Source organism: Pleurodeles waltl, chromosome 12, assembly GCF_031143425.1.
Source record: "Pleurodeles waltl isolate 20211129_DDA chromosome 12, aPleWal1.hap1.20221129, whole genome shotgun sequence".
NCBI classification, from domain to species: Eukaryota; Metazoa; Chordata; class Amphibia; order Caudata; family Salamandridae; genus Pleurodeles; species Pleurodeles waltl.
The window spans coordinates 708,071,462-708,137,779 of record NC_090451.1 but is presented as its reverse complement, the minus strand read 5'-3'; the positions used below and the strand labels follow the sequence as shown (position 1 = coordinate 708,137,779).

The 66,318-nt window shown below is 47.2% G+C and overlaps 1 protein-coding gene and 1 pseudogene across 1 annotated transcript; both read left to right on the top strand.

The window, feature by feature from the left end:
• The first annotated feature begins 7,322 nt into the window (after positions 1-7,322).
• On the top strand, positions 7,323-15,204 carry LOC138267281 (interleukin enhancer-binding factor 3 pseudogene; annotated as a pseudogene).
• Positions 15,205-16,706: 1,502 nt separating this feature from the next.
• LOC138266935 (dnaJ homolog subfamily C member 18-like) lies at positions 16,707-23,951 on the top strand. The gene has a single exon (XM_069215715.1). It carries the CDS (start codon positions 20,236-20,238, stop codon positions 21,685-21,687), a length of 1,452 nt encoding a protein of 483 aa, XP_069071816.1. The 5' UTR covers positions 16,707-20,235; the 3' UTR covers positions 21,688-23,951.
• The last annotated feature ends 42,367 nt before the right edge of the window (positions 23,952-66,318 follow it).

Here is a 66,318-nt window from a genome sequence, read left to right as displayed (position 1 = left end):
TGCTACTATGAGCATACATGCCAACATTTTAGAACAGGAAAGTGTGATTGCACAATGTTCTTGGAAGATTCAGTGGTACCCAAGCATACACTAAATTGTTAACTCTATAAGCAGCTGTCACAAGTTGTAATGGCTGCAGAGATTGAACTGGGCCAAACATGTGGAGAACTACATGCCCATACTTTTTTAATTTAACAACAAGTTCCACTACTTTTTGTTAAAAGACAACCGTCTCAGGACAGTTAATGCCGACAGTTGAGGTGTCTCATGGAAGTGGAAGGGAGGAAGCCTCCTGTGCCGTGAAGACAGGAAGGGACAGAGAGAAAATAAGAAACAAGCCTTCATGTCAGTGCACCTGCTGCCTGAAAGAAACATAAATGTGTGCAGTTGGTTAATCTGCAAATGTAAAGGGTGCTCATGAGCCAGTACTGGCTTTAATTGATGGAGTCTCTTGAAACTCCTCATGACAAAGATATCTTCTTTTTGAGAGGTATTGTATAGGAGTCAACGCTGTGGGTTTCTGGTTACACATACTGACATCTGCAGTAATCACGTTAACCAATATAGCTTTCATTATGAAAAATAGAGAATATCCAACTGATTACCTAAACTTGCATCTATTTTCCATGTAAGGTGTGCAGTATTTTATATGTAGGTACCTGAAGGTGAAAGACAAAAAAACAGCTACATAATGGTTTTTGTTTTTAGACTCACCTCTGACCCTGCCCCACACTCACGGACCCCACCCCACTGCACTCAGCATCACAGTTCCAATCCCTTTTTCCATGCAGTTTGACCACTGCATGTGTGCATCTCATTGTTAAAACTGGCAGCAGTGTCGTCCTGACATCAGCGAGGGGGGAAATGCTGCCACTCATCTGCACCATATTTCATCATCTTATTTTATAACTAATAAAAAGATTTCCATGTCCGACCTTTCCCCCTGTCTCCAATCACTGGCCACGAAGGGGGGTGGTGGAGTTCGAGGGAACGAGAGTGGTGGGAAATTGCACAAGGAAAAATTATGGGACGGCTGAGAGAATCTTAATGTAAATATGGAGCATCCACTATAGTGACAGATGCTCATTGTATTGCTTTGTTTTTGCAGTCATAGGGTCCCTTATCTGCTGGTGGCAGCAAGCCATGTATGTGGCTCTTTCATGGTGGCTCAGGCTGTTCCTGCAATGCCACATATTTTTGATGCTCAGAAACCACCAGCTCAAACACCTGCTTTAATGCCTGCAGTTGAGAGCTTGCACTGGCTATCTTGCTGCCACTTGCATGGCACCTCCACTTCTCTGGTAACCCTAAGGCATACACGCCAACATTTTAGAAGCGAAAAGTGGTAGACTTTAAAAAATAATCATGAGAAATTATTTCCTCCATTGGCTTCACTTAAAGAAGGGGCAATTGCAGGTAGGAGACGGCCAAAATAAAGACACTTTTGGCTTAAAAAATCAGGAGTTTCCTGCCTGAATCGCGTCCATTATATATACCAAGGCTGAAAATATCCTGTGCCATGCCTCAATGAGACAGCCACACTCCCAAAGCGACAGAATAGTAGCACTTGTGAATGTTGCATGCACAAGCTAAAACAATTGTACACAGCAATCGATCCTGCCCCAAGGCCAGAAAGAGGTTACAAGGTAGTTACTAAAATAGTGGTCTGAGCTCGAAGACTATTGTTTATGTTTTGTGTGGCACTTGAAACGTGGTGCCAGTCAGGGCTGGGCCTGGAGACCACAGTTTAACTGTTGAAGTTTGAGATAATAAGAAAACAACTTGCCGGGCTTAGGCCGTTGATCAGCATGACAACTAATCCACCTCTCCTACACCTGGGCCTAGCTAAAATTATCTAACTTGCCTCTTCGTTTATGTTCCATCAGCGGCAGCTCCTCCGTTATGGTGGAGCCTCGCCCCCCTGCCAGCAGATGCAGACATGAAAAATAAAATGATAATAAAACTATTTTATTATTTTATTTTTTTCACCAGCCGAGTCTTAGGGGCGGGTCCTCATGATAAGAGCACCAGCATGCATGGGGGAAGAGGGGTGGGTACTGCTGCAAGAGCGCATTTCGGTTTGGCTGGCTGTCTTAGACCAGCCAAACCGACATGCGCACATAGATCTCTCCAACCCGACCTGCGTTGCTGGGTAGAGAGCAGCAGGCACAGGCTCCCAGTCCCCATGGGAGTGCAAAACCAGCCTGCTCAGACCAAACCAGGCGCTTCTGTAGGGGGGAGAAATATTGTTTAGACCAAACTTAATCTGCATTCTCGATTTTAAGGGGAAGTTTAGTGCAGTACAGTGTATTTTTTATTTTTAACATATTTATATTTTTTTAATTTTGTAAGCTCCGTTGTACTTACTAAGGACTTTCACAGCACTCCATAATTTTTTAAAAAATATATGAAGTTGTGAAATTAGTATTCCCTACCTTTGCAGACTTAACTAAACCGCCTCATTTCTTCCTATGCACTTCTAAAATAGTAATACAGTATGTTTCCCCATAAAACCCAAAATGAAATCTAAGGGCCTGAGTTAGATTTCAGCGGAGGAGTTACTCCATCACAGCGGTGACTGATATCCCGTCCGCCAAAATCTAAATCCCATTGTTTCCTATGGGATTTGAATTTCGGCAGACTGGATATCTGTTACCGTTGTGACAGAGTAATCCCTTCATCGAAATCTAAATATGGCCCTTCGTGTGGTCTAAACAATATAGCTGATGTTTTATTCTGTAAGGGCTTCATTATCAAATCATATACTGTTTTGTTATTGTGATATACTGCTGAATACCACAAAATTATATCGATATACCACAGCCTAAAATATCTCCAAGTGTTTGTGCCTTACAACTTTAAAACTACTGAAACACTTTAGTGTTACCACCAAAAAGGATCCTTTCCAACCCATACGATATATTACTGCCAAATTTCATTGAAATCGTTTCAGTCGTTTTCCCGCTATGTCTGTTTAAACAACAATTTACAACACAACACTCCACTCCACTGTACGACACACTACTTCACTCTATGACACGTCACTACACTCTACAACATGTCACTCCACTCTATGATACTCTACGTCACTCTACACAACTCGACTCTATGACACACCACTCAACCCTACCATACGCCACTCCACTCTACCATACGCCACTCCACTCTGCCACACACCACTCCACTTTACGACATGCCACTCCACTCTATGCCACTCTGTTCTACGACATCCCACTTCATTTTACTGCACTCTACTCTACGCCCATCTATGCTAGGACACTGTACCACATGACACACTACTCCACTTCACTGTATGACATGCCATTCCACTCTACAACATGCCACTCCACTGGACGTCACTCCACTATATGCTACTCTATGACACTCTACTCCACTGTATAACTCTCTACGCTCACCATTGTGTGATAATCCACTCTACTGAATGCAACTCTGCAACATTATACTCCAGTTTACGTCATTCTATGACGCTCTGCTCCACTCTCAACTCCACTCTATGACACGTCAAACCATGACATGGCAGTCCACTAGCAAATGTCATGCTTCTACAACATGCCACTCCACTGTACACCACTCCACTTTATGAGATCCCACTTCACTCTATGCCACTTCAGTTTACACCCTTCCACTCTGAGACACTGTACCACAATCTACAATCTACACAAACTGCAATGCATCACACCACTCCATGACATGCCATTCCATTCTATGCCACTCTACTTTACAACATCTCCCTTCACTCTACTCCACTCCAATCTATGCCACTGTACTAACACTACGACATGCCACTCTATGACACTCGACTCAAATGTAGTGTACAAGATGCCAGTATACTCTACCCCACTACACAACACTCTACTCCACTCTGCCACACTCTGTTATCCAGTATTCCACCATACAACACACCACTCCACTATATGAGACACCACTCTACTAAATTGCCATGCCACTGCACTCTGTGACATGCCACTCTACTCTATGTTATGCCACTTCTCTCTACAACATGACACTTCACTCTACGATACTCCACACCACTCTATGCTACTCTACTCCACTCTATGCCACTCTACAATACTTTATGCAACTCCCGCTATGCCAAGCTATACCAGTGTCATCCACTCTACTTTATGACATACTACTGCTCTATACTCGACTGCACTACAGTAGTCCACTCTATTTCACGCCGCTCTACACCACTGTGTTCTACTGCACACTACAACACTCTATGCCACTCCACTCTAACGTAATGTACAACAGACCACTACACTCTATGGCACTCCACTTTACAACATGGAACTCCACTCTATATACCTCTGCTGTAAACCACTCTACTCCTCTCTACAACACTCTCCTCTCCACTTCACTCTATGACATGCAACTCCACCCTGTGACATGCCACTCTACTCTATGACACACCACACACTACTACATGCAATTACATTTTATGACATGGTACTGCACTCTATGCCAGTTCACTCTACAACATGCCACTCTATGACATGTCCACGCCACTCTACTCTACCGTTCGATACACCACTCCAGTCTAGGCCACTTCACTTTATACCACTCCACCGTATGCCATTCCACTCTATACCCCTACACTGTCTGACACATCAATATATGGCTCGACACTCCACTCTACTCTGACACACCACTCTACAACTCACCACTCCATTCTATGCCACTCTTCTCCACTCTACAACATTCTACACCTGTCCACTCTACTTCTATGTATGCCACTCTATGAAACTCTACTCCACTCTGTGCCATTGTAGGACACTATACTTCACTGTATGCAACTCCCTCTACACCACTCCACACCACTTTACTTTATTCTACTCTATGACACACTACTGTATTCTACTCCAATGTATTCAACTACTCTACGCTACAGCTCTCCATTCTACGTCACTGTATGCCACTCCACAACACTCTATGCAACTCTGCTCTACCTCTCTGTACAACACTCTACTCCACTGTACAGCACTCCACCGTACAACACTTCATTCCACGATGTGCCACTCCACTTTACTCCACTCTATCACACTTTACCCACACTCCACTCTACAACACTCCACTGTAATACAGTCCACTGACCAACACTTCCCTCCACTCTACTCAATGCCACTCCAATTTATGCCATGCCATTCCACTCCAAGCGATGCCATTCTTTGGCGTTCCGCTCTTCGCCCCTACTCTTTATGACATGCCACTCTATGACACAACACTCCACTCTACTCTATGGCACGTCACTCCACTCTATGCTATTCCATTAAACAGCACTCTACGGTATGCTTTATCACTCTACCCCCACTCCACTCTACACCCCTCCACTCAACATCACTACACTCTACAGTATAATACTCTAATCCAAAGCATTCCCCTCCACTCTACTCCACTGCACTCCACTCTGACTCTGTATGACACTCCACTCTACGACACTTCACTCTACTCTACGCCACTCAACTGTATTCTGCAACACACCACTCCATTCTGCAGCACTCTGCTCTACTGCATGCCCCTTCCGCCGTACTCCACTGTACTCCACTGTACGACACTGTATGATACTCCACTCAACGACATTACATATAACAACACCCCACTTGATGACAATCCTGTAACAGTGTGCCAACCACAACAACAACCAGTTAAAGGGGTAAGACCCTTTTGTTTAGAGATAGAAATAAATTAGGAGAAAAATGCCCTATGGTTAGCAATTTTCATCTATCCGACGATCCTCCTCTGCCTACTCGGTCTAAGGGTTCACATGCATTTCTTTTCCATGAGGAAGGTGACCCTCAGAAAACGACAAGAAGACGTCTTGAGTAATAACTGAGCTCTTCTGTATACAGGTACCCTTCACCATCACATGTGATAGTATTGCACCCGTTATAATATAAGCACTCTCCATGAAACACTGTGCTGTTTACTGATCGTTACCGCCACATTTGTGTCACTAGACTATATTCCCCTTAAGCCGGGTCCCAAAACCCAGGAAGCCTTTCCATCTGCACTCCAATTTGGTATAAAAAAATTGTGCACTTGCCTGAGGCCCTTGGACAGGGCAGTGGCGGATCCGTCAACAGCATCTTCCTTACTTGGTTCGCTGGGCACACATGGCTGTCCCTCCTCTTGCTGCAGCTTCCCCGGCATGTCTCTCTCCGTCAGGGTTGATGTTCGCCCGTTATCCCCTTGCCTCTTCTCCTCAAGTATTTTTGAGGTTTCCATCTTCAACGGTGTCCTTATCTCTGATCCCGCGGTCACATTGCTGGTTTCTGAGCTATTTAGTACTTACTTTCATATGTCTAATGCCATATTTCTTTACCGAGTAATGTGTACAAAAGTAGCTTGGACGATCTCGTCAGTGATATCATCAAAGATGCCATTCGAGATGTCATGATTGATGTTATAAATGATGTCATAGAGCATGTCATGAGTGATGCAATACGTGAGGTCATAAGCAGTGCTTGGCAGGAGTGCAACATATGATAACCAAAATTGATGAATGTCAATGTTTTTTAGTTTAAAATGTTAAAATTTTACATTGTCACTGAAATTTTCACTTAACTAAAGCACTACTTTAAGCTTTGTATATATATATATATATGTGTGTATTATACTTTTTGCTTAACTTAGCATGTGATATAATGTCTCCTGATGTACAAACTGTGATGTAATGAATGGGTTAAAGGAATCGATGGGTGGCAGTGGGAAGAAGAAAATGGCAGAGAGGTTGATTAGGAGATCCAATATGCAGTTGATTCCTCTTCTTTTTGTAACATCTTGCCTTGTTCTTCACCTGGCCCTGAGGCCAGTCTTTTACACTGGATGACTTAGAGGTGTCCGGAAAAGGGTTGGGACTCTCTTTCATCAAAGAAGAAGAACTGACTGAAGATTTGGACACTAGCGATGCCCTGGGCTAAACTATCCCCATAAAGCTGTGAACCCCCACCCTAATTTGACTCTGGGAGCAAATGGGCTCTGTTTCTCAGTTTTCTGTGCCATAGCATAGAGATGGTGTCCTCTCCTGTTAACAGTGACTCATCCCATGAGAAATTATGACATCATAGAGCAAGGCCATTGCGATGAGGTTCTAACTTCATGTCTCAGACTTGACCTCTGTTGCTGGGTAACACTGAAACTCTGCACATGGTGAGATGGGGAGGGGCTGTGGTTCACATCCCTTTGAGGGCCATGCACCTATCTTCGGTCAACCATGGCAGGAGGGGGAGTCCTGAAGACTCTGGTAGTGCCAGTGTATCCCTAAGAAAGCAAGCAAGAGTCTGTTGGCATTGGTGGCAGTCATGTGTCCACAGTTTCTATTCATGAAAGACAGCCGCCATGTTATGGCCAGGCATTCTGCCTTCTACCCAACCCAGGAGGAGATGGAAGCAGTCAGGAATATCCTTTCCCACACAGAGCAGGCTCTGAAGTCACTGTCTGATAGCGTAGAAGAGCAGGAGAAAGACCAGAGAGCTTTGTTGGAGCAGAGAACAGGTCAAGACAACAACACAGAAGAAGCCATGGAGGGGGTTAGCAGCGCAGAGAGCGAGGTGGAGGAAGAGAGTTATGATGCTGATGGAGAAGAAGATGAGGTACAAGACCCATCAGGTGGCACAGAAGAGAGACAGAAAAACAAGGAGGAAGTAGCAGCTGAGGAGCCAGAGAATGAGTTCCGGGCTCTCCAAGGAGTAATCCGTGTGGGCCTGATAGGTAAGGGCCTTCTACTGAAAGGAGATGTGGACCTGGAGATGGTTCTTATGTGCCGGGATGCACCTACAGTCGCTCTTCTAAAGAGGGTAGCAGAACATCTGTCTGTAGAGTTTTCTGCGATCGAGGAGAAGTATAACATAACTGAGAGTATACCGGAAGGTGCTGTTGTGGTACAGCGAAGCGTGCAACCTCTCCTCAAACTGACCATCAGACTAGCATCCACATCAGCACCAGAGCAAAATGGTCAGATGATTAATAGCAAAACAATGGCCAGCAACAGCCTGGATGTCCTCGACAGACAGACATGCCTGGCTTCCTTGAGGTCTGTCGGACGCACTCAGTGGTTTCACGATCGAGCTCTTGGACTGAGATCATGTGTTATAGTCATTCGTGTTCTCAGGAGCCTGTGCTCTCCGTTTCTTGCTTGGGCCCCCCTAAGTGGCTGGCCTCTGGAGATTCTGTGCCAGAGGGTAATCGCAACAGTCAGAAGACCAATGGGGGCTGGTGAGGCTTTCAGAAGGGTGCTGGAGTGTCTGGCTTCAGGGTTTCTTTTGCCAGGTGGGGCAGGTCTGTACGATCCCTGTGAGGATGAGGCGATGGATGCAGTCAGTCATCTTGAGACGGCACAAAGGGAAGTCATCACTCGCAGTGCCCAGCATGCTCTCAGGCTTGTGGCCTTTGGACAGATTCACAAGGTTCTTGGAACTGCTGGGTTCTCCTTCAAGCGACGCAGGAAATCCAAAAGAAAATATGCAGACATTTCGTACAGAATGCAGATCACGCCTAGTACTGCCAACAACTTTGGCTCAATGAATTGTTCTGTTAAGAAGGCTAAACATGACACGTTAACCGGTAAATGTAACCGTTCACCTTACAAATCTGACCCGTTCCAGAGAATGACTGCCCTTATGAGGCTCAACCTATTGAGGCCTGACCTCCGATTCATTGAGGTTTCCCAGACCGGCCCTTTGCATGCACCGATGTTTACAATGGCTACTTATGTTGATGGAAGTATGTTTCAGGCTACAGGGCATTCTAAATATGCAGCCAAAAAACATCTAGCCATAAAAATTTTGCAAGCTGAGGGGCTGGTTTCAGGCCAAGATGGATTCTGGATATGCTCACCTGCCAATCATGCTGTCTCACCTCCTCTCAATAATAACACTGCAAGTCTGAAACAGGATGAACCAGTCCTAACAAAAAACAGCAAGAACCCTGTGATGGAACTCGATAAAATGATGCATAATCTTGAATACAGAACCTTCTCGGTAGGTGCCTGTAGCCACAGACAGGTCTATGCAGCTGAGGTTGAAGTTCATGGACAGACGTACCAGGGGATGGCCTTCACCAGAAAGAAGGCCAAGGCGCGTGCTGCTTTGGCTGCATTGGAAGGATGTGAGCTCTTGAATCACCAAGAGTCTCTCAGGGTACAACCTGGTTCAGCAGTACAGAACCTGACGCATCTGGTATCCAAGGTGGGATTTGGTGGCGGCTCACATCAGGGCCATCCGTGCACATGGGTAGGCCGGCTCTGGTGGTGCTTTAGTTAGGAGTGTGTGGTACAATAAAACTAGCAATCGCTCTTATCTTAAGGTATTAAGGGTGTTTTTTGATGTGCTGGGCGAGGCATCACTCCAGGGTCTGTACACCACTTGGAAAAATCTCAGCGTATCTGTAATGAAGCTGACAATTCCAATCACTCTGGTTCCTCTAGGAGTAAAATATCAACATACAGGAAATATTGGCACAGAAACCTCAGCTAATATCTAAGAAAGGTTCATGGCGTTTCTCAGGTGTACTGGGAAACACTTTTAACCCCCCCCTCCTTGCATCTAACTCTATGGCCTCGCCCTCTACCCTTGCACCCATGTCCATGGTCACGCACCTTCCCCATTAATCCAACTCCACGGTCACTCCCTCTCCCCATAGATCCAACTCCATTGTAATTTCCCATGCCTCCAACTCCGTGGTCACAACCACTCCCCAGGCATCCAACTTCATGGTCCACAGCCTCCCCCATGCACTCTACTACATGGTCATGCCCTCCTCATGCATCCTACTTCATAGTTACACCCTCTACCATGGATCTAATTCATAGCCATGCCCTCTCCCCATGCATCCTACTTTATCATCACCCCCTTCCCTGTGCATCTTAATACACAGTCACCCTCCCTCCTCTTGCATCCAGGTCCATAGTCTCTGCCTCCCCCAGGCATTCACCTCCATGGTCATGCCCTCTCCCCTTGCATGCATCTCCATAGTCACACCCTCTGCGCTTATCTCCAGCTCCATGAGCACTCGCTCCCCCATGCATCTAACTCCACGGATCTGCCCTCTTCTCCATGCATCCAACTCCATCGTCATGTCCTCTTATTCCAAGCATCCCTCTCCATGGTCACTCCCTCCACCCAAGGATCCGGCTCTATGGTCACACCCTCTCCTCATGCATCAGACTCCCGGTCATGCCCTCTCCTCCTGCATCAACTCCATGGCCGTTCCCTCTCGCCTTGCATCAAACTTCATGGTCATGCCCTTTGCCCTTGCTCCAACTCCATGGTCATGCCCTTTCCCCTTGCATCCAATTCCATGGTCACGCCCTCTCCGCATGCATCCAAGTCCATGGTCACGCCCTCTTCCCATGCTTCCAACTCCATGGTCACACCCTCTCCCCATTAATCCAACTCCATGGTCATGCCCTCTCCCCATGCATCTGACTACAGGGTCATGTCCAATCCCCCATGCATCCAACCACACGCTCACACCCTCTCCCCAGGCATCCACCTCCAAGGCATGCCCTCACCCCATGCATCTGACTACAGGGTCACGTCCAATCCCCCATGCATCCAACCACATGCTCACGCCCTCTCCCCATGCATCCAATTCCATGTCCATGCCCTCTCCTCATGCATTTGACTCACTTTGTGATGTCCTCTCACCATGCATCCAACTCCATAGCCATGCCATCTCGCCTTGCATTCATCTCCCTGGTCACGCCCACTCCCCGTAAATCCAACTCCATGTTAACACCATCTCCACATGCATCCAAGTACATAGTCATAACCTCCCCCATACATTCAACTCCATGATCGTGCCCTCCCCCTTTGCATCCAACTCCATGTTCACTCCCTCCCACATGTATTCAACTGAATGGCCATGAATTCTTCCCAATGCATCCCCCTCCTTAGTCACGCCATCTCTCCTAACATATATCCGCATAGTCACGCCCTATCCCCTTGCATCCAGCTCCATGTTCTTGCCCTCTCCCCATGTATCCCTCCCCCCAGGGATCCAGCTCTATGGTCACGTCTTCTTCCCATGCGTCTGACTCACTTTGTAATGTCCTCTCCCATGCATCCAACTCCATGGCCACACCCTCTTGCCTTGCATTCAACTCCATGGTTATGCCCACTCCCCATGCATCTGACTTCCGACCACACCCTCTCCCCATGCATCCAACTCCATGACCATGCCCTCTCCCCATGCATCCAACTCCATGTTCACGCCCACTCCCCATGCATTGAATTCCATGATCATACTCACCAGAATAAGAAAGAGAGTGTGAGTCACTATATTGCACGCAATATGCCACATTGCATCTATCACTACTACCTACCACTACATTGTAAGGCAAGTGTGTCATTACTGTTCCTATCTCCATCAATAAGTACAGGTGGAGTTAAGAATAGTATTTTTATACTTCCCTTTACTGAGGATCTTAATAAAGAGCCATAGAACCACTGAGAGCTGGAAGAGTCAGAGCCCCACCTGGAGACCCCACAGATGACCCACACGGCCTCCTCTGGACACAGCTTGCTGTCCCAGAGAATCCTATGGCAGTGACGTTACCACAACATTATATTCTCAATGATAGAATAAATAAATATTTGTGACATGCTGTTGCCTTATACCATCTGCATTAATGTCTTTAGCGCTAGTACATACAGAGCCAAAAGAGGAAGGAAATAGTTGCAGTTTATGAAAAAGGAAAAGAGGTGAATAGTGCCAGTGGGGTAAGTTTAATATTCCCCAGCCCTCACAGTCCAGCTTGAGCCCTTGCTGCAAGGATTTTATCTCAGAGGAGATGGTTACATGGTGCCTCGCTTAGGAAGAGAGCTTGTCATCGCATTATTGTTCCACAAAGGAATTACAAAATTTCCCAATGCAGACAGGGCACGGGTTGGAGTCTATGAATGACGGGACCTGAGAAAAGCAGGACTGCTAACCATAGTGAGGGTAGGAACTTCCGCGAGTTGTCGTAAGGACCTCTTGGACCAGAGTTGTTTTCCTCTGTTTTCAGCTTTGTTTTACATTTTCATATCTACCAGCTTTGTCAGAAGAATGCCATCTGCACTGCAGGCCGACACCTGACACTGTCTTCAGGTATGGGATTGGAGCTAATCCCTTAGATCAGGCCAGGCATGCTATGCTCTCAACATAGTTTAGACGTAAGTATGAACCTCTAGAACCTCTACAACCACTAGAACCTCTAGAACATCTAGAACCACATTCACCATGGTTGGATTGTTTATCTTCATAACCATGTTTGTAATGATGATTACTTTGCTTTGTTTCATCTGCCAAATTATCTCACCTCACTCTTCATGCCAGATTGTGATTGTTTCAAAAATGTATTGAAAACTTATCTTGCATCTCTTTGTGTCCCTACTTGACACGCATGAGTAATACCACGAAAGGGTAGATCTGTTTCATGACTTCCCTGGGGTGTCAACTTGTCATGTTAAGGTTGCCATAATCATCTTCCACCCCGGTAGTTTTGGGGGTTTAGGTGATGCTCTGTGAGCCAGCCAGGAATTGTCAGTCTCTGATGGTGTGGGTGGAGTTAGTCCCCCACATTCGGAAGTTCTGTTGTCCTAATAGACAGTCCGATTATCATAGTAGGAACCACATAACTGAGCGAAACTTTTCTTCTGGGATATCATGAGTTGAGCATATTTAACTCCACTACAAACATTGTTCAGTGGCTGGCAGCATCTCATAGGTATATTGGCTTTCCTCTTGTGTGTAGTTCCTCCACTTGGCCTCGCGTCCCAGTCTTTTTGTTGTGTTGTTCCTTCCCTTTTCGCTGACTGTGCAGTCTTTACCCATTTGCTTGGGCCTTCGCCTCCACTGTTTGCTAATTATTGTCTGTCTGTCTACTTGTTGCTGCTGCTCTTCAGGTCACTCTGCTCTCTGTGGTCCTGAGGATCAACTCAGGGATCCTGGGCAATGTCTGGTCTCAAAGTCATTCCCTCTATCTTTGAGAAGGGTAGAATAGTTACTGTATTCTTAGAAGGCATTATAGTATCTCATACCTGGCTAGATCCTAGCTCTCTGATACCCTCCTTATTCAGAAGGCACTCCACCATTGAGCATCAAAGGGGACAGCATACCAGTCCATAAACCAGCACCAATCCAGTACAGATTTTATAATCGCTACCTTTCAACAGCAGGAGCTGCTGTGTTTCTCATCCCCATCTCCTTTCCCCTTCTTTCTCTGTTGAAGTTGGTGAGTGGTGAACACCGCAAGAGAGACTCAGGGAAGGCCGGGATTCAAATAGTATCCACATCTCTGTTCGAAGCTTGGCACATGCACAATAATATGACACAAAAACCATTGGCATCACCTCCATGGTATGACCGTTCTAGTGCAAAATGACTAGAGGCCAGGGAATTCCAGAGAGTTGGACCTTGTAAATGAAGGAATCCTCCCTCTATGTAGATAGATCATGAATCTGGCGGCTCTTATTTCTCGATCGAGGTTAGATCGACCAGTACATTGGCATTAGTCATGCATAGCCTACAGAGTACAGGACATGTGATCTGTGGTAGTGCTTGAGGATGAGACGTTACAATTCACTGTCTTTTGTAGTTTACCAGAGGTTTGCCAAAGAACTCAAGGCAGATGCCATTTCAGTAGTCCAGTCTAAAAGTTCAGAGAGAAAATGTGGCCATGGGACTTGGGATCTCAGTGAGAGTGGTGGGATTCAGATACTCATATGTGTACTTTTGTTAAAGTTATGTTTTGGAACATCAATAGTGCCAATCTGAGTCAGTTTGAAGTATTAACTTTATGTATATATCTGATTGTAGGTATGCAACCCGTTTCTGGCTCCCTTAACTTTTGAATCAAGCTTACTAAGCATATCTGTGCTCTGAGGAAGGTGGACTATTTTCCAACCGTCTACCCTGAAATGGGAGTCGGCACCATAACAGGTTCTGACAATCTGGAAACACCGAATGCTAGAGACACAAAAAGTATTGATTGTGGTTATAATTGCGAAACAATGTTTTCTGAATGATGTGCACTGATGTAAGACTTAAAAAAGCATTTGTTAAAGAAATTGAAAACTATGTGACACGGAAAAATATTGCTTGTGTCTACTTTATTGTTTAGACCCTGAGTTGATTTTTATCTGAATGAATTTAAGTGGCGGAGTATAAGTATTCTTTTTGGTTTGATGACTGTGGTCCTAAGAGTTGTATTTCAAGGGCGGGTAGGGGTTGGCAGGTGATCGGTGTGAAATAACAGGGCAACGTGTCTCAGTTGTAACCTGATATATTGATGAATTAGTTTAATGTTTTGATAAGAAGAACGATCGATACTGAATGTGAAAAAATCCTTGATATATTTTGCTAAAAAAAATATCTTTGTGCGGTAATAAAAATGTATTTACGAAAAAATGTTACGTTTTTAGGTTTGATTCGTGTAGGCATGGATTATTAGGTGGGATTTTCTAGTATATGAGAATAATAAGGGGTTGGCGGGTTTTGTTCTGATCGTCTTGTAAGCCGAACAAAGACCTCTGATAACATTGTTTTCTGAAAATAAATGTATTGCATTAAAGTCGAACTCTGGCTTATGTAAGTGACCTGTATCACTTGGATAAACTCAACTTTTTGTGTCTCAATAGAATAATGATTGAATGTACCTTTCACAGACAATTGACCTTCATGAGAATATAAAATGCTGTTTCAGTACAACTGTCCATGATCAGGTTGTCACCTAGCTGTTTTAGCAGAATCACACATACTGTAAAAATATTTGTTTAACTGCAGGTGGTATCTGCAAGAAGCTCCATGTTGTAGAATTATGAGAGATTCACTCTGCTTAAGTCTGATTGGTCTATTTTGTTGAAATCATGTACAACTGCAGTGAATGCATGAAATCCTTTGTTCAGAACCCTATAAAGGTATGAGAGGCTTCTCCTTACTGACCACTGGAGGCGAATCCATGCCAGATTGCTCTCCAATTTTATACTTTGTATTTTCTGACTTGAAATCTACTGAGTTCTTTGATTGATTCTGTACTCTCAGCTTTGCACTCTGATTTGTTGATTAATTGAGTTTGAATATATGAATTGGTTTCTGTAGGACATAAATCTGAAAATAACCCTTTAAGGTTTAAGAAATCTCTGTCTCTTTATTTTGTAGATCCAAATGGGTCCTATGTGCTCAATTGAAAGTGACATTTAGAATGCTTTAATGAGACACAGGCCCAGAGGGGAGCATCAAAATTTGTAAAGGGATTAACACCACTCTTGGGCCATCTGCCACCCAACAGAAAAAGGTGTATTGCAATGTCGTCATCTGCATGCCAGCTGGAAAGGAAAGTCCACAGGAGGAGCCTAGGAGTACATGCACATTTATGCCACGCGGCAAGAGTGGGCAGGGTTTGCATTTTTAAGTATTATCCTGGTTTGTTCCTGTCTCAAGTGGCAGCCACCTCAATGGTAATGACTGGGGCGAGGACAAGGTTAGTAAATTAGTAACTGCCACTATGATTTAGGGATGAAAGTCCTTTTTCAGGAGAAACATTGCAGAAAATACTATGGAAAGCCATCAAGTGAGGAGCAAAGAAATTGGGCAACTAATAAAGCCAGAGGTTGAAGTGGACAGTATCTACTGGGGGCGATGTTCCCAGGTTTTTTACTTTTATGAAAACAGTTTCCATGCTCTTGCTATAGAAATGCCTTTCCTGCATTGTTAATGACAGACTTCTGTTGCTTCAGGTTTAAAGGAAACAAGGAGGTGTCCTACACTATGAAAATCATTTCAATTTGTACTTGTTTTTCATTTAAGGTATGTGCACTAGGCTGAAGTCCAGCAGTATAGTTTTATTTATGTGTCTTATACAACTGCCAAATACACTGTTACGATCCCTGTGTGTGCTCAGAATCACAGTTACCATACCTTTTTTTTTTGCACTTTCACCACTAAAGAAAACCACTGAGTCATGAGCATATGTCCCAAGCTTCCCAGGTCTGTGGATCATATGCTGGTCCAGACCAGTTTTTTTATTTGAATTCAGGGATTTGTAGTCCTGTTTTATAATGGAATGAACTACTAGACTACAAGTCTTGAACTGATAGAAAAAAACCTGGCCTGGAACAGTGCCTCACACTTAGATCTGGTAAACATGAGAGGGCTGCATGAACATGCGGCATAGCTGCCAAGTTTCCCAGAAGCATGCATGATGTGCTGCTCTGCTTCAGCTTTTATTCTTTGAACTCTGGTACTTGTAGTCCTGTAGTACAATAGAAAAAACAGAACTACAAGTCCCAGAATTCAAAAGAATAAAAACCTGGCCTGGAGCGACACTTCACCCATGGACCTGGGAAACTTGGCAGTGCTGAAGTGGTAGATCTAAAACCTACTGTAAGTATGTACTGGATATGCTCGAAACATTTAAGGGTGCCAGTAAATTAAATGTAAAAAATAAAAATAAAAATCCCCTCTGTTGGTCTCCCCCCACAAGGCCAGTAGCAGTAACAGGTTTTCCCTCTCCAAGATGGCGGCCACGCTGCGTCGTGTCTTTCTAAGGGGAGCGTCTCCTGTGGGTGATGGCAGAAGTGCGTCAGAACGGCTCAAGTCTCTCTTTTGTTTCTAGTCCTCTTTCTGCCAGTGTAGGTTAGTGGGGCAGGCGGAGTCCTTCTTCCGTTTCCAGTCCTCTCTCTTTCCGTGTAGGGTAGCGGGGCGGCTAGAAGGAAGTCCTTCTTTTGTTTCCCGGGCAGTGTCCCGATCTAAGATGGCCGCTGGGCGCCGGCCGCGGCTCATATTCCCGGTGTGAGCCGTAAATAGCACGGAGCCCTCGGGGCGGCATCGGCCCAGCGACCCCGGCAGGAGCAGGGCGGCTTCCGGAGAGCACCGTGCCGTGCGAGGGACTGGCTCCCGCCCGGGGCAGAGGGGAGAGCCGGGCCTTGACTGTCACCGGCCGAAGCTGATCCCGCAGAGGCAGGCTGTACCCGAGGGGAGACCAGCGGGCCCAAGAGACGGTTACCGGCTGAGGGGCTGTGGAGGGCCCCGAGGAGCGCTGCAGGACCCTTAGGGAACGCTGCAGGACCCTGAGGAACGGTGCAGAGAAACACTGCAGGACCCTGAGGAACGCTGCAGGACCCTGAGGAACGCTGCAGGACCCTGAGGAACGGTGCAGAGGAACGCTGCAGGACCCTGAGGAACGCTGCAGGACCCTGAGGAACGCTGCAGGACCCTGAGGAACGCTGCAGGACCCTGAGGAACGGTGCAGGACCCCGAGGAACGCTGCAGGACCCTGAAGAACGCTGCAGGACCCCGAGGAACGCTGCAGGACCCTGAAGAACGGTGCAGAGAAACACTGCAGGACCCCGAGGAACGCTGCAGGACCCCGAGGAACGCTGCAGGACCCCGAGGAACGCTGCAGGACCCCGAGGAACGCTGCCCTGAAGAACGTTGCAGGACCCTGAAGAACGCTGCAGGACCCCGAAGAACGCTGCAGGACCCTGAAGAACGGTGCAGGACCCCGAGGAACGCTGCAGGACCCTGAAGAACGCTGCAGGACCCCGAGGAACGTTGCAGGACCCCGAGGAACGTTGCAGGACCCCGAGGAACGTTGCAGGACCCTGAAGAACGGTGCAGGACCCCGATGAACGTTGCAGGACCCTGAAGAACGGTGCAGGACCCCGAGGAACGTTGCAGGACCCTGAAGAACGGTGCAGAGAAACACTGCAGGACCCTGAGGAACGGTGCAGGACCCTGAGGAACGGTGCAGGACCCTTAGGGAACGCTGCAGGACCCTTAGGGAACGCTGCAGGACCCTGAGGAACGCTGCAGGACCCTGAGGAACGGTGCAGGACCCCGAGGAACGCTGCAGGACCCTGAAGAACGGTGCAGAGAAACACTGCAGGACCCTGAGGAACGGTGCAGGACCCTGAGGAACGGTGCAGGACCCTGAGGAACGCTGCAGGACCCTGAGGAACGCTGCAGGACCCTGAAGAACGCTGCAGGACCCTGAAGAACGCTGCAGGACCCCGAGGAACGCTGCAGGACCCCGAGGAACGCTGCAGGACCCCGAGGAACGCTGCAGGACCCCGAGGAACGCTGCAGGACCCCGAGGAACGCTGCAGGACCCCGAGGAACGCTGCAGGACCCCGAGGAACGCTGCAGGACCCCGAGGAACGCTGCCCTGAAGAACGGTGCAGGACCCTGAAGAACGGTGCAGGACCCCGAGGAACGCTGCAGGACCCCGAGGAACGCTGCAGGACCCTGAAGAACGGTGCAGGACCCCGAGGAACGCTACAGGACCCCGAGGAACGCTGCAGGACCCTGAAGAACGGTGCAGGACCCCGAGGAACGTTGCAGGACCCTGAAGAACGGTGCAGGACCCCGATGAACGTTGCAGGACCCTGAAGAACGGTGCAGGACCCCGATGAACGTTGCAGGACCCTGAAGAACGGTGCAGGACCCCGAGGAACGTTGCAGGACCCTGAAGAACGGTGCAGAGAAACACTGCAGGACCCTGAGGAACGGTGCAGGACCCTGAGGAACGGTGCAGGACCTAGCCTGAGGAACGCTGCAGGACCCTTAGGGAACGCTGCAGGACCCTTAGGGAACGCTGCAGGACCCTTAGGGAACGCTGCAGGACCCTTAGGGAACGCTGCAGGACCCTGAGGAACGCTGCAGGACCTGTAGGACCCCGAGGAACGCTGCAGGACCCCGAGGAACGCTGCAGGACCCCGAGGAACGCTGCAGGACCCTGAGGAACGCTGCAGGACCCCGAGGAATGCTGCAGGACCCACGACGTTAGGGAACGCAGCTGCAGGACCGTGGGGAACACAGCTGCAGGACCCAAAGGAAAGCTGAAGGGACACAAAAGAAAGCTGCAGGACATGGAGGAAAGCTACAGGACCAAAAGGAAAGCGGCAGGACCGATAGAAAAGCAGTGAGGCTTAGAAGAAAGCCAACAGACTCCTAGAGAAAGCTGCAAGACCCAGAGGAAAGCGACAAAGCCTGTGAGGAGGTGCAGTATTGTGTAAGATGCTGTCTGGCCCTAGTAGAGGCTTCTAGGCACTGGTAAGAGGCCCCTGAGAAAGGCTGTAAGTCACTGAGAGAGGGGAGCATGTCTGTGTATTGAGACACACATTAACACAGTTCAACATAAAACCCACCAGGCTCCAGATCCACTGAGAGCTGTTTGTTTTGCAGATCAAGAGGTGTAAACCAGTGAAGCTGGGTGACCCCCAGTCCTGCCATCTCACTTCAACTCTAATGGAAGACACTTGTTGCACGACCTTGCGTGATGGTGCAGAGAGATGTCAAGGCAGCTAGAAAACAGAAATTGTCTAAAAACATAAACTGATCTGGCGATTGACTGAGCCAACTTTTGTTGGAGACAAAGACTTAACCCTGTGTTTATTATTTTTTTTTTTTTTAAAGAAATGATCACAACGGAAATTTGTACTTATGAGGATGTTTACCAGGTGGTTTTACCATGTGGTACTTACAAGTGCTTCAGTAGGACATAGTGACTGATTATCGTTTGGATTTTTAAAGATTATTTGAAGGCTGTAGTTGGGTGCATTGATGGCAGCTCCTGGTCCTTAGGAAGTATTTTCCTCGTTACCTCCACGGCTAAAGCCTGTTGGCTCTGACACACCTTGTACGGAGGAGCCGTCCTTTGCCAATGCCGTGCTAAGTGGATCATTTTCGAGACTGAAGATTAAGGTCTGCAAATGGAACGTATTGAGAACCTTGGATTGATGACTACACCTTGGGTGAAGTCTATGCTTGTGTTCAGTGATGGGAATGCAAGGTCTGTAGGATACAAACACGGTTGCCAATTGGGATTTGCAGTGTCATATCAGACGATTATTTTAGATCTGCCTTCTTTGCTTGGATAACCTACTTGTGCCCCCTTCAGTTCAAGGGGCTACTAACATTAACCTTTGTCTCTTTTACCTGATTTGTTAACGTGCAGAGGAGGAAGTTTTTGATCTGAAAATTGTAGAAATTCTGAATGTATGTTCTTTTAAGAATTAGTGAGAGGGCCAGTGAACATCTAGATAGATTGTAGAGCCGCTGTCCGATCCTGGAAAATAAACCTATTTTTTTTATTTTATCAAAAGGGTAGGAAGGGAGTGTTTACCAATCCCTATCGTTCATATAACACACCTTTAGTAAAACACGTTCTCCCACCCATACCCCATCTCGCCTAGCCTCCCCCTGCCATCAGCAGGGTTTATATAATAAATAATGTTAAGAGAAAGGGCAGAGAAGCTGATAAAAATAGCCAGAGTCCATCTGCAGTCGGGAAGACGTGAGGATGCTTTGAATTATCTGTACCAGGCTCAAAACCTGTGCCCCACACAGAAAGCTAGAGCCCTCATTGATGCCATCCGGAACAGTGGCAGGGATAGCTTCCGGGTGCCCCCTGCTCACAACAGACGGAGTACTACAGAAATGGGCGCAGGATGGGCAGAGGACAACTTCTATGCAGCCCATGAGGACTGTCATTGCCCCCAGGATGCGTTCCATGAAAGCCTGGGACATTGCTTTCGCTGCTCTGCGGATACATTCTACCCCAGCCCCGGATACAGGAGAAGGTGTTCAGAGGGTGCCTTCTCTGCCACTCCCAGGGGTTATGGATACTCAGAGGGCACCTTCCGTACTACCTCCCGGGGATGTGGCTGTTGTGGGGAACATTCAGATGAAGATGCTGGTGACCGTGCTAGACAGTGGCAGTCGCACAGTGAGGCTGGGCGAGTGCCTCCAAATCGCAGTGGAGCTCGTGAAGAGGGTGCAGACAGCAGCAGACAGGGTTATACAGAAGAACAACTGGATGGAGTGCAGAGGGTTATTAGAAGCAGCCGGAGCCTCTACGAGACCCTGGGTGTGCAGCAGAATGCCAGTGAGGAGGAGCTGAAGCGGGCCTACCGTAAACTGGCACTGCGTTATCACCCAGACAAGAATCACGCTCCTGGTGCCACAGAGGCTTTCAAGGCAATTGGACGAGCCTTTGCAGTGCTTAGCAACCCAGAGCGCAGGCGGCGATATGACGAACATGGAGACGACGAGCAGGAGGCCTGTAAGCCAGCCCAGGCTCGCACCTACACAGAGCCAGCAGACATGACCCCAGAGGAACTCTTCAACTTGTTTTTTGGGGGTCGTTTCCCAACTGGGAACTCATATACGTACTCCAATGGGGCGCCTCCTGCTCGCCATCCTCGTCAGCAGAGGCCCCGCCAGCGCTTCCGCAATGAGCGTCCACCCACCCGGGCAGAAGATAACCGCTCTCAGAGTGGTTACTCAGTCTTACTGCAGCTGCTGCCTGTCCTGGTTCTGGTGGTGGTATCAGTGGTGGCCCAGCTGATGGCTCACAGCCCTCCATACAGCCTCTTCCAGAAGGCCTCTGTGGGACATACTGTGCCTCGTGAGACCCAGGCCCTGGGGGTGCCTTATTATGTGGACCGGAACTTCAAACAGGCCTACCGTGGGCAGACTCTACAGGAGCTGGAACGGGCCATTGAGAAGGACTACATAGATTATGTGCAGACCAGCTGTTGGAAGGAGAAACAGCAAAAAGCTGACCTAAGCAACCTGGCCAGGCTCTACCGGGATGAGCGACTAAAGCAGAAGGCTGAGTCTTTAAAACTGGAGCACTGTGATAAGCTGGCCCACATTATGGCTCTTCAGCAAGGTGGCTGAGGGCACTGTATAAGGGTGCGTACACTCTGGGGGAGAACAGTCAACGAACACTGTCTGGCAGGGTGGATGGATCGCGGGTGGTGGTAAATCTTGGCAGGAGACATCCAATCTCTCCTGACATTTTAAGCATTTTAAAGAGGACAGTTGGGATCACGAAGAGGACTTTTTCCAAAACATTCTGCAGAATGGGCTGTGAAGAGCGATCATTCATAAATTTCAGCCAAAGCCCAAGGAACCAGCCTATATTTGTCCAAACCACACCCTGTAACTCCTCTTTTGTGGCATCATACAAGTGACGGCTCTCTTTAGGAAGATCAGGCACACCGGACAGGTTGTACTTCAGTGCATCAACCAACATTCATTATTGCAGTAGCTAATCACAAAAGTTAAGTGTGAATATCTTTATGATGTTTTCCAGTGGTGGTGTTGTCTCTTAATTAGAGAAGTTTGGACGGCTCAGAGTCCCAACCGTGGTCCCGTTAACTAGTTTGTCTCTGCTGCCTTCAAACTGAGGCCCCACTAAATTACAAGAGAGCCATGTTAGCACCCTGAAACATGTGCAAGGTTCTCTACTTAACATGGAAGAAGACCAAGGAGTGCTTGCTGTTGTTGCAAGAGCCAGGGGCTCTAATGTGAAATGTAGAGAAATGACCTGCGTGCTATATTTCGTATTATTTAGCTTATTTGAGATACTCTTTTACTCTCTGGTTAAGTTAGAATGTAGCTCGACAAACCACTGTCCATGTGGTTTGTCCTTGAGGATAACCTCAAGCCTCCACACCTCCTCACCACACACAGGTTGTTCCCCTGTGAACAACCTTTCCTAGATGAAATACCACTGCAGGACAATGTCTGCACAAAGTGCCAAGAGGCCAAGTGATTGGTGAAAGCTGCAATGTACAAAGCAAAACTCTTGATGCCTATAACCTACTAAAATTGAGATGTAAAGAAAGTGCATTATCCTGATGACCAGTCCTACACCTACCTCACCCCAGTCAGTAACATTAACTGCTTAGTGAAGTGAGGACGGAGCACTGCAGTTAGTGTAATGAAATTTGCAGGCATGGGCTTGTATGGAGGGGGGATTTGTAGATCAACAAAGGCAATATTGTGAATTATATTGAGTTTCATCCATGATTGGATCCACCAGAGGAAAGAGGGTTTGTTCATGTTTGGGATGATGATCTGAGAGTCTGAGGCTGTAATACTCAGGTGTAGCAAGTTGTGTAAGTCAGCGTAGATTGTTGGGGAGCCCTACGTGACACAGGTGCTGGATTCTCTCTTCCACCTATATGAAGAAAATGAACTGCTGATATGACTATTTCTCTCAAAGTGAGAACAGGAAAAATACAACACAAACTGAGTGCCGACCCGGAATCAATTGTGATTGACTTGATCTCTTTCGCAGCACATGAAATCATGGTAGACTGTCAATGATGAATATGGCCCCTTTGGATGATCCTCCCCGTTCCCTCTTGCTGGATCAATGGATTGATAAATTGTTTTGGTTCTTGACTTTGCCATAGACAGTGCTCTGATGCACCTCCACCCCTCACACTGCATTGTATTTTTCCCATCTGACTTCAAAAGATACTAAACACTTTGTGGGAAAAGCTGTGTGCAACAGTTGAGTCTTCTGAACTGTCTTAGATGGGCCACGTGCCTGCCCCGTACACCGATGACCTCTAGTGCAGCTGCTTCACATAGATTGAACATGGGCTCCCTCATGCACTGCTTGGAGTTCACCTCATGTTTTAATTTTCTTCCTCTCCTTACATATTTATATTAATTTATTCTATTTATTGTATTGATGTGACATATAAAGAGTGATGAGCCATGAAACCTGTGTTTTTGATTAAATGGCAGCAGACACTGACGTAGGCACAGTCTCTGAGAAGTGAGGGTTTGCCTCCACATGAAGGAACCTGGGAATTGGGTGACTGAAGAGAGGGTTTCTGTTTGTTCTTAAACTGCAGTGTTCTGTGAGTGGCCTCCAGTGACAGTGGAGACGCAGTTTCCTGTAGCAGATGCCCATCTAAACTTTTTTTTATTTTTTACTTATCAGCATTCTTGTAGTCTTCTCAGTTGTTTGTCCAGTATTTGATTGTGTAGTGCAGGCTTCTACAAAAACTAGCTTATGAGCTGCTGGTAACTCCCTGGCTACCTGTAAGTAGCACTTCTTTGTGTAGCCTGGTTTAGGAAGTGTGAGGCTTTTGCTTTGGTAAATCAATATATCTATGCCAAAATTAAAGAGGTGCATTCGAGACAGACTCATGTGTATTTTAAGACCTCAGAAGCTTGTTTGGAGAAAAATGGTTACATTTCCAAAATATATTTAAAGCTGATGTTTCTGTGACGAAGCGTGTGGCACTGCGGGAAACGTATTACTAATATTATTACCTTGACCTTGGTGCCAGGGGTTGTAGGTGTGGTTGCTATGTATTACCCATGTAAAGGATTTCAGATCTACAAAGCCTTTTTTACATTGCTTGTGGCAACCCTGCCTGAAGCACTGAAGTGATCATTTCTGGCAACCCTGCACTGAGTGACCACTGCCAGTAATTTTGCATAGGGTGGCCACCAATGTAATTTTGGCCAATGTGGTCATTATTACAACACTAATAATATTAATAGCTCTCAGTGATTTTTATTTTTTTATTTTTTATTTTTTTACAGAGCATAAGTAGCTCTTATTAGCTTAGGTCTGTGTTGTCTCCGTTACCTCACCCTGCTCATCTCCTGCCCATTAAAAGTAAAGTAATGGTAAAGTAAAAAGTCTCCCCTACCCCCATGTATTGGGTAGGTGAGCACCGCCATGGTATTCCGTGTTGGCAATTAATAGATGAATACCACAGTGTCTAAAGATCTGGTGGTAGGCCACTACCCCATGCTCATAAGTAAGGGTGGACTGCCCATTGCTTAATTGCCCATTGCTTAACAGGTGTGGGTCATCACCCTTGGGTAATTACAGTAAGGATGCACCCTGCTACTACTGGCAGGACTCACAAGCCATCCGCCAAGAGACATGGATTGCTAGCAGTCCAGTGATATTCAATCAATCAAAATTTTGTAAGCGTACTACTCACCCGTTAGGGTCTCAAGGCGCTGTGTGTGTGTGGGGGGGGGGGGGGTTGCGGTTACTGCTCAAAAAGCCATGTCTTGAGGGGCTTTCTGAAAGTTAGAAGGTCCTGGGTCTTGCGTAGGTTGGTGGGGAGGGAGTTCCAGGTCTTGGCGGTGAGGTGGGAGAAGGATCTGCTGCCGGAGGTGGTGCGTTGGATTTGGGAGACTGTAGCGAGGGCAAAGTCAGTGGAGCGGAGCTGTTCAGCTGGTATGTGGAAGTTTACTCGTTCGTTGAGGTAGGCCGGTCCAGTGTCGTGGAGGGCTTTGTGAGCGTGGACGAGGACTTTGAAGATGATCCTTTTGCTGATGGGCAGCCAGTGTAGGGATCTGAGGTGGGTGGATATGTGTTTGTGGCGAGGGAGGCTGAGGATGAGACGTGCGGCTGCATTTTGAATTTGCTGGAGTTTTCTTTGAAACTTGGCTGTGGTCCCTGCGTAGAGGGCGTTGCCATAGTCCAGTCTGCTGCTGATGAGGGCATGGGTGACTGTTGTTCTTGTTTCTAAAGTAATCCATTTGAAAGTCTTGCGTAGCGTGCGAAGGGTGTTGAAGCAGGAGGACAATATGGTGTTGATTTGCTGGGCCATGGAGAGAGATGAGTCTAGAACAATGCCAAGGTTGCGTGCGTGGGCGGTGGGTGTTGGGGGTGATCCGAAGGGTGGGGGGGCCACCAGGAGTCGTCCCATGCTGTCTTGTTGGGGCCGAAGATGATGATTTCTGTTTTGTTTGAGTTAAGTTTGAAGTGGCTTGCTGTCATCTATTTGGCGATGTCGAGGAGTCCGGCATGCAGGTTTATCTTGGCGGTGGCTGGGTTCCTGGTGAGGGAGATGAGCTGGGTGTCGTCTGCGTAAGAGATGATGGTGATTCCGTGGGGGCGGAAGATATTGGCGAGAGGGGCCATGTAGATGTTGAAGAGGGTGGGGCAGAGGGAGGATCCTTAGGGGACCTCGCAGATGATATTGGTGGCTGGAGACCGGAAGCGAGGGAGGCAAACTCTTTGGGTTCTTTCGGAGAGAAAGCCAGTCCAGGTCCTTGTGTCAAAATCTGGCGTCAGAAAGGTGTGCGTGGAAGGTCTGGTGGCATACAGTGTCAAATGCTGCAGAGAGGTCTAGGAGGATGAGGGCAACGGTCTCGCCCTTGTCCACTCTGGTCCTGATGTCGTCTGTGCAGGCGATGAGGGCGGTCTCAGTGCTGTGGTTCTTGCGGAATCCAGACTGGGAGGCATCAAGTATGTTGTTTTCTTCTAAGAAGTGAGACAGTTGGGCGTTGACTATCTTCTCAGCGACCTTTGCAAGGAAGGGGAGAAGAGAGATGGGACGGTAGTTCGTGAGGTCTTCTGGGTCTGCTTTGGGTTTTTTGAGGAGCGCGTTGACTTCGGCATGCTTTCAAACGTCTGGGAAGGTTGCGGTGTCGAAGGAACTGTTGATGACGGCACAGAGCTGGGGAACGATGATTTGGCTGGCCTTGTTGAAAATGTGGTGGGGGCATGGGTCTGTGGGGGAGCCTGAGTGGATGGAGTTCCAGGTGTGTAGTTGGTTGGTGTGGGAGAAAGTTGTGTTGTTGTTTGTGTCGGTGGTGGTGGTGATAGTGGGTGCTGATGCTGTGAAGCTGTTGTGTATGTCTGCGATTTTGAGGTGAAAGTAGTTGGAGAGGGAGTTGCAGAGGTTTTGGGAGTGTGGAGGGTCGATGGTGCTGGATTTGGGTTTGGTGAGTTATTTGTTGATGGCAAAGAGTTCCTTGCTGTTGTGTGTGTTGTTGCCTATACGTTCTTTGTAGAAGGACCGTTTGGTGGTCCGGATGAGTTGGTGGTGTTTGCGCATGGCTGTTTTGAGGGCGGAGAAAATTGCTCATTGAGGGTTCTTGGCGCCAGGCTTTCTCAACTTTACGGCATTCTTGTTTGGAAGGTTGGATTTCTGTGGTGACCCAAGGGGCGGGCTTGACGTTGCGGGTGTTGTTGTTTATTTTCAATGGGGTGAGGGAGTCTGCGCAGGTTGTTAGCTGTTGTGGGCGGCAATGTTGGGGTCGTTGGTGATGGGAGGGGGAGCTTGTGTGAGGGTGGCGATCAGGTGTTCTTTGGAGATCTTGTTCCACTTGTGATAGGGTGTAGTGTGTTGTTGGTGGTGGGTGGGGGGGTTTCATGAAGGAGAAGTGGACGCAGTGGTGGTCAGTGCAGTCGAGTTCGGTGGTGTGAGTGAAGGTGATGTGGCTGCTGGAGGTGAAAATGGTGTCAAGCATGTGTCCTGCTGAGTGAGTGGTGAGGTGACCAGTTGCTTGAGGCCGAGGTTCATGAGGTTGTCCAGCAGGGCTGTGGAGTTGCATTCGTGGGTGCTTTCCAGGTGAAAGTTGAGGTCACCAATGAGTATGTAGTCTGTGGAGGTGAGGGCGTGGGAGCTGATGGTATCTGCGATGGCCTCGCAAAATGGGGGGGGCGGGGTCCTGGTGGTCTGTAAACCCCCTAGGGTTCCTCTAAGGGTGGTGTTGGCGTTGATGTGTATTAGAAAGTGTAGGTGTTCTGTGTTGTATAGGGTATCGTTGGTGTTGGAGATTTTGATGGTGTTTTTGTGTATTATGGTGATACCTCCTCCTGGTTTGTTTATGCCGTCTCTATGTGTGATTTATGTAACCTTCTGGGATGGCTATGGCTATGTCGGGTTCTGATGAGGGGTTCATCCATGTTTCCGTGAGGAAGGCGATGTCAGGAGAGTATGTTGTGAGCGGGTCCCAAAGCTCGATGGCGTGCTTGTGGACGGAGCGGGTGTTAAGAAGGATGCAGTTAAGATGGTTGCGGGGATTGGTGGTGTTGCGGTGCGTGTTTGTGGTGTTGGTGTTGGTGTTAGTGTGAGTGCAGGAAAAATGGCATGAGTGGCATGTGAATGGTCCATGTGTGTGCTTGGGGTTGGCCTGGGTGCAGGCGGGGTGCTGGCCTGGGTTGAGGGCGTGGAGTTCTGTGGAGGAGTAGTACTGCTTCGGGGGCTCGGAGCAGCGTGGACCAGGGGGACGGGTGCTGGGCGCAGACCAGGCACAGATGGGTTTGTCTCTGGTGCGCCAGCGACGCTGCCGCACAGCGGCTGCCATTAAGAAGGGGAGGTGGGAGGGAGGAACAGCTGGGAGGTGGGAGGGAAAGACCAATGGGGGCGCGAGGGGGGCAGGGCCGCAGGGGACGCAGCGGCAGGGATCGGGAGAACCGGCAAGAGCCAGATGGAAAAACGGGTGGTAAACAGAGAGGGCAAAACAAAGTGGATTGAAAAAGGGCACAGATACAGTCAGAAACAGTGCCTGAAACGAAAAACGATATACAACAAAATAATAAGTGAAATACAAAGTGCAGAGTACACTAGATATGCCTACCACTAGGCACCAGAGATGAGGCCCAGTTGGGTGGTGGAGGGCCTCAAACTTCCTTCTAGCGGCAAACGGCGGGTCAGGGGCATGGAGGCAGGCTGGTGGAGCAAAAGTAGACTCCTGGCCAAAAGCAGGTCAGGGGGTCACCAGTGAAATGCGGGAGTGAGGTCTGAAAGCACTGTATCCATTCCCTCTCCACCTAAATGTACTACACTGGCCCCGTTTTAAAACTCAGTCACTAGCTCCTTGGTGTATGTGGGCCAAGGTACTGTATGGCAGCTCCACTGGAGGTCAGATCCCTGATCTGCTACTTTCTTTGCTTTATTTCAACACTAACATCAAGCATCCCATTGTCGCATGAATTTGCCCCATTTGATGCAAGTGGTGAAAGTATCTTGCCCTGCTTACGCTGTTTACATTCTCCCTTAATGCTCCTTGGCTGTTGTACCAGCACCAATAATCGCCTTTGTATTGGCATCTCAATGCGATAACCCTTTTTAAAAAATAGTTTTCCAGCTTCATGTTTTTATTTCAAGGCGTTTTGCTTGAGGAGAATCCCCAGCAGGCTTCTGTTGTAAACTATATTTTTCTTACATTTGTGTTACTATTAAAAAAACACCCTACCTACCATCCCAAAACTCCTACAATTTTCCAGCAGTGTTGTGAAATGGCTCAAGTTTTGTTTTGGGATGTCGTAACAGTGTACTCTTTTTAATACTGGAGTTTGATGTGAAACGAGGGGTTCCCTTTCTATAGACTTGGCTCCAGTACATAATGAAACTGCAAGCAGACTCTACTTCGCTGACCGTGATGGTGCCCTTGCTTTTGGAGAAGATTGATGCAGTGAGAGACCTTCTGTGTGCACAAGTGACCAGTGGCAAGTATTCTCAAGCAAACATCATTTTTAAACCGAGTTCATGCAGTTTTTAATTAATTTCATAAACCGCAGATTTTTATTAAATAACAATTTCATTTAAGACCATACACGCTCAGCCTTTTCAATAAACTGTCAAACAGAATTTCCAACAGGGAAAAACAGTTTAATGAAGAAAATAAGCAAGTCATTAATGTATCTGTTAATGTTTCGGTGAGAATATTGTACTGACAGGAATAAGAGCAGATTCCTATGTGGGATCTTTGGTGGTGTATGACAGATTTACACCTGGAAAAATACACTGTACTCCTATATAATCCGTGCGGATTCAGAGTGTGAGGAGGACGTGTAACGCGTGTGTGATGCCACCGTAGCATGCTTACTTATAAGGATGTCACACAGAGTTTTTACCTTCAGCCACAGAAGTGAGGATTCCCAAGGATTTGCAAAAGTTGTCAGAGGAAGCTCTTGCAACCTGGATACTCACCCTGTCTGAATTTAGTGGCCATTCACAATTATTTCAAAAGGCATTTTGAAGCTAATATAGTTACACCTGAAAGATCCAGGTGCACTGGGTCACAAGGGGACTAGAGGTCTGAATGGGAGTATGTTGGCCTCGCTTGGGGCTGCGGCAGGAAGGGCTGAAGTGCACTGGTGGAGCTGTGCAGCAATCCTAGTGCTGCGGCCTCATGGATTTTGTTCTGTTTATGCTGCTTTGGCGTTTGCCTTTTCATTCTGCTTTAAAACCGACTCCTTCTGGTTGCAATGAATTTCATCTGCATCAAGGACCATGCTATGTGCACCTCAAAGTACTGAAAGCATTAAGGGGAGCTGGGTACGGCTGATGTCCATTAGCAGGGCTGTGGGTCAGCCCTGCCTCAGAAATAAAGGGACTGCATGTGAGGAGTAAGATGATAAAATAACTTTTGCTTTATATGACACGTCCCACCATAGTTTTATATTGTCACAGTGCTGCAAAGACTAGGTGTGGGTTTAATGAACTCTTTGTCACACATTTAACCATCCTTCCAAGGATGAATGGGGAATTGTTCTTTTAAGATGCACTCTGTTACCAGCCGCAATGCTTAAATCTCCAAACTATCTTTTCAACATGTTGGAAGAGATGAGGGGCTTCATAAACGCATACATGCACCTCACTCTTAATTTGTGTGCATCTTGAATGTTGTCCGGATCCCTAGATCATGATTACAAACACCTTCTAATACTGCTTCTCAGTCTAATAGTTGTGAACCCATACATCGTCCTGAGTACGTGGGTGCTTGTCCCGGATGCTGACATCAGGTTGCTCTGCGGCCACTCTGCAAGCAGACAATTAGACTGCCTACGTGATCCTTGAATGTACTGCCTGTAAAGCGTTGGATTAGCTTCCTTTTGTAAAGCAGTCGAGTGTGTGCAAGCTCTCCGGATTTTTATCGTCAGACTCTCTCATTGTATAGACCTTTGCAGACACAGGAAGACTCGACTGGATGTATATATTCTAAATACCTACTTTAGGCTGTTTTTACCAAGAAAGTAGTGAGATTTCATAAACTGATCTGGCTGCAGGGAGAGGTGGGATGAATGAGGACCTGTGCTGAGCATTACGGGATGTCCTTTGTTCAGGTAATACCCCCTGGAATTCTGCCCATGACACTTTCATTCCTCTGGTAGATCGTCCCTGAATGCCATTTGGCAAATTGCAATTCTTAACTTCCATAAGACAAACATAGAGAACCTTTTATCAAGTGTCTTAGTTATTTTTTTAGGCTTTCTTACCTTGAGCAGGTAAACTAAAAGTGTCAAACAGACTGTTGGACTTCTGTACTTCCTGCATCTTTCTGTGTAAACAGGCAAAGCACGTTTAACATCCAGTAAATGTAACAATTTCTTATCCTCAGTAGTAGGAGAATTGAAGAAAGGAGGAGGAATGGTTTCTTGAGAAGACAGAAACTTGGAAATGACTAAGTAGAAAAGTGAGATCTGGTTTCAGGATTGCTGCGTCATCCAAAAATGTAAAAAAAAAAAAAAAAAAAGTAGGCGTAGCCACAAGAAGAGATAACTCTATAGAAAGAAATTTTAAGTCCACTGTGTCCAAAGGTTCAAAAGGACGAGACTGGAAGTATTTATGAACCAAAGGATGATCTCAAGGAGGAGACGGGTTATGAGCTAAAGGTCTAGCAATGGAAATACTCTTAAAGTCTAGGAACAAGAGATTCTGGTTCCTGCAGAGAGAGACCATCGCCACAAAACACCTTTAACAAGAACCATTGTAATTTGTGTTGATAGAGATATTTTTGTGCAAAAATTCAAGAAAAGAGGGAATTTTGAAAGAAGCAGCAGAAACTCCATGCGCTAAACACCATGAAGTGAAGTTTGACTAATTTCTAGTGTAGGATTTAAGGGATTGATGGTCTTCTTGAACCTTGAACAGCATCAACAGCCATTGTTGAAAGGCCTTTCTGTAAAAGGTTCATCCTGTCAGCCTCCAAAACAAGATGGTGAGCTTTAGGAGATTGAAAGCATTTGTTAATCTCAGTGGACGAGCACGCAAGAGTAGTATCAAAGGAGGTTGAATGGACTGCCTCTTTAGGAGAGGGAAACATGTTCTGTAAGGCCGGAATGGAACCACTAGGTTCATATCTACTTCCTTCTTCTGGATCTTTATCACAGGTCTCTAGTTAGGGAGAAAGGAGGATAAGCATAGATTAACTTATTTGGCCATTCTATTAGTAGAGTCTCTACCATCCAGGGAAAACTGGTGCAGAATCCTCAAAGTACATGGTTCTTCCTGGATGCACAAAGGTCTCTAGGAGTTACAAAACTTCCTCCTAATCTTGTTGGACATTGTCTTTGTTTACGCTAGATCCTGTGATGAGGAGAACACTCTGCTTAGGTAATTTATTTTCCACATAGTCCTCCCGCTTGATATGTATTGCTGAAATTCAGAGTAGATGCTGCTCTGTCTGTGTTCCCATGGTGCATGCTATTTCATCGACTGACATTGAATGAGTCCTGCCCTGGTGATTGATGTAAGCAATAATCACTGTATTGTCAGTCCTAACCAACACATTGCACCTCTCAAGATGCTGCTGGAACGTGAGTCAGTTTGTTCCCTCCAATTTCATTCAGTTCCATTTTGCTTGTATGGTGTCTTCCAGCGTAGCCCCCAATCGAGTTTGTTTCCACTATCAAAACTTTTGGCTGCTCTGTATACATGTGTACTCTGCTGAGTAAATGCCTCAGATTCATCTACCAATGCAAGTCCGCCTTGATCTCTAGTGTGACTGGTATCATGTTCTCTAGGTCTCGACAACAATTTGGAAGGTACCTTTTGAGAAGCTGCAAAAAAGACTATGGATGTAACTTTGCCAATAGTACTGTGAAAACACAAACAACCATAAGGTCCTGAACCTTCATCCACATCCTCGTAGGAACATTATTTAGCTGAACGAGAGTTGTAAACAATTGGTATAGGCAAAGCATTCTTTCCTTGGGTAGAAAAACTGTGTCAAAATCTGTTCAGAACCTGGGCCCTCAGTACGAGTCTGGCCAGACTCGCTGTGGCGGTCTCACCTCCTGGGAGCAGGCAGTGAAGACCGCCATATTACGAGTTGTGGCGTTTGGCTGAAGCCAAACCTCCACAACTCCGCCTGGCCCGCCGGTGCGGTTGCACCGCCAAGGCTGGCAGTGACCTCCTCCAATCTGGTGGCAGGCCACCGTCCAGATTATGAGGTTGCACACAGCCAGGCTTCCCGTGGTGGTCACCCCGCCACGAAAAGCTTGGCGGTCACACACACACACACCCTCCCCACCCATCCATACACTCAGGCACCACTCTACCCCTTCACGTGTGCATGCATTCACATAAACACCCAATACAGCATACGCATACATGCACTTAGACACACCCACTCATTCATCCATAAAGACACCCCCATACACGTTCACATACACGCAATAACACACGCATTCCGCACCCAAACACACCACAGACCCCCTCCCCCATTTCGGATGCCCACTCACCTCTTCCATCGAGGAGGCCGTCCGGGAGGGGATGGTTCCTGGTGGTCTTCTCTCTCCGTCACCACCACGCCAGCAGGACACCGCCACGTCGTATTACGGCTCGTAATACGGAGGGTGGAGTCATGCTGACATGGCGGTGACGGAGACGGAACAGCCTCTGCACCACCGACCGGCAGAACGAATGATGGCCGCTCCCTGCCTCAAAAATGGCGGTGAGCAGCCACCACTCGTAATTTGCCGGTCTGCTGACCGCCAGCACTGGCGGTCGAATGGCGGGTTCGGTTTTTACGGTCAATGGAATTTACTGCAAAAGTCGTAATGAGGGCCCTGCTCTTTTCTCGGAATTGTCTGACACATGGGGTAGTTCAGAAGAAACCCATGCTGGTTTAGCATAAGTATAATTTTTTGCAATAATTGGAGAACTTCTGATTCTGTTGGCGCATGAATTAACCAGTTTTCCAGACATGGGTATACCGGAATACCCTGCATGTGAAGAAGAGGCAACCGTGGAGTTACAACCTTTGTGAATACTCTTGGCCTGACTGAAAGGTAAAACCTGGAATTGCCAGTGGTTCTGTTGATGCAAAACTTAAATATTTTTGATGTCTCTCTGCCACTGGAAAACGTAGGTATGCATCCTTCACGTCTAGTGTCACCATATAATGTATTAGGAACTAAAGGGGTTTATTCTGTGCAGAGTTTGAATGGTATCTTCTTGCTCAGGGCTTTCAGGTCGGCAGCACTTCTGAATCCTTCCATTATTTTAAGAATAAGGAAAACTATACACACCTTTTCCTTCCTGAGAATGGAAGAACTGGCACAATGACTTCCTTCTGTAGGAGTGACTGAACTCTCTCCTTCTGTGCCAATTCTCTTGAGAATGAGGATAAGGGACCTGGAATTTTTCCTGAGTGCTCCGCATTGGAAATAACTTTATTTGGTGGCCTTGACGCACATTGTTTCGTTCCCAAGCATCTGTCATCATTTTCCAAGCTTCCAGGTAATAATGGATTCTTCCTCCAACATAACCTTGTCCAACCATTTTCTGGGACTCTGCTTAGTCAGTAAAGCTCATCATTATTGCTCCTGTCTTGATTCTGCTTCTTAAGATATGTTTCGTCTCATAGTTCTGTCTTTGTGACGGTTGTCAGAAGGATTGTTTGCTCTTGTACGAAGAAGAGGAACCAGGACATTTCTTTTGTTTTTTTCCTAAAAGGAAGGCGTCCTATCTTTATGATTCTTATGCCGTTTTCCTCCACAGTTGAGGCAAATCGTTATTTCCCTTCAAAAGAGATCGTTAACGCTGTAGCTCTTTGTACTGTATCAGATTTATTTTATTTCAGAAATTAATTACGATGAGCTGCAGTAGAGCAACCACAAGCAAAGGCTGAGGCTTTTACAGCGTCAAGGGAAATATCCGATAAAACCTGTACCTGACGTTCTAATTCTTCAAGCAGATCTGCAACTTCCTGGCTTGGTTCTTTTGGATGCTCTTGGTAAGCTTTAAAAATGTTTAGAAGTCTGATAGTGAAGTGTAAGCACTGTACACCCTAGCTCGTAATGCTCAAATGTGCCCCAGAGTAAACTTTCTTTAGAGCTTCATCAAATTTCTCTTACGAAGCCTCTTACAGGATTTTTTTCTTCTGGCATGGAAGACCTGCCCACCAAAGTTGCTGCCACAGAATTCACACGATCAAGTCAAGGAGAGTGCTCTCCATTTTAGCCAAAGAATATAATTTAGTCATGAATCTTTGAAGAAAAACTTTGTCAGGATCTTTCCACTCATTTAAATCATATCCGTAACATAGTCATGAATAGGCATCTCAACTGTCTTAACATGGTATCCTTGTACGCGCCTGGAGCCTTAGCCACAAGATCACCCATGTTACCTTTAAATGTTTCAGGATTTCTGGTATCTTTGCCTCCAGATGTCTTTTCATTTAAAGAAACTAGAGTCTCCAAAATAACCCTTTTGTCATCCATGGTATCTCGGTTTACTTTCTGAGGGGAAGGACAATGAGATTTAGAAGCCCTGAGAGAACAGGATAATGAGGAAACTGATGTCTCTTTAGCAGAAATCGTTTTGATTTAACTCACTTGACACAGGTGGGATGTTCGAGCTCATTGCCCCTTAGGATGCTCTAATTTTCTCCTTCTGCACCTCATCATAATACCAGACTTCTAGTTGCACTGAAGTTCTTCAGCCAAAGAAGTAGTGGTGTTGAAATCCTCTTGTGAAATATTAGTCAATAAGCCTTTCTGCAACAAACACATCAGGATAAGAAACAAGCTGCCCCCAAGCACTCGCCTTCCTCCTCATTGTTAGTATTGTCATTTCACAACCCCGAAAAGTGGGACCTCATGCATGCGTGTTGAAGTTACTTCGTCGCGTGCACTCATTTCCTCTTGAAGACTAGCAAGCTTACAAGATTGACAGGGAATGACACCACACATGCGTAGAATAAACGATCCAGCAGCTAGCGCGCAATGCGATAATAAAAAAAGAACCAAAAATACAGTAGGTACCCATCAAAATTACTGATACCCTGCATTTTTGTTTTAAGCTTGGAATCTCTTTCTCTGTTCACCTCTGAGCAAGCAAGGTTTCTCTACGAGCTCTGCAGGGGAAAATATTTGCCCCTTGACAAATGTCATCACCCTGGACAGGAAACAAAATAGGAATCGCTGCGGGAATGCTAGTTTATTATAGTTTCAGTTGAAGGTGGTGGAGTTCCCTGTTTGGTTTCCTGGCCTGAGGTGGGTCAAACCTCAAAAGTGAAGACTGGGATGAGGGAAATATTTCCTCATCCTCCCTCCTCCCACCGTACTTTAAGCCCCTTCTCACTCGCATGGAAATGCATCACTTTACAATGGAAATGGCACAAGAGTGAGACTTAGCAAGCAGGACTCTGTACCCCACTCCCCTGGATGCCTGCGGATAAAGTCACTCAGTCATTGTTGGTAATGAGATGCTGTGGTGGTTTGAGATTTCTCCTGGGGAGATTTTGCTGATGAAAAGAAACGGTGAATACAAAGGTAGATATAAGGTAGGAGATCAGGGACCTGGCATGAGAAGAAGAAAACGCAGGAGGGCACAACACACTGGAAGGATCCTGAGAAGCCGTACCACGATCCAGGACTTAATCAGCACATTCTGTCTCTGCACACTGTGATGAATGAATGAATAGTGCATTTGTAGAGCACACATAAACCTAAGAAAGAGGTGTCCAGCAGCTTTCACCGTGACATAAAGCAGGAGGCCGGTTGTATCTTTATTTTAAAAAATATTACACTTATGACCCTTTCAGAAGCTTGCATAGTTCTTTTAAGCCCAAAGAGAGGGTGGCATGGCGTGCCACGCTTTGGCTGTCAGAACCAGCTTTGATTGGTCTCTTTGTCTGACTTTATAATACTTGCTGTGGTGCTGTATAGTGTTTTGTGGCAAAGGATACGTGTTTTGAGGAGACTTCTTTGGGCGATGGGTAGCTAGTGTAACTGTCTCAGATGGGTGGCAATTACTGTCTTTCTTTGCAAGTTAAAGATTGTTTGTGCTGCAGAATTTTTAACTAACTGCACTTTGTGAGCATGATAGGTGGATATGGCCACCAATATGGAATTACAATAATCTACCCTCCATGTATCTGACCAATAGTGAATTACAATAATCTAGCCTCCATGTATCTGACCAATATGGAATTGCAATAATCTAGCCTCCATGTATCTGACCAATAGTGAATTACAATAATCTAGTCTCCATGTAGCCGACCAATAGGGAATTACAATAATCTAGCCTCCACGTTATGAGAGCTGGAACCGTGTTTTTTTCTGGAAGAGGTTGAGAGAAAAGGAAGGACTTTTCTGATTATACTTTTCATGTTTGGAGTCCAATATTACTCCCAAGTTGTTGAGCGTTATATTGCCATCCACTGAGGGTGAATCTACTTTAAATAATATTTTGTCTTGTTACTTTTTTTTACTTGCTGGGAACCCAAATATCTTTGCGGTAGTTCAGACAATTGGGAATACTATGAATAGCTTGCTTGATCTCCTTCTGGAAAATGTTGGTTTCTGATGAGCCACTGGATCTGAGGTGCTTACATCGGTAGAGCCACTATGGCTAGCAGAGCTGGTGATGTAAAAAAAATAAAATACACAAGTTTATGTAATGGCAATATCTGTGCTGAACACCTCCAGAGTCATGACGTTATTTAAAGATAACTTGAAATAATTCGGAGATTATTTCTTGCACACGTTCCAGTTCTTTGTTTTAATTACTGGATTTTCTGTGTATTCATTTTTTGATCTGTTCCCCTAATGGCTTCTTTATTCCTCCTATTTGTAAGGCATCAGTTTTTAAAATTGTACTAGTTTCTAACAGCAGGTGCTGGGCTCTGTGGGGACTTCTCTCTGCTCTGAAAAAGAGTTTGAGACTGCAGGATGTGTCAGTTGTAATATGTGACAGGCTGGAAAAACTGACCAGCCCAAAAAACAAATCTCCTTGCACCAGTGAATATAGGCGCTGGTACCAAGCTCCGTCCACAAGTACTAGTGAATGGCTAAGCCAGGGCTGGACCAAGAGTTGAAATCTATCCTGAAAGATATTTTAATACCAGCCTCACGTGGTATCGAGTGAGAGGTATGTCCTGAGCCATTCTCACATGGTTTTCAGAGGTGTTCCGCCCACCCCTTACATGTCCCTTCCCAAAAGGTTTCTTTGGTCAGAGCTGGAAAGCTGACCTCCAAAGCTCCTTGACCCTCCGTTGTAGCTTGATCGAGCAGTCAGTGTCAGGCTTATCACAGAAAATGTGATGCACAATATGTCCAGTCACAATTATTACTTAAAAGAAAATGATAGTGAGATGAGAGAAAAACGTGGTAGATTCAAACGTCTAGCCCAAGCATTCAAGACACGGTGCAGAGAATAACCTTTGAATACATGGCCTGATTTGATTAGTTAAGGAAACCATGGATCAGTATTACCCTCTGAGAATTCAGCACAGAGAGTGACTTCAGTGTTGTTTGCATTGCTGAGAGTCGTTTCATCCAAGTCTATGGAAGGTCCCAGGGATCGATGGGTGGAGGCCATGTATTAAAAACAAAGGCACTTCTGGAAAACGCCCTAAAAACCCTCTTCCAAAACGTATTCGTTCTGAAAATAACCAAAGAGGGAGTATACTATGCCAGAAAATCGAATAAAGTTGAATTCTAGTTAGGTAAAAAGTCAAGTTATGCCAGTTCCTGCTGGAGTTGATCAAAATATTTGTGTCCCTCGTCTCCCCTTCGTTGTTGGAGTCCGTGGTCGCTATACACTGGGACTAATATTTAATCACTAACCCAATGAGGTGGAAAGTTTTGTGTCACTAGTATAGCTGGTAGGATGGGTGAATTCCTTTTCGCTAACATGTTCATGGGATGCATCACAGGGCACAAACTTGGACAACCCCAAACAAAAATAGCTATCCATCATGTGGTGCTAATCGTGATCAAGGAAGGTGCAGAGGAGCTGAGCGTTAGGACCTGCTCCAAACAATAAATTGTGAGCTAAACTTGTATAAACACAGTGCCGAAGATGGACTTCGTGGTGGGGCTTCATATGCTTTGGCCTTGGTGTGGGAGCCAACTGGTCGCTGGAACTTTGCACACTCTGGCAGTTTCAGGGGGCTCTGTTGCAGTTAGACACTCTTCCAACACGGGTTCACTAGGCTGCTGGGGTTTCCCACTCTACTCCTCCCATGTGCTAAATTAGGCTTTTGGGTGCCAGGGGTTGGTCACTGATGGGGTGGGGCAAAAGATGACTTGTGGTTCAAGGATAGGTCCTATCTCCGGGGAGTTCTCGTGTCTGCACTCTTCTGTTAATGTAGGTGGTCTTCGCTGTTTCTTGTAAGGGGTCTATAAAGAGGTCGAGGATGATCTATGGAGCTCCTCTGGTCTCCACTGGCTTGGAAGCAGGGGGAATGGACTCTTTGAGCAGCATCAGCAATCAGCAAGCAGACCGCAGCATGCCATGGATAAACCTTAGAGCTTCAGAGAGGCACACAGGAACTGTTGGGGATGCTGGCTAGACTCGTGACAGGCAAGGCAAAGAAGGTAGAATACTGGTATAGAGCTGCCCAAGATCAGACACAGTCTGTGGCGAGAGGGATCCTAAAGGGAAGCTCTATTCAAGGGAATAAGAGAGATAAGGTTCAGAAAGAACAGGCATTCAAGAGGCAATGTGGCACCCAGACTAACACCCCAGGACGAATGTGCAAGACATAACAGCATACACAATAAAGGGAATGTGGGGTAAAGAACTCGGGAGCTCCACACGGTAAGACTGAAGCTCAGTAAGTTCCTCACCCACAATTGCTGTTACAGAGTCTGCCTGCTAATACCCATATGTCGGACATACATGCAAAGGAGGGTCTGTGGAGCTGACCCCTATGGTGATGGAATAAAAGTAACTGAAAGACAATCCTCACAGTGGAAAAGAAGCACCGCCTGGGTTGTCAGCTGAGCACACGGATCCTGGTGATCAAACAGGAACACGCAAGGTGCTCAGAGCACGGCTGCAGAACTAAATACAACCACGACAGACAAGGAGCTAGGAGAGGAGTGCTGAGCAGGAAAAAAGGGAAAACAAAGGATACACTTGGCAGAAAGCAAGTAACAAACATGCAAGGAGACTAGAAGCAAGACATCAAGAAAACAACCAACTAGGAAATGGAAAAATAAAATGGAAAAAAAGGTAAAGACTGAGAAAAGGAAAATACAGAAGGAGAGGCTTCAAGGAAGCACAAGGATTGTTGGTGCAGGAATCAAGGAATAGTTGAGGCTCAGGAATCAAGTAGCACTGCAAGGAGTGCTAGTTCAGGGAAAAGGATTTGCTGAAGCTCAGAAGTCATGTGTAGCACTGCGGGAGTGCTTGTCCGGGAATAAGGATTTGCTACAGCTCCAGAAGAGGAACAAGAATAGCTACAGCTCAGGAGCAAGGAATAACTATGGCTCAGGAAAAAAAATAACGATCTCAGGAAACAAGGAAGGAATAACTAAGGCTCTGGAACAGAAAGTAGGAAGAACTATAGCTAAGAAACTTCAGGAAACTTATGGTTGTCTCACCGGAGCACTGCTACAATGACCAACACTGGGCTGAAGGGGGCGGAGGCTTAAAAGGGCTCACAGTAATTACATGTATCAGGTGAGAGCAGGCTAGCAGCAGCCAGACACAGATGTACTGAATTCCTCCACCCAGCCTTGGCCTGCAGGGGTGGAGACGAAGCAGTGAGTGGGTGATCCTAGGTAATGGAGTTCCAAGCATGAGCAGACTGGCTTCCACAAAACCCAGATAGGATTGGGAATGGATGGTAATTTTCAAATAGCATCCAAATGGCTGGAGTCAGGATATGCATGCAGGAGAAGCTCTGGAAGCTTATTAGAGCATTGGAAAGTCCCACAATGTGCCCCTAGTGGAGGGGGTGATAGCACAAGGAGCAAATTGTGACACAGATCCCCATGGTGCCCCTGGAACGTCAGATGTGGCTGGTGCAAGCAGCAGGCTAGATATCCCACTTGAGAATATGATGATGCTAGGAGGAACAAGGCTTGTCCTTCTGCTAGCATTCTAGGTGGTTGATTTAGTGCTGATGCTGGACAGATCCAAATACTCCTTCACCGTTTCATGAAGGAGCAGCTAGAAAGGGGTGGGCATTCCCCAAACCCACCAGAGAGTGAAACCAGAAGAAGGGTAAGGAGCTGGCCATGCGCTGAGCTGAATGACCAAGATTCACAACTGTCTCGGAGACAGATCGTAGTTCAGAGGGTCTTCCACAAACACCTCGTGTTTTGGAATAGATCTCCCATATGGGGTTCAGCCACACCTGCCTCAAACCCTGTATGATCTTCCATATTATCAAAATCATGCAAATACTGCTTCTTTCGAGCACAGGATAAAGCTCTTGATATTTCATTCTACATACATTGAGCAAATACTTTATGGTTCCAACCCCTGTGCTGATCATTTGCCCCTGCTTAAGTCATGGTTAACAGTAGCCAGCAGCGGGCAGACTGTTTACATCATTCTTGGGCCTGTCAAAAGAACCAACTATAGCACCATCTTATATGCAGTATTGAAATTTCCTTCTAGTCTTTGCATTCTCAGATTGCATGCTATCTCAAACATCTCCTCAATATTCTTAAAACCCTTCATGAAAATATTGACCTTGACTTAACTTATGATTGTCTCCTCTCCTTTCTTCTTTGAAGGGCCCTCTCCTTAATTTCTATCCTCCGCAAGCCCCCTGCCTCTTGAGTGCAGCTTACACTAAGTCATGAGCATGTTTGCCTTAAACTATATTATTGTATTTCTGCAAATTGCCCACACCTTATCTGAAAGATCTCAGCCTGTCCTTCTTTGAAAGTCACTCTCTGCAACATATCTCCTCTAGTTTATCTACTAATCCCACCCACCATCTGCCTGAACTCAGATAACCTCCCTACTAATGATCAAACCCTAACTCTTACTAATTTAATCCACCACAAAGACACTGGAGTAAATCAAGGAAGGGTCTCCTTGACTGCACAAGCCAAATCCCACTCACCACTTGTAAGGAAATGCCTCCTTGGCATGGTTGCCCCCTGACTTTTTGCCTTTGCTGATGCTATGTTTACAATTGAAAGTGTGCTGAGGCCTGCTAACCAGGCCCCAGCACCAGTGTTCTTTCCCTAACCTGTACTTTTGTATCCACAATTGGCAGACCCTGGCATCCAGATAAGTCCCTTGTAACTGGTACTTCTGGTACCAAGGGCCCTGATGCCAAGGAAGGTCTCTAAGGGCTGCAGCATGTCTTATGCCACCCTGGAGACCTCTCACTCAGCACAGACACTCTGCTTGCCAGCTTGTGTGTGCTAGTGAGGACAAACCGAGTAAGTTGACATGGCACTCCCCTCAGGGTGCCATGCCAGCCTCTCACTGCCTATGCAGTATAGGTAAGACACCCCTCTAGCAGGCCTTACAGCCCTAAGGCAGGGTGCACTATACCATAGGTGAGGGTACCAGTGCATGAGCATGGTACCCCTACAGTGTCTAAACAAAACCTTAGACATTGTAAGTGCAGGGTAGCCATAAGAGTATATGGTCTGGGAGTTTGTCAAACACGAACTCCACAGCACCATAATGGCTACACTGAAAACTGGGAAGTTTGGTATCAAACTTCTCAGCACAATAAATGCACACTGATGCCAGTGTACATTTTATTGTAAAATACACCACAGAGGGCACCTTAGAGGTGCCCCCTGAAACTTAACCGACTGTCTGTGTAGGCTGACTAGTTCCAGCAGCCTGCCACACCAGAGACATGTTGCTGGCCCCATGGGGAGAGTGCCTTTGTCACTCTGAGGCCAGTAACAAAGCCTGCACTGGGTGGAGATGCTAACACCTCCCCCAGGCAGGAGCTGTGACACCTGGCGGTGAGCCTCAAAGGCTCACCCCTTTGTCACAGCCCAGCAGGGCACTCCAGCTTAGTGGAGTTGCCCGCCCCCTCCGGCCACGGCCCCCACTTTTGGCGGCAAGGCTGGAGGGAACAAAGAAAGCAACAAGGAGGAGTCACTGGCCAGTCAGGACAGCCCCTAAGGTGTCCTGAGCTGAGGTGACTCTGACTTTTAGAAATCCTCCATCTTGCAGATGGAGGATTCCCCCAATAGGGTTAGGATTGTGACCCCCTCCCCTTGGGAGGAGGCACAAAGAGGGTGTACCCACCCTCAGGGCTAGTAGCCATTGGCTACTAACCCCCCAGACCTAAACACGCCCTTAAATTTAGTATTTAAGGGCTACCCTGAACCCTAGAAAATTAGATTCCTGCAACTACAAGAAGAAGGACTGCCTAGCTGAAAACCCCTGCAGAGGAAGACCAGAAGACGACAACTGCCTTGGCTCCAGAAACTCACCGGCCTGTCTCCTGCCTTCCAAAGATCCTGCTCCAGCGACGCCTTCCAAAGGGACCAGCGACCTCGACATCCTCTGAGGACTGCCCCTGCTTCGAAAAGACAAGAAACTCCCGAGGACAGCGGACCTGCTCCAAGAAAGGCTGCAACTTTGTTTCCAGCAGCCTTGAAAGAACCCTGCAAGCTCCCCGCAAGAAGCGTGAGACTTGCAACACTGCACCCGGCGACCCCGACTCGGCTGGTGGAGATCCAACACCTCAGGAGGGACCCCAGGACTACTCTGATACTGTGAGTACCAAAACCTGTCCCCCCTGAGCCCCCACAGCGCCGCCTGCAGAGGGAATCCCGAGGCTTCCCCTGACCGCGACTCTTTGAATCCAAAGTCCCGACGCCTGGGAGAGACCCTGCACCCGCAGCCCCCAGGACCTGAAGGACCGGACTTTCACTGGAGAAGTGACCCCCAGGAGTCCCTCTCCCTTGCCCAAGTGGAGGTTTCCCCGAGGAATCCCCCCCTTGCCTGCCTGCAGCGCTGAAGAGATCCCGAGATCTCTCATAGACTAACATTGCGAACCCGACGCCTGTTTCTACACTGCACCCGGCCGCCCCCGCGCTGCTGAGGGTGAAATTTCTGTGTGGGCTTGTGTCCCCCCCGGTGCCCTACAAAACCCCCCTGGTCTGCCCTCCGAAGACGCGGGTACTTACCTGCAAGCAGACCGGAACCGGGGCACCCCCTTCTCTCCATTCTAGCCTATGCGTTTTGGGCACCACTTTGAACTCTGCACCTGACCGGCCCTGAGCTGCTGGTGTGGTGACTTTGGGGTTGCTCTGAACCCCCAACGGTGGGCTACCTTGGACCAAGAACTGAACCCTGTAAGTGTCTTACTTACCTGGTAAAACTAACAAAAACTTACCTCCCCCAGGAACTGTGAAAATTGCACTGTGTCCACTTTTAAAACAGCTGTTTGTCAATAACTTGAAAAGTATACATGCAATTTTTATGATTTAAAGTTCCTAATGTACTTACCTGCAATACCTTTCAAACAAGATATTACATGTTAAATTTGAACCTGTGGTTCTTAAAATAAACTAAGAAAAGATATTTTTCTATACAAAAACCTATTGGCTGGATTTGTCTCTGAGTGTGTGTACCTCATTTATTGTCTATGTGTATGTACAACAAATGCTTAACACTACTCCTTGGATAAGCCTACTGCTCGACCACACTACCACAAAATAGAGCATTAGTATTATCTATTTTTACCACTATTTTACCTCTAAGGGGAACCCTTGGACTCTGTGCATGCTATTCCTTACTTTGAAATAGCACATACAGAGCCAACTTCCTACATTGGTGGATCAGCGGTGGGGTACAAGACTTTGCATTTGCTGGACTACTCAGCCAATACCTGATCACACGACAAATTCCAAAATTGTCATTAGAAATTGATTTTTGCAATTTGAAAAGTTTTCTAAATTCTTAAAAGACCTGCTAGGGCCTTGTGTTAGATCCTGTTTAGCACTTCTTTTAGAGTTTAAAAGTTTGTAAAAGTTTGAATTAGATTCTAGAACCAGTTGTAGATTCTTAAAAAGTATTCCAACTTTTAGAAGCAAAATGTCTAGCACAGATGTGACTGTGGTGGAACTCGACACCACACCTTACCTCCATCTTAAGATGAGGGAGCTAAGGTCACTCTGTAAAATAAAGAAAATAACAATGGGCCCCAAACCTACCAAAATACAGCTCCAGGAGCTTTTGGCAGAGTTTGAAAAGGCCAACCCCTCTGAGGGTGGCAACTCAGAGGAAGAGGATAGTGACTTGGAGGAAAATTCCCCCCTACCAGTCCTATCTAGGGAGAACAGGGTCCCTCAAACCCTGACTCCAAAAATAATAGTCAGAGATGCTGGTTCCCTCACAGGAGAGACCAACACCTCTGAAATCACTGAGGATAACCCCAGTGAAGAGGACATCCAGTTAGCCAGGATGGCCAAAAGATTGGCTTTGGAAAGACAGATCCTAGCCATAGAGAGGGAAAGACAAGAGATGGGCCTAGGACCCATCAATGGTGGCAGCAACATAAATAGGGTCAGAGATTCTCCTGACATGTTGAAAATCCCTAAAGGGATTGTAACTAAATATGAAGATGGTGATGACATCACCAAATGGTTCACAGCTTTTGAGAGGGCTTGTGTAACCAGAAAAGTGAACAAATCTCACTGGGGTGCTCTCCTTTGGGAAATGTTCACAGGAAAGTGTAGGGATAGACTCCTCACACTCTCTGGACAAGATGCAGAATCTTATGACCTCATGAAGGGTACCCTGATTGAGGGCTTTGGATTCTCCACTGAGGAGTATAGGATTAGATTCAGGGGGGCTCAAAAATCCTCGAGCCAGACCTGGGTTGACTTTGTAGACTACTCAGTGAAAACACTAGATGGTTGGATTCAAGGCAGTGGTGTAAGTAATTATGATGGGCTGTACAATTTATTTGTGAAAGAACACCTGTTAAGTAATTGTTTCAATGATAAACTGCATCAGCATCTGGTAGACCTAGGACCAATTTCTCCCCAAGAATTGGGAAAGAAGGCGGACCATTGGGTCAAGACAAGGGTGTCCAAGACTTCAACAGGGGGTGACCAAAAGAAAGGGGTCACAAAGACTCCCCAGGGGAAGGGTGATGAGACAACCAAAACTAAAAATAGTAAAGAGTCTTCTACAGGCCCCCAAAAACCTGCACAGGAGGGTGGGCCCAGAGCCTCTTCACAAAACAATGGGTACAAGGGTAAAAACTTTGATCCCAAAAAGGCCTGGTGTCATAGCTGTAAACAGCATAGACACCAAACTGGAGACAAGGCCTGTCCCAAGAAAGGTTCCACTCCAAACTCCCATCCAGGTAACACTGGTATGGCTAGTCTCCAAGTGGGATCAACAGTGTGCCCAGAGCAAATCAGGGTCCACACTGAAGCTACTCTAGTCTCTGAGGGTGGGGTGGATTTAGCCACACTAGCTGTCTGGCCGCCTAACATGCAAAAATACAGACAGCAACTCTTAATTAATGGGACTAGAATAGAGGGCCTGAGGGATACAGGTGCCAGTGTCACCATGGTGACAGAGAAACTGGTTTCCCCTGGCCAATACCTGACTGGAAAAACTTACACAGTCACCAACGCTGACAATCAGAGAAAAGTACATCCCATGGCAATGGTTACTTTAGAATGGGGAGGGGTCAATGGCCTGAAACAGGTGGTGGTCTCCTCAAATATCCCAGTGGACTGTCTGCTTGGAAATGACCTGGAGTCCTCAGCATGGGCTGAGGTAGAACTAAAAACCCATGCAGCAATGCTGGGTATCCCTGAACTGGTGTGTGTGAAAACAAGAGCACAGTGCAAGGCACAGGGTGAACAAGTAGAGCTGGAGTCTGGAAGAATGGCCCAGCCTACCAAGAGAACAGGAAAGTCAGTTGGGAAACCAACTGCAACACAGCAAAAGAAAGGGAACCTCTCTTCTCAGGAATAAGTTCTGCCCTCTGAGGGAACTGAGCCTTTGGAGCTTGAACCTTATCAGGTTGAGCTCTTAGGCCCAGGGGGACCCTCAAGGGAGGAGCTGTGTAAGGGACAAGAAACCTGTCCCTCTCTTGAAGGCCTTAGGCAGCAAGCTGCTGAAGAGTCCAAGGGCAAGAAAAATGGAACACATAGGGTCTATTGGGAAGATGGACTCCTGTACACTGAGGCCAGAGACCCCAAACCTGGTGCCACTAGGAGAGTGGTAGTGCCTCAGCTGTTCAGAGAGTTCATCCTAACATTGGCCCATGACATTCCCCTTGCTGGACATTTGGGACAAACCAAGACGTGGGAGAGGCTAGTCAACCACTTCTACTGGCCCAATATGTCCAACATGGTTAAGGAGTTTTGCCTCTCCTGCCCCACCTGTCAAGCCAGTGGTAAGACAGGTGGGCACCCAAAGGCCCCCCTCATTCCACTTCCAGTGGTGGGGGTCCCCTTTGAAAGAGTGGGTGTGGACATAGTTGGTCCACTAGAACCTCCCACAGCCTCAGGAAATATGTATATCCTGGTAGTAGTGGATCATGCTACCAGGTATCCTGAAGCTATTCCCCTTAGGTCGACTACTGCCCCTGCAGTAGCCAAGGCCCTCATTGGTATCTTTACCAGAGTGGGTTTCCCTAAGGAGGTGGTGTCTGACAGAGGTACCAACTTCATGTCAGCATACCTAAAACACATGTGGAATGAGTGTGGAGTGACTTACAAATTCACTACACCTTACCATCCACAAACTAATGGCTTGGTTGAGAGATTCAACAAGACATTAAAAGGCATGATCATGGGGCTCCCAGAAAAACTCAAAAGGAGATGGGATGTCCTCTTGCCATGTCTGCTTTTCGCTTACAGAGAGGTGCCACAGAAGGGAGTAGGATTCTCACCCTTTGAACTTCTGTTTGGTCATCCTGTAAGGGGACCACTTGCTCTTGTTAAAGAAGGCTGGGAGAGACCTCTCCATGAGCCTAAACAAGACATAGTGGACTATGTACTTGGCCTTCGCTCTAGAATGGCAGAGTACATGGAAAAGGCAACCAAAAACCTTGAGGCCAGCCAACAGCTCCAGAAGTTTTGGTATGACCAAAAGGCTGCACTGGTTGAGTTCCAACCAGGGCAGAAAGTCTGGGTTCTGGAGCCTGTGGCTCCCAGGGCACTCCAGGACAAATGGAGTGTCCCTTACCCAGTGCTAGAAAGGAAGAGTCAGGTCACCTACCTGGTGGACCTGGGCACAAGCAGGAGCCCCAAGAGGGTGATCCATGTGAACCACCTTAAGCTCTTCCATGACAGGGCTGATGTGAATCTGTTGATGGTAACAGATGAGGATCAGGAGGCAGAGAGTGAACCTCTCCCTGATCTTCTGTCATCAGACCCAAAAGATGGCACAGTAGATGGAGTGATCTACTCAGACACCCTCTCTGGCCAACAGCAAGCTGATTGTAGGAGAGTCCTACAACAGTTTCCTGAACTCTTCTCCTTAACCCCTGGTCAGACACACCTGTGTACCCATGATGTGGACACAGGAGACAGCATGCCTGTCAAGAACAAAATCTTTAGACAATCTGACCATGTTAAAGAAAGCATCAAGGTGGAAGTCCACAAGATGCTGGAATTGGGAGTAATTGAGCGCTCTGACAGCCTCTGGGCTAGCCCAGTGGTCTTAGTCCCCAAACCTCACACCAAAGATGGAAAGAAGGAGATGAGGTTTTGTGTGGACTACAGAGGGCTCAATTCTGTCACCAAGACAGATGCTCATCCAATTCCAAGAGCTGATGAGCTCATAGATAAATTAGGTGCTGCCAAATTCTTAAGTACCTTTGACTTGACAGCAGGGTACTGGCAAATAAAAATGGCACCTGGAGCAAAAGAGAAAACAGCATTCTCCACACCTGATGGGCATTATCAGTTTACTGTTATGCCCTTTGGTTTAAAGAATGCCCCTGCCACCTTCCAAAGGTTGGTGAATCAAGTCCTTGCTGGCTTGGAGTCCTTTAGCACAGCTTATCTTGATGATATTGCTGTCTTTAGCTCCACCTGGCAGGATCACCTGGTCCACCTGAAGAAGGTTTTGAAGGCTCTGCAATCTGCAGGCCTCTCTATCAAGGCATCCAAATGCCAGATAGGGCAGGGAACTGTGGTTTACTTGGGCCACCTTGTAGGTGGAGGCCAAGTTCAGCCACTCCAACCCAAGATCCAGACTATTCTGGACTGGGTAGCTCCAAAAACCCAGACTCAAGTCAGGGCATTCCTTGGCTTGACTGGGTACTACAGGAGGTTTGTGAAGGGATATGGATCCATTGTGACAGCCCTCACTGAACTCACCTCCAAGAAAATGCCCAAGAAAGTGAACTGGACTGTGGAATGCCAACAGGCCTTTGACACCCTGAAACAAGCAATGTGCTCAGCACCAGTTCTAAAAGCTCCAGATTATTCTAAGCAGTTCATTGTGCAGACTGATGCCTCTGAACATGGGATAGGGGCAGTTTTGTCCCAAACAAACGATGATGGCCTTGACCAGCCTGTTGCTTTCATTAGCAGGAGGTTACTCCCCAGGGAGCAGCGTTGGAGTGCCATTGAGAGGGAGGCCTTTGCTGTGGTTTGGTCCCTGAAGAAGCTGAGACCATACCTCTTTGGGACTCACTTCCTAGTTCAAACTGACCACAGACCTCTCAAATGGCTGATGCAAATGAAAGGTGAAAATCCTAAACTGTTGAGGTGGTCCATCTCCCTACAGGGAATGGACTTTATAGTGGAACACAGACCTGGGACTGCCCATGCCAATGCAGATGGCCTTTCCAGGTTCTTCCACTTAGAAAATGAAGACTCTCTTGGGAAAGGTTAGTCTCATCCTCTTTCGTTTGGGGGGGGGTTGTGTAAGGAAATGCCTCCTTGGCATGGTTGCCCCCTGACTTTTTGCCTTTGCTGATGCTATGTTTACAATTGAAAGTGTGCTGAGGCCTGCTAACCAGGCCCCAGCACCAGTGTTCTTTCCCTAACCTGTACTTTTGTATCCACAATTGGCAGACCCTGGCATCCAGATAAGTCCCTTGTAACTGGTACTTCTGGTACCAAGGGCCCTGATGCCAAGGAAGGTCTCTAAGGGCTGCAGCATGTCTTATGCCACCCTGGAGACCTCTCACTCAGCACAGACACTCTGCTTGCCAGCTTGTGTGTGCTAGTGAGGACAAACCGAGTAAGTCGACATGGCACTCCCCTCAGGGTGCCATGCCAGCCTCTCACTGCCTATGCAGTATAGGTAAGACACCCCTCTAGCAGGCCTTACAGCCCTAAGGCAGGGTGCACTATACCATAGGTGAGGGTACCAGTGCATGAGCATGGTACCCCTACAGTGTCTAAACAAAACCTTAGACATTGTAAGTGCAGGGTAGCCATAAGAGTATATGGTCTGGGAGTTTGTCAAACACGAACTCCACAGCACCATAATGGCTACACTGAAAACTGGGAAGTTTGGTATCAAACTTCTCAGCACAATAAATGCACACTGATGCCAGTGTACATTTTATTGTAAAATACACCACAGAGGGCACCTTAGAGGTGCCCCCTGAAACTTAACCGACTGTCTGTGTAGGCTGACTAGTTCCAGCAGCCTGCCACACCAGAGACATGTTGCTGGCCCCATGGGGAGAGTGCCTTTGTCACTCTGAGGCCAGTAACAAAGCCTGCACTGGGTGGAGATGCTAACACCTCCCCCAGGCAGGAGCTGTGACACCTGGCGGTGAGCCTCAAAGGCTCACCCCTTTGTCACAGCCCAGCAGGGCACTCCAGCTTAGTGGAGTTGCCCGCCCCCTCCGGCCACGGCCCCCACTTTTTGCGGCAAGGCTGGAGGGAACAAAGAAAGCAACAAGGAGGAGTCACTGGCCAGTCAGGACAGCCCCTAAGGTGTCCTGAGCTGAGGTGACTCTGACTTTTAGAAATCCTCCATCTTGCAGATGGAGGATTCCCCCAATAGGGTTAGGATTGTGACCCCCTCCCCTTGGGAGGAGGCACAAAGAGGGTGTACCCACCCTCAGGGCTAGTAGCCATTGGCTACTAACCCCCCAGACCTAAACACGCCCTTAAATTTAGTATTTAAGGGCTACCCTGAACCCTAGAAAATTAGATTCCTGCAACTACAAGAAGAAGGACTGCCTAGCTGAAAACCCCTGCAGAGGAAGACCAGAAGACGACAACTGCCTTGGCTCCAGAAACTCACCGGCCTGTCTCCTGCCTTCCAAAGATCCTGCTCCAGCGACGCCTTCCAAAGGGACCAGCGACCTCGACATCCTCTGAGGACTGCCCCTGCTTCGAAAAGACAAGAAACTCCCGAGGACAGCGGACCTGCTCCAAGAAAGGCTGCAACTTTGTTTCCAGCAGCCTTGAAAGAACCCTGCAAGCTCCCCGCAAGAAGCGTGAGACTTGCAACACTGCACCCGGCGACCCCGACTCGGCTGGTGGAGATCCAACACCTCAGGAGGGACCCCAGGACTACTCTGATACTGTGAGTACCAAAACCTGTCCCCCCTGAGCCCCCACAGCGCCGCCTGCAGAGGGAATCCCGAGGCTTCCCCTGACCGCGACTCTTTGAATCCAAAGTCCCGACGCCTGGGAGAGACCGTGCACCCGCAGCCCCCAGGACCTGAAGGACCGGACTTTCACTGGAGAAGTGACCCCCAGGAGTCCCTCTCCCTTGCCCAAGTGGAGGTTTCCCCGAGGAATCCCCCCCCTTGCCTGCCTGCAGCGCTGAAGAGATCCCGAGATCTCTCATAGACTAACATTGCGAACCCGACGCCTGTTTCTACACTGCACCCGGCCGCCCCCGCGCTGCTGAGGGTGAAATTTCTGTGTGGGCTTGTGTCCCCCCCGGTGCCCTACAAAACCCCCCTGGTCTGCCCTCCGAAGACGCGGGTACTTACCTGCAAGCAGACCGGAACCGGGGCACCCCCTTCTCTCCATTCTAGCCTATGCGTTTTGGGCACCACTTTGAACTCTGCACCTGACCGGCCCTGAGCTGCTGGTGTGGTGACTTTGGGGTTGCTCTGAACCCCCAACGGTGGGCTACCTTGGACCAAGAACTGAACCCTGTAAGTGTCTTACTTACCTGGTAAAACTAACAAAAACTTTCCTCCCCCAGGAACTGTGAAAATTGCACTGTGTCCACTTTTAAAACAGCTATTTGTCAATAACTTGAAAAGTATAGATGCAATTTTTATGATTTAAAGTTCCTAATGTACTTACCTGCAATACCTTTCAAACAAGATATTACATGTTAAATTTGAACCTGTGGTTCTTAAAATAAACTAAGAAAATATATTTTTCTATACAAAAACCTATTGGCTGGATTTGTCTCTGAGTGTGTGTACCTCATTTATTGTCTATGTGTATGTACAACAAATGCTTAACACTACTCCTTGGATAAGCCTACTGCTCGACCACACTACCACAAAATAGAGCATTAGTATTATCTATTTTTACCACTATTTTACCTCTAAGGGGAACCCTTGGACTCTGTGCATGCTATTCCTTACTTTGAAATAGCACATACAGAGCCAACTTCCTACACCACTGAATTATCCACTGACCTTGGGTTCCAGAGCAGGGTGCTGCCTGACATAAAGCTCTTCAACGCCTCATCTGGGGTAGCGAGTACTATATACATCCAAATAAAGTATAACGCTACAGGAACTCTCAAGGTCAAGCCAGTTGTACCCTCTTAGAGTCAAAGATTGAGAAGGCCTTAAATGTGTTAGTTAAATCTTCTTGCATAAATGGTGCCAATGTACCTCTCGTATTATATGTTTGGTTGGCGAATGTGTCTGCTGAAATGCACACTATGGCGGGGGCACACGGCACTTGGGACCATCCACCACCTCAACAATCTCCTGATGAAGTAGGTTGTCAATCTCTTCTTCACCCTTCTTTTTGGATGCGGAAACTGATGCCATGGAAGGTCTCACAGTATTCTCAATGCGTAAGTCGACTTGCCGATCTTTAAGCTGTCTGTGCCATGGAAGAGTTCAGCCAGCATCTTTCTTTAATTTTCAGTATCTTCGCCTTCTTCCTTCTGTATATCAGATTAGAGGACCCTCTGGAGGCCCATCTTAATGGTGGATCTGAAACTTAGAAGGCAACCTGTAATAGCTACGGTCTCAACAATGTAGACATGGAAAGTGAGAGTGCCCAGCATGCTTCAGTACTGGACTAAAGGGTTCTAGGTGCTATAATTGTTTTCTGGATCTATACACCTAGCTGTACACATTTACAGCTGGTAGAGAAGGCTTCTTAGGCAGATTTTGCAAATTCAGCATCAGTTATGACTTTCATGGTGGTGTGTTGGTCAACTAGAAAAGAAGGCAACACTCTGTTGACTCAAGTGTTGAGCAACCAGCTCGGTCAATTCATCATCTTTATCCGTAAAGACGCTGCTTGTGATGGAGAAGAGTTTGGCTTCCTGGACGAACCCCTGACAGAGTACACAATCTAGACAAGAAGCGGAAGCAGTGCTAGTTTTTAAGACATGAAGGTATGGCTTGGCTATGTGCTTGGAAACAACCTTGGCCTATTTTGTTACTTTCCATACAGAGGATGGTCTGGTGAAAAGCACACTTCTACCTTTGCTCAGGTAGATGTTTACCACTATAAAAAAAAGTTGTAGGAGGTGCTTTAAGAAGCCAGGGGCTAGCCAGACTGTGGGAGGTGCCAACCACAGCCGTACAATGTGTGCTTCGAGTCACCCTTGGTATGTTGTAGGCCCTTGATGTGGCAGAAGTTCATAATCTCTGGTTTAGAGCTTGTCAAAATTCATGAGTTCTGACTGATATTCGTCCTCTTCAATAATCTGGCCATAGTCTGCATGTCTTCGAGCTTAGAGCAAATGGCCTCTTTGAAATTGTATTTATCAAAATCATAATATTGAGTATGTTGTTTGAACTTCATGATGAAAGCATTGATGAATTTGCCAAGTTGTGTGCCGTGGAATGGAAGATGCAGTTTTCGTAATTCCCTTTTTTCTTGAGGAAGAAAAATGCCTACAGGGTTTTCCTAGAAAGAGATCTTTCACCCTCACCCAACTGGAAGATGATGTCATGGTTGCCAGGGCCAGCACAGTGCATGAGAAGACCTTTGAGGCATTTTCCTCGCTCAATGCGTATTGCACCTGTGTACATTTTGAAGTCTTTGATCCTTTGCACCATGTTGGACGTTGATTGTTGGTTATTGGACCTAGATTGTTGGTGTCAGGCATGTGGAGAGGTTGAGCAGAGCCCAGTGACAGAGTCCACAACAGCAGAGGTGTATGAGACCATGGTAGGTGCTGACCCTGCAACATTATCACTCGTCTGAGTTTCTCCTTATAGTAAGATGACAAGCCACCGAACTGCGTCGTCACCAATGTAGATACTTTAGCAAAAAGAGTAGGACTCAGCAGAATGCATTCCAAATATCTACTTCATTCTATTTTACCAAGAAAGTATTGGGTCACCATAGAACTAAAGTAGCCACTGGGGAAAGGTAAATTAGTGAGGCGCTGCGTGGGGCAGTAGGTGTGTCCTTGCTGAGCCTCTGTTTTCTGCTCTGCCTATTTAAAGCCACGCCACCCACACTCCCGCCCACGTGTACTTTCCAGCGCAAAGGAAACGCTCCACAGTGTGCAGGAAGCGATGCGCGAGTGAGGCAGAGTCGGCAGGGCACAACAGTCGGCAGCTAATTTTGTGGACCTAGCTGGACATCACTGGACAGAAATATGCTTCCTCATGCATTAGATACACAGCCAAGCCAGAGTTTTTTTTTTTTTTTTTTTTTAACTATCATCTACTTTGATTTGTAATTTTTTATTTACAGAAAAGTAATTATATTACCAGTTACTCTACATTGCAGGGGTCCTTTTGGCATTTTACATATACCTGTTTGTTGGCCCTACAGCTCCAAGAAGCTTGGCAATGTCGCTCTAAGTAAGACGCAAGGCCTGATTACGACCTTGGTGGATGGGATACAAAAGTGACGGATATCCCGTCCGCTGCATTACAACTTCCATTATATCGTAGGGCACTTGAAATCCGTCATGTTTGTGACCAAGTATCCCATCCGCCAAGATTGTAATCAGGCCCCTAATATTTTGCGGTCGACTTCAGATTCCTCGAGCTTCCCTCTTGACTGTCAGCGTGCATAGACGAAAGGTGCAACAGAGCACAGCCCGCTCGGGAAGGTTTGGGGTGGGTCTCTCCGAGTCTCAGGTCTTGCAATTATTAAAAGGTTGACTTCAAAATGGGTTTCTCTTGGGCTTCACATTGATATCCTTTACAGGGAAAAACACTGATTTCTCAGTATCGATATCTCAAACATGCCTCTAATAATTAAGATAATCCATGTCAGCGGGGGTTGCACCTATTTACATTTCGCAAGCTTCTCTTTGTTTACTTCCCAGAGTGTTTTTTTCACGCAGTGTATTAACCTTGCAGTGTGTATACTGTGAAGTGGGCCGCACATAGGTGTCTGCTTGTGCTGAAGTTGCGGGTGGGTGGTTATAAGGGGGTCTAAATCAGGGATGTGTGAAATTAGCATAATTTGCATTTGCATATTTAATCAACATTTTGGCTAAATTATGCAAAGTTACGCGAAGTGCAAATCTGTCATTTAACAGCCACTCGCATTCTATTATTTCACTGCATTTGTGGTACGTTTACAGCGAATGGTGTGTAATGATGCGAGGATGGCAAAATGGCGTACTTTTGCGAATTTCGCATAACAAAGATTACACAAATTACATGAATTACACCGGCATCATATACATTTCGCCCAGGCTCAGCCATGATTCACAGCTCTAGCGCTGATGGTGCTGTCAGGGAGGTTCTCGTAGGGCCTGTGGGTGCGTCATGAATGTACTCAGGTTTATGCTCCTTCAATGCTTGGCCTCTCTGCAGAGCACACAGCAATAGTGACATGTGACAAGTGTTATTGTTATTTAGTCTTATATTATCAGAATTAAAACGTTTTCAATTTTAATTATTCACAACAATATCATTATTGATATTTATATGATCATGTTAACAAGCATTGGCAAAGCCAGTCGGTCTTGATTGTGTAGGCGCATGTCCTTTAGTGTGTGACACGGTAGGACAGAAATCTCCGGGACGGGTAGTCAAATACTATTCGGCTGGCACAATACCTTGGAAAGGATTCGTAGTTGCATTTCTTTGGCCCGCCCCTTTTTTGATCCCCCATCTTTTTCATTACACTTAAAGCACCAAAAACCACTCATATCTGCCACAGAGCTGCCTGTGTGTATCCAGTGCTTAATTTGAGCCGGTGGTTGCCTGTGCGCACCACAGCACTCATTTTTGGGGACCAACACTTAACTTTCCCCATCAGACATTTCCCGAGAGCAAGAGATTGGGAAAACACAGAAAGGGGATGAATGGGAGAGTCAAAACCCGTCACCCAGGGAGAAAGCAGACACCTCCAAGAGGTAAAGGGGCAAGGAGCGCCTGGCTGTGGATTAAAGAAACCTGAGGTGGATTCAGGGCTACATAGCCTTGGTAGTCGGTGTGCTGACATTCAATAGTCCTGCAGTAGGTTTCTAAACAGCACTCAGGGCACTGGCACTTAGGGTCCGATTATGAAGCTGGTGGTCTCAAGACCGCCAGCCTCATGGTGGGGGTTGAACCGCTGCGGCTGTGGTGGTCCAACCTCCACATTACGAGGCTGGCTGCCAGAACTACCAACCTACCTACCTCCCTCCCTCCCTCCCTCCCCGCCAGCATCTCAGATCCAGACGGACTGACGACGGCTAGTGCGGCACCCTGCTGATTACAACCTTGTTCTCCCCCAGCCTTTTCACCGCAGTTCGACCGCCATGAAAAGGCTGGTGGAGAACAAGTGAAGGGGGCCACAGGGGGGCCCCTGCACAGCCCATGCCTACAACACGGGCAGTGGAGGGGTCCTCCTGCCGAGCACCTTTGACATGCGCACTGTCTGCTGACCACAGCAGTGCGTATTTCAAGGGTGCTGGTGTCCCGTCCGTGCTGCAGAATTGCCACTGGCTCCGTTATGCTGCTGCACCTTTACCACTGGGCTGACCAGTGGAATCCTTGGTTCCCGCCCATCAGCCCAGTCCTGTGGGGAGACCACCATCTCGACGGCTGTGTCCTCACCACAGGTAGGCCCTCTGTCTTTTACAAACTAAGCACTGTGTGTAGTTCTTCTGTCGGAGCTGAGACCCTTGGCAGCCAGATGTGCTCCATGAAGGAGACAGTGAATGAGGGGAGGAACAGCTCCCATTACGTGCTCACTTGTAGTTTTAAAACTCCGCAATAGTGAAAAGGGGACAGCTTTTTTTCAGCATGTTTGGAATTCTTTTTAATGAGTACAAATGGGTTCTTGGGATCTCTGAAAGAAGTGTGTAATCAATCAGGGAATTTGTAAAGCGCACTATTCACCCGTGAGGGTCTCAAGGCGCTGTGGGGGGGTGCTGCTACTGCTCGAACAGCCAAGTCTTGAGAAGTCTCCTGAAGGTAAGGAGGTCCTTGGTCTGACGCAGGTGGGTGGGAAGAGTGTTCCACGTCTTGGCGGCGAGGTGCGAGAATGATCTGCTGCCTCAGAGGAGGGCAACCTCGGATTAGCAAGACGTGCCGTCAGCCAATGGGTCTGTTGCCTAGGCCCTGTTGGTGGGTCAGTTTTTTGGTTTACAAAGGAGTCCAACTGGTGTGGGCAATCTCAGACTCCACCCCAAATGCACAACGCGAAAGAGTGTTGTTACAGCCTGTGCATAGATATACTGAGCCTGACCCGACGCACATGAAGTCAGGCTCCCGGCTAATTGCCAGAGGCAGAATGACAGTGGTCTCCTCCATCTGTCACAGGACGAGGTGTGCCTGCCCCCCCGGCTCCCTCCAGGTGTGACAGCGGCCTCAAGGACCTGCTGATAGGAAGACACCAGGACCTGCTTTGCAGGGGACTTTAGCAGGGAAGAGAACTGGGGGGGATGGGAGGTGGCTAGTGAGGGCCAGCGAAGGACCTCCTCAGTTTATTTTTGTCCTCCCCCTCCTCTCTGTGCAACAGGCAGAGATGAATCCGTCTCCGCTCTTATCCTGTGTCTGCCACATATCAATTACTGCAGTCAACAGGGAGAGGTTGAGCTCTTAACCGTCTTTGAAACGGGGAAACCAAGTTCAAGTCCCAGCGTCATCTCAACATACTGTGATTTTGGGCAAATCTCTTAATCTACATGATCCTAAAAAAAAAAAATATGACCCATTGTAACGTTGTCTGGTGCTCACATAAAGCGATCCAACACCTGTGGGCCAAGTGCATGCTATATAAAATTGCGTGTATGTGAGGAACGTGACACTATTTTTTTGTATTTTTGCATTTACGCACTAGCGCCATTCGCTTTGTCGTGACATGCACGTGATGCTAACAGCAAGTAAGAGAGAAACACAGATGCACTTTTCACCAGCCTCTGAGCATTGGAGGGCCTCTTTCAGCGCTTAGTTTGTAAATAAAAAGGTGCCGGTGCTCAAAGCTCTCCTCTGAAACACCAGGCTGGGGCAATGGAATGTGCAAGCACGGAATACTGAGCTAGCGTAATCCTGAAGCCATCGCGGGCCTCTTTAATCTATTTACAGCCACTCCTGCCCATTCAACTCACTCGGGCAGCTTTCTGCTTTCTCCCTTGGTAATGCTTTTTCGTTTTTCTCTTCCTCCGTCTTTCCCATATGTGTCTTTTGCTCGCAGTAAATGCTTGAGGCAGAAAAATATGCGCTGGCCCTCAAAAATAAGTGTCGGTGCCCCTCACGGTAAACAAGCACAAATTAAGCACTACCCTCTCTTAAGTACTGCAAACAATGAAATGAATATCTAAAAAGCCCAGGTTGAGTGTATAAAGCAGTTCATGTCTATGCTACGTTTCCCAGCAGACATTAATCTAAACACCCTCAGCAAACTTACCCATAAAACAGCAACCTGGCTTCCTGGTGTTTTTGATAATTCTGTGCCATTAAAGTATATTTCGCCCGTTGGAACGTTACCTCCCTATTTAAGTACAGGCCCTATAAGTGTTGACATACTTTTACAACTGCAAATGTTTGCCTCATTCAGATCCCTGATCCTATCCAAGCGGTGGATTGTGGAACGTTGTGACCTGTGAATGTGGACCTGATGTTTTTGGCTTCCCGGGGCTCCTTGTGGCCCAGTGCGGCCCAGGCTGTGCCAGTACCTGGCAGGGGCCCGTGACTCCGGTGAGCCCATCACTGAATGTGCCCTCTGCCCACCAGCTGCTGCTCTCACGGATCCTGGCCTCTCAGGTTACCTGCCATCAGCAAGTCTGGGAGAACCTGCGAAGTCTGCTTTTAACTAGCAGCTGCTGCTCGGCGCCCCCTGGCGAGAGTGAGATGTAATGCAGCCCTCTGACCCCTAGTCTGAGGGAAGACCCTCAGAGTGCACTCTAAGGTGAGTGAGAAGGCGAGTTTGGCACCTTCACCCACCAGCTAGGAGAATACTTTTCCCTGCAAGAAGGGCGACACAGAGGAAGTTGAGCTTGTGAAAGTGTTAACACTGGGTGTATTCATATAGCGCCTAATACCCCCTGTAGTATCCAGGCACATTACAGGTACGTTACCCATCTGTATTTGTATGTACATGATATTCGTTTTCTTGACCTCATAAGGATGAAAGACTGAGTCCTCCCTGTGGACATAGTAATATGACCCGCAGGTTACCCACTTACTGTAGTGCATACTGAGCTGTATTGTCTCGCACTGTGTACAGTCTCGCCATGTGATACATCACATCACAGTTTGAAACTGCAGCGCAAAAAGGTCTTTCTCAGCAATTACTGGGCGCAGCAGACCAGTACCTACCGCCCCCTTCACGTTTTTCTGTTGCAAAACCTAGGACAGAAAAGTGCCTTTTGCCGCACAGTACACGTCAGTGAATGCTCCATGTGTTACGCACCGTTCCGGCCTAGGCTGCTTCCCCGACTCCTGGACTCATTGTCATTGTATCTATGTAGTGCCTACTCCCCCTGACGAGGCGTTGAAGCGCTTTGCGATGAGGAGCACACAAGGTCCCCCACTAGTCATTACTGCAAGCCAGGAACCCCCCACTGAGTCGTTACCGGAAGACCGGGACCCCCAATGAGCCATTACAGGAAGCCAGGGACCCCCACTGAGGCATTACTGGAATACGGGGACCCCCACTGAGCCATTACTGGAAGCCAGGGACCCCCACTGAGTCATTACTGGTAGCTGGTGGATCCCCCAATGAGTTATTCCTGGAAGCCAGGGACCAACACCGAGCCATTACTGGAAGCCAGGGACCAACACTGAGTCATTATTGGAATCCTGGGACCCCCACTGAGTCATTACTGAAAGCCAGGCACCAACACTGAGTTAATAATGCAAGTTGGGGTCACCCCACTGAGTCATTACTGGCAGCCAGGGAACCCCTCTGAGCCATTTCTGGAACCCGGGGACTCCACTTTATCATTATTGGAATCCAGAAACCCCCACTTTATCATTATTGAAATCCGGGGACCCCCCACTGAGCCATTACTGGAAGCCGGGGACCCCCCACTAAGTATTTAGTGAAAAGATGGGACCCCCACGGAGTCATACCTGGAAACTGGGGACCACCCCAATGAATCCTTATTGGAATCCAGGGACACCCCCCAACTCGTTACTGGAAGCCAGGCACCTTGGTCTACACATTGTCGATTATTTGAACCACAAAAATACACAAAAATACAGAACACGCATTCATCAAACACATATACAAATGATAACACTTTTTATTTCATTTGCAAACAAACATAAATAAAGAAATAAAAAAGTTATTTTTATTAGGAAGGTTTGAGCTTTTAAAAATTCAATGGAAGCCCCACATCGTCTGTACCATTTACTGTTTGGTGCACCCGCGCTGCTCCCACAAATTAATCTGAGGATACTAGTTTAATTTTTAGCCTCCAATTTCAAATTCCTTGACATGTACCACACATTTGAAAATGTTCAATTGTACATTTGGCCACCTTGTTTATATACACTTTATTAATTTGTTGATTTTAGTCACATTTCTAAGCAGTCATGGACCCCTTAAGGAGGTTGCACGGACCCCCAGGGGCCCCCAGACCACAGGTTGGGAACCACTGAAATGGCAGATTTGTAATATTTACTTTTTTTCTTCTTTTGAGCAGTTCAGCGCTTGACTCTTGGGGTAGCAAAGGTGAACAGTTACAGGCTTCTCAATGAAGTACTATTGGGGGTGGCAGAGTCGTATGAAAAGGACACTTACTCTATTGTCCACTAAAACATAGAAACAGGGTTCGAATGAGGCTGCATCGGAAAGGCTACTGACATGGTTGGCACAGTAAGCTCCCAGGCGCAGCTCACTGTGAAACTGCAAGCAGACCGCTTTGTCTCTGGTCTGCAATCCAGGCTCCTCGGCACTTTACCTCAATTCTTTTAGCAGTTGGGTCCCTCTCTATTTTAGCCCCTCATGCCTGGTTCAGCCCTAATCAGTCCAGGTTTACAGACTCTTGCAGCTGTGAGTCCCCGGCACGAGGCCCAGTGATTAATTTGTAAAAAAAAATATATACGTGCCCGGGCCCTCGTCAGGAGGCCACTGCGTCTTGCACCACCCACTGCCCCCACTAGCGCTGCCAGTGACAGAAGCTACACAACAACTACCTGTCACACTCCTACAAGTGAGACAATTCACACCATTCTAGGCCCCCGAAGAATGTCTTGGGCTACAGGTATTAGACATTAGAATTAATAAACAACTGTTGTTGTGCTTATCTCTTATTTAGCCAAACAGCGTCACCATGTGGTAGCTGCCATAAGTGCCGGTGTGGAAAATAAAGTGCTGGGGCCGAGCACCGTAAGCCACCATCTCAAATAAAGCACTGAGGTCCTTACCTAAGAGTATGGTGGATGGATGACTCTGAGCCTACCAACATTCCTGGGAGCTTCAGTTTAAGTCGTCTCTGTGGGCGGTTTGAGGTCATGATTGGTGGCAGTGACTCCCCATTACTGGATTAGAAAACTCGCTGGCACTGTGCATTGACACCTATCTAGTCAGCCAGAATTCTGCTAACTCCTTTAGAAGATTTGAGTCCATTTCTTTTGGTCCATTTCCAAGCATTGAATGTTTACCCCACTGTTGTGGAACTAGTTCAAAATAATGGTTGCACGGCAGGCAGGGATGAGGGAGGTCTCCAGTATCTGAAGTGGAAACCTTGCGCCAGGCAGCAATCACCTCTGGGCGGTCCTGACTGAATGTTTCCTCAGCATGACAAAGGAGACTGCAGTCTCCACATCTACAGACTCTCCAGTTAATCTAAAGAGAATGCTCTGGAAGGAATAACCATGCTGGCCACTGCTGAAGGATGACTGTTTCATTTCTCAAGCCAGCTCTAAGGCCCTCCTCCCCGACCTAACACATTCGGCTATCCTGGGAGGTGGTGACCCAGCCGCCATCTTGTGCCGTTCCTTACCAGGGGCAATCCAAAATGGATTCCAGTGGTCTCATACTTCTCGCTCATTGCTCAGACAACTCCATGCTGCAGGTAACCTTGTACTCTCAGCTCTTGCGTACCACGCTTGGCATGACATCGAGTGGAATTAATTATATAATGAGCAGAACCATACAGATCAAGATCACTGGACTAAAGACTTATAAATCCGGAGTAAGGAAAGTGGTCCTGCCTGGCAAAGTTGATTCAAAACGAGTATGGGGCCACCACCGCCAAGCGTCTAGAAGCCACGACGTGGACTGTTGTCCGATGGAGTGGTGAGGGCATCCTTGGTGCGCCCCTCCAGAATACTTCACTGTGGGTCTCAATACCTTCACTTATTCCAAACCTCTGCGAGCTGGGCATGAAAAATCAGGTTGACCATGAATATCTGGCATTGGTGATTTAGGGCTGGGACTCCCGCTTGCAAGGCCACACAGAGGACATTCCTGACCCAACAATGGCACCAACATTGCACGGTCGCAGGCCTTGAACTTTCTCATTGCGAGGAGAGGCGAGGGCGCTTTTAGGAAATCATGCTTTGTTTATTCATGGTTTTTGCTAAACATTTTTGTTTGGGAAGCTGCTGGGCCTTTATCAATCTTAGAAAAAACAAAAGGTAAAAAAATTTTTTGGTCTCAAAAAAGCACACAATACCATAGCACTTCCTGGCACTGAAGGAACTGTTCATTGGAAGAAGTGGGGCTGAAGTTCCCCATTAATAACTATGTCACACACATAATTGCAACAACAAAAAAAAGAGGAAAGAAGGATGGAAAACAAGTAAGGAAGGAAGAAAAGAAAGAAGGCAAGAAAGAAAAAGGAAGCAAGAGAGAAAGAAAGGAGGAAAGAAAGAAGCAAGAAAAGAAAGGGAAGGAAGAAAGAACTGGTACAAGTGCTTCAAATTAAACACATAAAGACTGGTTTTCTCCCTGGCAACGTTTAATAAAGAACTGTTGGTAGAAGTGAGTCCTGAATAAACATGTTCTGCTTTGTGTACCGCGAGTATGTAAAAAGAGGATAACTGTAGGAAGCTGGCCTGGTGTGTGGTGGGTACCTATGGTACTTGCATCTTATACCAGGTCCAGGTCTCCCCTCTTAGTGAAGTGTGGGCAGTGCCTAGAAGCCAGGCTCTCTAGAGGTAGCTGTGGATGAGCAGCCAAGACTTATCTAGGAGACATGCAAAGCTCATGCAATACCACTGCAGTCACACAGTACTTACACACATGAAAGAAAAGACACAGGCCCATATTTATACTTTTTGACACAAACCTGTGCTAGCGCAGGTTTGCGTCAAAAAGTTTACCGCCGGCTACCACTATTCCTAGATGCTAGCCAGGCATCATATTTAAGGAATGGCGCAAGCTGGCGCTAAGGCCCGGTTAGCGTCAACATAAATGATGCTAACCAGGCAGTGGAGGTGTAGGGAAGAATGGGGGTTGTGCATCAAAGAATGGAGCAAGTCAGTTTAGCGTCATAAATATTGACTCTAACCTGACTAGCGTCATTTTATGAGGCACAACCCCCATGGACATGACTCCTGTCTTAGCAAAGACAGGAGTCATGCCCCCCTGCCCAATGGCCATGCCCAAGGGGCTTCTGTCCCCTGGGCATGGCCATTGGGCACAGTGCCATGTAGGGGGGGCCTAGTTAGGCCCCACTTTAAATAAAAATATAACAATTCTTACCTCTACTTACCGTAGATGAGTCCCCCCATCCATGGGTGTCCTCCAGGGGTGGGTGAGGGTGGCAGGGGTTGTCCCTGGGGGCAGGGAAGGGCATCTGTGGGCTGCTTCCGTGGTCTCCAACCATAGAAATTAGCCCACAGGTCCCCTAACACCTGCCCTGGCCCAGGCGTTAAATAATGGCGCTAAACAGGCTGAGCGCCATTATTTAAGTCCCTCCTTCTCCTGTGCGTCATTTTTGCGCAGGAGGATAAATAAGGCGCAAATGCCTTAAAGTAATTTTTTGCACGAGAACGCCTATCTTGAATCTCATTGACGCAAGGTAAGTTTCCACGTCCAAAAAATGACGCAAACTCCATAAATTTGGTTCTAGATGGGTCTAGCTCCAAAGTATAAATATGGAGTTAAGTATGCACCGGGAGGCCCTATGCACTGCCCATGCCCATGGCCACCCTGCCCAGCACCCTGTAATGCTGTCTGCTGCAGTTTCCACCTGTCAGCCCAGCGGGAAATTCGTAATTGGGTCGGCTGGGAGGTGTCGCCAGTAAGGCAGCAACCTCCCTATCGGAAGTTCGGCAGACAAGTCTTCCTGACCACCAAACTCTTAATCGGCCCCTTCATTTTTAACAAAATATGCTTTGAAAAGAGCAAATTTTTACATTGAAAAACATGACTGAAGGATTCATTTTAGATGTGTATTAATTTTATGTTTTTAACATTGACCTCCTCATGTTTAGTGGTCCGCCATCTTGCTATGGGCATTTTTACGATAAATTACAAAACATTATAATACACTTAAATGTATAAATCAAACATTGCGTGGCTTCTTAGGAAATATTGCACCATTTGCGCAGCCTTGCGGTGCCCTGCATTGTTGCATGATGCATTTTATTTTATTTTTACTCGCAATATGCAAATAAATTTGTGAGTTTCATTATTGGACGCATTAGGGACATTTTCTCTAGAAATACTTACTGTCAGTTTATTAATTATAATGCTATTTATTGTCTTAAAATAACAAAACAAGGTTTCTATGATAAAAAAATGCATGGTGAAGGTTTGCGTGGTAAAGGTACGTGCAATGTTGTCCTATATGTATGCAAAGTAAAGGCAAGCGTGATAACGAATGTGTGGCAAAGGCACGTGCAGTGAAGGCATGCATTCAGATCTGCCTAGGTCTTCACTAGTACAGCCTTGGTCACCACTCCTCAACTTGGTCCTAGCGGGCATCTCATTCCCAATTCAATATGCAGAATCAGCCCCTGAAAATGAAAATAAGAATTCTAGGTAGAAAATGCAAATTTGTGTCTAGTTCACAGTGCTACATTTGAGTCTAGACACTAGAGGCCTCATTACGAGGCTGGCGGGCCGACCATCGCCCCACCAGCCCCATGGAGAGGAGACCGCCGCGGAGCTGGCAGTCTCCCCCTGGGCCCATTACGAGGTTTCCACTTGGCTAACCAACAGGAACCTTTGAAATCAGAGGTTTCCGCCGGCAAGCACAGTGGAAACAGTGTGACGGCATTGGCCTCGGTCCTCATGGAGCCGAGACCAGTGTTGTCACACAGCAGGTGCCCCCATACCCTTGGAATGTGCACTGACTGCCGTAGCAGGGTGCTGGGTATGGGGGCTCCTGAGCATTGCTTTTCGGCCAGACTTTTGATGTTGGGGTCCCCACCGTCAAAAGGCTGGCAGAAACTGGACTTGTGATCGTCCTGGAGGCGCTGAACTCAGCACAGCTGTGGCTGACGATGACTCCGACCGCCGTCAACCATTTTTCTGGTGGGGATGGTGGTCCGACCACTAGGGTTGTAATCTGCCATTTGGACCTTCAGTACTGCAGCGGTCCGACCGCCACCGCTGCATTGGCTTCCTTGGACTGCCAATGTCGTATTGAGGCCCTAGGTTGACATAAGAGAATTCAGCAGTGATGGAAAACATTTAAGGTACTACTTCTGGCACTAAAAAAGTTACCAGCCTGCACTGCCTCTGCTCTCTGGACAGTATACGTTACTCAGAACTCTGCCAATTCCTTGATTTTTTTTAATTAAACCACTAATAACAAAGATTTGCGTTGTAGCCGTCGTTTTTGTTTCATTTTAGTGATTTTATATATTTATACGTTTGGCCAGTTTTGAGCCCAAAAATGCACAATCCTGTGTCCCAACATTGTCATGTTCAATATTTCACTTTTGAGGAAGTGTGTGTGCACTTTCTCCATCTACTGGGCCATTGAGTTATCAAAACTCCATGGCCAATAGAAGTGTAATCCATCCACTAAAACATGGCAGTAGGTGACTCCCCATGACCTTTGACCTCCCTCTATTCTATTCTATTCTTTTCTCTTCTATTCGTGTAGGTGTCTACAGTGCATGGCTACCCAGAAGGGTAGCCCTGCTCAGTGTTAAACATCACATGAAAACACATGATCTCTGACCCTGTGCAGGATCACAAAATTATCACTAAAGAGATAAACAACATTTCTTCTAACTAGCTACATATTAACTATCAGACTGTCCACACACAAGCAGAGCAGGCGGAGTTATTGCCTCGTATTGTCGACTGTAGCTGCACATTGCCAGTTATTACGTCACAAGTAGGCCTGGACGAAATTTTAATTA

Excerpts from the sequence above, each read along its gene's own strand:
- LOC138266935 (XM_069215715.1), top strand. The coding sequence starts at position 20,236 with ATGTTAAGAGAAAGGGCAGAGAAGCTGATAAAAATAGCCAGAGTCCAT.